We start from the raw sequence: 61654 nt of genomic DNA, 5'->3' as shown, positions 1-61654 counted from the left end.
TTAATCGGGACTAACACATTTTTCCCAGTCACCGGATATTTCATCTCCATTTTTAACATATAAGAGTTGCGATCACAACCAATTACATCATAGACTTTGCTAACAAACACCTCAAAAGTCGTATTTTGACGATGGATAAACATCACTGTATTTAATCCTCCATTATACCCAACATCGGATCCAGTATAACTTACTTCCCCACCCCAATACACTATAACGGGATAATGATCCATATTCTGCAAGTACAAACCAAAGTAATAAACTTTCATTGAAGCATTTTATCACACACTTTATATGCATACAAACCAAATCCTAAAATTCAACTATAAATGTGTAAAATGTAAGCTTAAATCATGAAAACAAGAGAATGTAATAAACAATCAATGTATTTATAACTTCAATTGAAAACAATAATGAACAAAATATTCAATTTGCAAATTGAAATAAATTAGGGTTTATGTTATTACCTTAAATGATGATGAATATGAACAAGTAAAGAAGGAGAAGATGAGAATGTAGTTGATTAATTTAGTTAAATGAGAGGAATTGTGAATATGAAGTAAATGAGAATTGAAGAATTTTTTTTTAGATAACCGGCAGCAGCGAAGGGAAGGAAGCAAATGAAATGAGTGAAGAAAAAGAACAGGTACTGCCATTTTGTACACGTATAAAACCGCCACTTCAAGTGGCGGTTTGCTCATTATATTTTTTTTTTCAACGTGAAATTGGTCTAAACCGCCATTTCATCTAGCGGTTTATTTAGGACTTCTAAACAAAACCGTCATCTCATGTGGCGGTTATATTAAAAAAAAAAAATTAATTAAAACCCATCCTACGTGGACGGTATTGTGGAAAATATTTTCTCATGATACGGAATTATTTTTTTTGAGGGCAATATTAAGGGAATAGACTCTAAATTGTATGATGATATAGAGCCAATTTGTTGTTACCTTTATAAAAAAAAGGGTATACGACACCGTTCAGTTCAATAGTCCTGGCCTTCTACTATCACCATCATCTTCATCTATCAAGTTTCTTCAAACTTCTCCCCAAGCCTTCCGATCTCAGCCTCACTCCCTTTTCTCTCTTCATAATGGAGATCGATCCTCTTCCTAATGGTAACGCTATCACCGGAAACTCTGTCGGAAACATGGCTAACACCTCCGTCTCCGCCATCGGATTTCCGGAAACTATGTCGGCAACTCAGGCGTCCAAGGTAAGCCAATTGTCGGATTCACTAAAGCTAGAACACCAATTTCTTCGAGTTCCTTTCGAACACTACAAGAAAAACATCCGGGCTAATCATCGTTCTGTTGAGAAGGAAGTTTCCGCTGTTATTTCCGCCGTTAATACTGCTTCTCTTGATTTATCACATGATGATGCTGTTTCCCATTTATCTTCTCTTGTTTCTCGCCTTCAAGGCCTCAAAAGAAAGGTATTTTTTCCACTTTAATAATTGATTTGTTTGGAAATTTTAATTATTGATTGCAAATGTTTAATTTTACATTGTTGATTTTTACAAATGGCTGTAATTGGTGTAGGTTTGGTGAATTGAGATCTATTTGTGAATTATTTTGCCAATAGCATTCATGTGACATATGAGTGTAGTGTTGTTAATCGTAAGTGAGTGGATTATGCTTACATTTCATTGTTAATCCAATTTCATTTAATTTGTAGAATGGTGTGATCTTTGGAAGTATCCTTTTTTAGCTGCAGAAGGTAGTTTACTAGAAAAAAGATTTTGTCTTTGTACGATACTTCAATTTAGTTAATGGAAGAAAAGATTAATGGTAAATTTATGGTTGTACACAGGAATTTTCTTGACTTTTAGCACCCTCGTGTCAGTTTCCCTTTTTCGAAGATTATTTTCAGCATTTATTTTGTCTAAATAAACGTTAGTTACTATTGTCCATTGGTAGTGGAATTTGGAGAGTTGGAAATGGATCAAGTTGATAGCATTGCCCTTGTTAGATGCTAAATAAAGTAGATAATTTATTTTTGGATAAGGCCTTGCAAAATTCTTTAATTGAAGATTGTACATTTGTGGGAATGATGAAGCGGAGATATCAATAGTTATATAAGTATGTTAGAATTTTGAAATGATGCTTTAAATTAGCTTTTGAAGTGGTAGTGAATCCTATACATTGGATCATTCTTTTGCTTCATTCTTCTTTGTTAATGCTTATACTGTTCTTTTCCATGGTTTTTAAGATGATGGAGCTCAAATTTTTTTATTATTTTAAAGATGCCTATTATATTTTTACCTCATAGTCCTTTATCAATGGAGGCAAGAAGGATTGAAATTGTGTAGATTATTTTGTTGAAATAACCATTTATCTATTGGGTAGATTGTTTTATCCGTTGCAGACAAGCCTTTTACCTTCTACCTCTGTCTCTTTTCTTTATTATTTTTCGTGTGGAAGTGGTATAGTCGATAGATGTGTGCACTGCTTGGTCCTCCTTAGCTGACATATCTTTTTGAGCCCCTTGTAAAGCAATTTATTTTCTGATTGTCAATTTCCGTCTACTCTAGAAGTAATATATGAGCAGGATCTTAATATGTTGGTGTTATGTTAAATTTGGTATTTTTTTTGTGGGTGGAAGTAATATAGTCAATGGAAGTTATGGTCAAATGGTTGGGATCACATTAGGTAAGGATATTGTATTAGCTTGAAATATGGTGTGTGAATGTGGAGGTGGTAATGGTGAAATTTTGTATTGCAATTTTACAAGAACTAACACTTGATAAAGCTAAAACAAGGAAAATAAATCGGAATCATGGCATTTTACTACATATTGAGCAATGGATACTTGTTCTTACATCTGAAAACATTCACTGCTACAACGTAAGAGTCCTAAGTTCTATTAAGATAGACTTTAACTTCAACACTCTTGCTTCAAATTTTGCAGCTGTTGATCATCGCCACTTTTGTTGATTCACTTTATCATTAACACCATGTTGTTGGAGCACATATTTCTACGATACATGTATCACGAACTATAAATTTATACTTCATCCTTTTGTCCCATGTTAAAATGCTGTCCAATTTTGAAACTGCAACTCTTTTTGATTGTTGAAGTGTCTCCTGAAATTGAAACATTGCAGATGCCATAACTTTTTCCTTGAATCAACCTGACTTTGTTGTCTCTTATTTTATGGAAGTAATTACAAATATTGATGCACCTAGTATTTTTTTTAGTCCTAAGAAGTCTGCACGATGTCTGAGTTTGGAGTTACTACGCCAATTTTATCAATGAAGTTTAGATAAAGTAGGCTTTGAGAAGTCAATTCAAGTAGAAGGGAACTCACTATAGTTTCATTTGCACGAATCAACTGTACCTTACACCTTTTAATAATGAAAAGTTGGACTATTGTTTGTGGAGTAAGTTCTGGGATTTAGGAATACATGTCGATATGTTTTACCTTGCCATAGTTTCCACTTTGTTTTCATGTTTATATAGCTTTAATAAGTTGTACTTAGAAAAAGTTGGTGTTTAACTTTTTCGACCCTTCCTTTTGGCTTTGTCCCTTCTCCCCTCTATCCCTTTGGTTCTCATATGTTGACAAGGGAGAATGTTGGTGAAAATGCAGTGCCTTCACTAATTTCCAACACAACAAGATTGCACTCTTAAGGAGTGGGTAAAAAAAGACATGTTTGGGGGACTTTCACTAAGGGAAGGTAATCCCTGATTAAAGAACCAAAAACAAAGAAAGCAAACACACACAAACAACTTTTTCTCCCTTCCTTGAAACCCCTTGAGGCCTTGACGAAACGACCGATAAGGCACATAAACTATGCCTTCATCTATAAAATTCATATGGTTCCAGGAATTGATGTTTAACGGTTTATACTAAATATATCGGAACTTGGAAAGGTCTTCCTATGTATCTGTAATCACCTTAATAAGAAATGTTTTTTCATTTTACATCTTCATTTTGTCTATGGCAGATTTTTCCATGGATCTTATATTTAATCCTATGTATTCATTCATTTTATTTTCGTCGGTAAAAGATATTTAAATTTGTTTCTTTAGATCCATCACATGTTTTAGCTGGACAAGCGAATGAAACTCTCCAATTCTTGGTATTCTAGAAATATTTGTTTTTGTTGCTCTAGATATAAGGCTTTATTTACACCCGTATTGAGAGATCTTAAGACTTGAATAAAGTATCATTTTTTCATTTGGTGTGTCATGGTGATTAATAATTCTTCTGCTGTGTGTATTAATGGAATCAAATCGAATAATCGATTATCCCTTATGCCTCATATTGGACTCAATAACTTTCAATAGACTTTTTTCTTTCATCAAGTAGTATATACCTTTTTTTCAAATTCGGAAATGCCTTTCTCTTCAATGAAAGATCACATAGACTCCTACTTAAGGAGGGTTTAGGGTGTAGGGTTTAGGGATGTCAGATATACATAATCTTACCCTTATGATAATAAATGTTATTTTTGTTTTACTCTTGCATATTTGAAATATTATGTACAAATTTACATAAATAAGAAGTGCATATAATTTGACGAGTCATTGAACTATATTCCATTATAATAGGAAACAAGGGAGGAAAAGTTTAAGGAACTAGGCATGTGGTTTATTGACGGAAATTAGATGTTTTTAGTATTGAAAATGATGGGAAATGATAGTGTAAGGGCGTGGAATTATGGATAGAAATTTTATTGAAAATTAAAGGAGGAAAACGTGGGAAGAATGTAGAGGGATTTAGGAATGAATTGAGGATGCATGTAGACGAACAAGTTCGATACAATTACACCACAAATATAATGCAAGTGGGAGGCGATTTTAGATGAAGATCAGGAGGATAATTGACTAACTATAAATGTTAAGGATACAGACACACCACCCTAAAATTTAGAGACTCCTAACAACACATGTAAGGCGCCAACTTACAAAGCAAAGGAACTTCCTAACAGAATTATAATTCAAGAATTCAATTAAGGCAAAGATGAAATCAACAATTCCAAACAAAATACAAACTAAGCTATTTATGGAAATCTAAGCATAAGGAAATAACTACAATAAGTTCTAAGAGGCACTAAGGGACGGTTAAACAACAAGGATGGACGATTGAGATGTGTTTCTTCCCATGTTTGTGCAGGTGAAGCTTGCTATTGCGTTTCTGTGTTTGTGTAGTTGTGGGACAGTTGTATTGGTTGAAAATTACTTCTATGCTTTACTTGTAGGCTTAAATTTCTCATGGATGAGTTTGAAATAACTTCCCACTCTCTATGCATGATGTTGAGATAACCTCCAACTTCCATGCGTCGAATAACCGTCCATTAAGAAGCATATTTCCACATATTTGCTTTGGAGTAATGCGTCCATGAGTAGCAAAAGTATTTCATTGTGATTGTTGTGTAAAGAGCCGCTAAAATTTGCCATGTTATGCATTTTTGTCACTTGAACTTGCATCCTTGTAGCTCTTCGTCTTGCTAGTTGCTCCTTTACAATGTTGCGCTAGTATTCTAAATTAAAATTAAGCTAAACCTAGAGTGTTTTTAAAATGTCTAATTTGAACTCAAACACAATAACTTTAAAGTTGTAAACGCACAATAAAAGTCTTTCAAACTACATAAAATGAATAATGTTTCTCATAATTAAGTAAATTTATGTAAGTGCTTGTGGCACTTGGACGACTTCATAGGTTGAGCTTGGACTTGAGAATGAAAGTGAGGGTGGGGCTCTATAGCTAACATATCTATATCTATAGTAATTACTCGGAGAAAATTTTCATTTCCATCATAATATTGTTTTTGTAGATAAGTGAATGATTTTTACCCATTGAAAAAAAAAATGAAATTTCATCATTAATGCGAGAATAAGACCAACTAATGCCAAAAAGTTAATTTGTTTTCAATCCAAATGCACAATGAACCACCTTACTGAAACATTAACACACCATCTTTATATGTATAATTTTGAATATAAGATTACCAATATTTTCCGTTTTCAATTCAAATGCACAATGAACCACCTTACTGAAACATTAACACACTAGGTACAAAAAAGTTTATTTGTTTTCAATCTAAATTGAGATTGAACCCACTCCCTCTTTAATTCTCATCCACACAATTAACTTATCTTTTGATCTCATCCCTATATTTCAAATATTTTGTCTCATTCAACTTGAATTTAACAATAAAATCTATAAATTAGTTTTTTATATCAGTCCCTAAACTCATGGGATGGAGGGAGAATTATTTTGGAACTCTTTTGTTCCAAAAAAAGGATATTAAACTGATATAGTACTCTACCCTTGTCACATTGAAGGGTAAAATTCAAACCATGGTTTTAGGGTAAGATCTCCAACCAAAAGACAATCAATCCCCTTCTACCAGGCATAAACTACGTTATGGTGATCCTATCATTCTATGTTCCCATAGTAACCTAATTTTGATCTTCCTTGTTCTGCTCCATATTGACTTACAAAAGAATTCCATTGATATATATAAAGGCCAAATCCAGCAAGCAAAACTTCAAAAAATAAAAAACACAGACCTAAATATTTCCGAGATTAAAAATTCACAACTATAAATTTTCATGAGAGTTTGCCTCATGGAATGAATTGTTTATAAATAACTAGTAGATGGAGTATCAAAATCATCTCGTTTCTTCTATTCTTAATATTCAAGAGACTTTCCTCTTCAATGATTAGAAAGCAGTGGTATAAACTATAGCAAAAATTTCTATTTTGCTTTTTTTGTTGTCTTTTTTGTGGAAAAAAAGTGACACCGGTAGCTTTAAAGAACCTAGCGGTTTTTGGAGCAATAATGGTGGAGAATTTTGAGGATATAGATTGTAGACTGTCCTCGGTGGCCTTAATACAAATCAGAGATGGATATCAAAGAGAGAAGTGGTGGGTTTTAGATGGGACATAAAGGGGCAATTTTCAAACTTTTGAGGTAATCCTATCCATTTTGAAAGTTTCATAAAATAATCAGCTTCTTGAGAAAGACTTTCTCAAAGCTTGGAGTTGTATCTTCTTCTACACTTCCATGAAACTAATTGGGCTCCTTAGTTTTACTCTCAAAAGCTCAGTAATTGGTCCAGTTTCCGTTTCTATTTTAGAAAGACTTTAAAAGGTCGAGACAAACAATACTTGGTTTTATGGCTTGTATGTTTTTTGGATGGGGTATTTTGATTTTATTGCATATTTGTTGCATCTTTATTCTTGCTTTGGCATACTCTTTTGAACAACTATTATTTGGTAACAAGTGCAATCATTCTCTCTCTTTCTCTTTATTGTGGTGTCTATGGTAGTTGAGACCACATCCGCTTTTTTTAGGTTTTTATTTATTTTAATTAGTAAATATGTAGAAAGGTAAAATAAGGAACAAAAATGTGTGCAATTGTTAAGTTTCTCAGACGTTAGAGCCTTAGAGGCACTGGATAATTCTTTATATCAGATTTCTTTAAAATTAAAGCTAATTGTTGACTTGAGTATACAATTATATTGTTTTTATTGGTTCTTATTACTAATTATGTCCACGATAATTTAGCTAGAGGAAGGAAGTCGAGCAGAGAACTTGCAAGTACAACGGTGTAGAATTCGCTTAGACCATTTGGAATCTGTAGATGCAGATACTATATCTGAATGGAGCAACATACGTTTGAAGCGGATTCTTGTGGACTATATGCTTCGCTTGTCATATTATGAGAGTGCTACAAGTTTGGCTGAAACAAGCAATATACAGGTGTTTCTTCTTTGTATTGTTGCTCATTGGAATTTCTTTTGAGGATTGCTGAAATTCATTATTGCAACTTTTTGGCTCAATAATTTGTTTTATATTTTTTTTTTGGGGGGTGGGGGGGTGGGGGGTGGGGTGGTGTTGGCCTTGCTAAAGGGATGCAAAGACTCAAGTAGCATATTAGTTCATAGAGATTTATCCAGTATCTTTCATAGGAATTTATCTAGAGTAAGAGGAACTTATGTTGACATCTAAATGTTGTTTGACGAAAGAATGTTGCAAGATCGAATGGGCCAACAATATGTAATTAGCTTCATTGGCTGCATCCCTCCCATTTGTAGAAAATGTTCATCTGTGAACCTATCAACCAAGTTATGTTTTAATTCTATCTTTTTCTTTTTTGTGAGGGGGATGGGAGTGTGGGTGGGAAGTAGGAGTGCACATTGATCCAAACCTGGACCGGACTGGACAAACCTGGTTGAACGGGAAGACTGGAATTTGAAATTTTGGAGACCAGAGACCGGACCTGTTACACCCGGTCCAACCCTGAAAACTACCAGTGTAGTTTAGGGTTGGACTGGTTAGACCGGCTACAAACCCAAAAATTTAAATTTAAAATTTCTATCAAAATTAATATTATGAATTATGATTGTCTTACCATCATACATCATTTAAAAACTTTTATTTATTAATTAAAATTTCATGGTATTTAATTTAGTAAAATTCGAATTTTTAATTCATTACAAAGTTATAAAAATCCCATTATGAACAATTAGTATCTCAAGTGATTATGGATTTATGGTATGATAAAAATTTAATACACAAAAAAGTAAAATAAAATCAAAGAAGAGAATGTCAAGTCAATAAGGTTTTGGATATAGACATTAAATGAAGATAGTTTCAAAATTGAGAGTATTATCAAAAAGCAAGTCATCCAAAAAAATAGACAGTAAGTGGTAACTTCCTGCTGCTTTTTGTTTACTAGTCATTTGAGAAATTAATTAGTTTTTTAGTTCTTCTAGAAAAAGACGAGTATAATCGAAGTGACCAAAATAAGGACATTAAATTGCTATAACTTTAAAAATGGATAAAGGACATCAACCAAAAGCAGTATAATTAGAAACAAATCAACGGAAAATGTAGATAAAGATGATTATTATTGATCTATGAAGTCGTAGTTGTGGACTAGTAAACGGTCGCTCGCAGGTCGGTCGGATCAAAAAGAAGAAGAAGAGTACTAAAGATTTGAAGAGGCAAAGACTGGAAAGAAAGCAAACAAGCAGCCGTTTTGCAATGGGATGATTTTGAAATTTATGTACTATTTAAAAAACCCTAGAAATTAGAAGGCTATTCATAGTACATATTAACCCATCCTATTCGGTTTGACCCTAATTTTTCGGGTTTAGACTGGACCGGTTCGGAACTGGAATTTGATAATTTTTAAGGACCGGAGACCGGACCTGATGCTTCCGGTCCGGTCTGGTTCTAGTCCGAGTTCAACCAGGTCAAGTTTGGACTGCTGTGCCGGTCTAATATGCGATCATGTTTTTATTTATTTTTTTTCTACCTTTATGTGTAGTGCAACTTTCCAGCGATAATGGATTTTGAATTGTCATTTCTTATGATGATGGCTTGCATATATATTATGATAATTTTATATGTTTTCAGTGTAGTAATATATAAAGGATAATTTCTAGGAACTGCTCTCTTTTGACTCTAGTATAATTTTATAGTTCTGCCCCCATCTCCAATAAAATAGGCTTTGACAAGGATATCATATATTCACGTTCCTGAATTGGATAGAACATTGATGGCGATTTTTGTTGATTTGGTTGTGATTTTTCCATGTCAGGATCTTGTTGATATTGATGTATTTCAAGAAGCTAGGAGGATCATCGAAGCTCTTCAAAATAAGGATGTAGCTCCTGCACTAGCCTGGTGTGCCGATAACAAGTCTAGGCTAAAGAAATCTAAGGTATGTACTGCTATAGCCTTCATATGTAGCATGATTTTAAGTTTGCTAAACCTTAAGCGATTATTGTTTCTTTGGTCTCGAATAAAGTTCTTATTCACCACAAGAGTAAAGTTGCGTATATTTCATTCCCAATATCCGGACTAGGTGGGAGCCACTTTATGACATTAGGGTAACAAAGTGTTGTTGGTTTGAAATTAAGATAGACTAAAGTAAAATGGCTCATTGAATCATGTGCAATTACTAATGTGGAATTGCAAATAGTTTTTCCATCAAATGGTCAATTGGAAATCTCTTTGTTTTCATAAGGGTAGGGTTGCATATATCTAACCCCAACCCCACCTTAACTACATTAACGTTATGGAATGTTGTTGCTTTGTGAAAAATAACGGTAAAAGGTAACCAAAATTTAGACATTGTCTAGAGTTTGGTCGTAGTTGACCTTTTTAAGCTTTTTAAGGAAAACAAAAAAGAATTAACATGAATAAGCTTTAGTGGAGTTGTGCATTGATTGCATATAAAGAGAACACATAGTCATGACTATCATGTTGCAATAAAAAGGAGTGTTCCGCATTTTGGTGTGTATTTAGTTATATGCTCATGTGAGCAAACATACACTAATGTTTGAAACCTATATTACTTTTTGTGGTATTTATAGTACTCCCTTTCTCGAAAAATAAAGAAAAGGAAACTTGACACTATACCCTTTTTGGTGGCAGAGCAAATTTGAGTTTCAGCTAAGACTCCAAGAGTTCATAGAATTGGTTAGAGTTGATAACAATATCCGTGCTATACAATATGCTCGAAGGTATCTTGCAGCATGGGGAACCACTCATATGAAAGAGTTGCAAAGAGTAATTGCGACACTTGCTTTTAAGAGCAATACAGAGTGTGCTACATACAAGGTTAGTTTCTTGATCAACCTCTCAATTCATTGCTTCAAATGCTATCGTATTCTTATCCTTTTTGTTGCGTGTTGCTCTTTTTTTCTTTTTTCTTTTTTCTTTCTCTTTTTTCTCTTTTTTGGGGGTTGTAATAAATTGAAGATTTACTTTTGGTAATGATCTCTGATACAAGCTAATTTTTTAAAAAATATTTTTTGATTGAGATTTGAAACAGCCACATACAACTTCTTTGGTTTGTGCAACTCTTTAATGTAATCATAGAAGACGACTTTTTCTTCAACGATCTCCATCATATCACTCTATCATCACTTTCTCGTTAAGGGATATTTCTCTTTTAGCTAGCAGATAAGTTTTCTCATTTGCATACATTCAGATTATCTAGCTGGACACTGCAATATTTTTAACTTTGAGTTTTTCCTTTGATGGTGTTTGAAGCTCTTCAATCCTTCTCTAGTCTAAAATTCCTTTAACTCAAAAAATTTGTTTTGCCAACCTCCATGGAGACAATGAATTATAATAAGTAATAATAAAAATCAGTTTTAATCTCAGTTACAAATAGTAAAATTTGTTGCCATCTGTAATTAGCTGCAATCAATAAAAATAAATTTTAATCAGTAAAACATAGTTATAATTAAAATTTATAAAATTCAATTTCAATAACAATCGGTAAAACTTAGTATCTATTCGTAAAAATCAGTTTTATCAGTAACAATTATTTGAAGTAAACAAGCCTTACAAGGGTTAGGGCTTGTGCGTTTATCCCAAGCCACATTGCCATACCGCAGTGAAAAATGCATTTTCGGTCGCGATTGCGATAAGGATACAATAACGGTGGTAGTGTTTTCGTCATATTGCTAAATATTAGTGAAGATTGCGAGATATCAATTGAATTAGCCTAAAACGTTTTTTACACCTTTATGATGTGGGTAGAACAGTTCCATAGATTTGAAAATCTTTACAATTCAGCTGATACAATTAGATGTAGCCTTGTTTTTGCATTTTGAATCATGCCTAGATGGGAGCCAATTAGTGGCATCGGGTTAGTGGAATGTTGTTTAGTCTATTTTTCCTTGATTTCACGACATGATTAGGAAAGCAAAATTTATGTTTGAGCAAGCATATGTGACATGGGTGAAAATCTTAAATGCTTTTAATATTAAGGTGTTGGTGGGTGCACCAATTTGTTAAGGAGATTGTTAACATATATGTATGTGAATTTCTCAATTGACTTAAATTGAATTGTGGCTCCTCTTGATTTCATTTTTTATTTCCCAGACAACTTCATGCAGTTTGTTTGGGCTTGCGGTCTTACAATACCTAGTTTATCAATTACTCACTTCAATTAGCACCATTTGCTTGTTTGGTTAAAATAAGGGGAAGGGGGAATTGAGTTGGAAAATGAGACAAAAACAAGTGGATAATAGAAATGTGTGGTTAAGATGTAGAGAGAGAATAAGTTTGTGGATGAGATTAAAAGTAGGAGATTGAGACACCATTGCCAAATAAGGAAAAGATGCAAATTTAGTGGGACATTAAAATGATAAGTGGTGCTAATTGATTTGAGAGGGACCAAGGGAGTATAGTTCTTTTAATTGTGATTGTCTAATTATTTGGCGTTTATTGCATATATATGATTGGTTGGGACCAAGTAACTGCTTTACACATTATCTTCCTGCATTTCTGATTTTCTTTTAGGTTTTTAGGCCTTGCCTCTGTATCACCTTATTTTTGCCTTCATTTTCTCTTGGCAGGTTCTTTTTGAACCCAAGCAATGGGACAACTTGGTAGATCAATTCAAGCAGGAATTCTATAGATTGTATGGCATGACCCTAGAACCATTGCTAAATATCTATCTGCAAGCTGGTTTATCTGCTTTGAAAACTCCGTATCCTTCTTCAACATTTATCTTTTTTTTGAACGTGCTTGTACAAGTGTGCACTTTTTCTTTTAATAGCCAATATAAAATTGCTCTTAAACAATGCTTTCTTAGGTACATGGAGATGGCAATATTATGATGTCTGTGGTCTGTTCAATTGAGTAAATCACCATTTAAATTGTGGTCCTTATAATTAGAGTTCTATAGCCTCGATTAACAGAAACTGAGTATGAGCCAACCAGAAATATCCAGTATATAAAAGTCAAAATCATATTGTCAAGATATTTACATATACTCAAGAATGGAAATTAACATGACCTGAGATATCATCCCCGTAACCAGTCCAAACACCCGAATAGACACTTCTACTTTTAATTGATTCACAGTGAAGCAAATCTAATCAACATTTTATATCATTAAATTTTACTGACAGTTATTTGTGTTAGAAAATCATATCCTTGCACAGACAGGACTTAAGTAAATGTTCTCTTTTTGCTGGAGTGTCTTCTGTCCTGGTCCTGTTTTGCTGAGTATGATTGAATCACATATCAAGCTTGAACGTACTCTAATTATTAGTTGTTTATGTAAGTTGTGCTCTTATGGCATGTGAGCTTCAGTGACTCTCACAAGTGAAGTTGGTCTTTTGTCTCTTGGATGCAATATGATAGAAAGAATAGACTTTTTTGTTTGTTTATATTTTTTATGCTTGTATATATGTTAATGTTAATCATGCTGCTTTTGATTGGAACTTGGGCTGTAAAAACTATGATAAATGCTGTCAAAAAGGATGTTTTCTTGCTTGCAGTTCTCCAACTGTTCATATTTATATAGTTCTCTCTTCAGGCCTTATTTTTCTCCAGTTTAGGATTTATAAATTATGATGTACGATAGTATATTAAAAAATCTAGCAAGGGGGCGAGGAAGAGTGTTCATATTTGAATAGAAAATTCGTAAAGGAATGGAGAGACTGGAGAGGAAGTACAAGATTTTGTGATAGTAGTAGAAGGTGAGACCCACATCATAGGGCAATGGATTATAATACTTTCAACTGTACATACGTGGACGATAATTTTGGGACATCGTAAATTAGCATAATGAAGATTTGTAATTATCGCTTGGAGAGAGCATATTTTGTTGAAATATGTTGGTGTTCCTTGACCTTCTTTAGCTTTTGCTATGAAGATGACTGTCCCAAAGATGATCCACTATCCCAGGAAAGTTTCCGTAAACTGGCATCGTCGCTACCATTCTCAAAGCAGCAACACTCAAAACTTGTCTGCTACATAACAAAAGAATTGATGGATACCGAAAATCCTCCAATGGTCTTACCAAATGGCTATGTCTACAGCACAAAGGTTTGTATAATGTCCATTTCGTGAAAATAATTTTCTAGTTTTCTCTTCTTTCAATCATGCATCTTCAATAATATGAATATGTCTTGTGCTGTGGCAGGCTCTCGAGGACATGGCCCTTAAAAATAATGGTAAAATAACTTGTCCAAGAACAGGTGCGGTCTGTAATTACACTGATCTTGCTAAGGCATTTATCTCATAGATTCATAGTTTCATACCTTGAACAATTGTGTAAAAAGACAATACTTGCAAATCCTTTGAAGAAATATAGCTGAAATCTTTCCGTTGCTGTGATCCATTGGAGGATTGATAGCTACCCACATGTATATACCAACATGTCAATTTGAACAATTTGTTGATTTATGCTAATCATGTTAATCTTTTTTTTTTTTTTTTTTTTTTTTTCATATTACGAAAGTTTTTTTTTAATAATTTTTTTTATATTTTCGAGCAATCGTTCTGAAGGAACATGTGCAGCCGCCTTAAAGCCGGTATGTTGCTATGAAATCAATTGTGGCCGTGGGCGTGTGGGCGTTGTACACCCTCTCAAACAATGTTCATTCTTATAGCATATTTCAACTTGTGAATGTTGGAAGTACTTCACATGTGAGGAAGATTTTACATTGCTAAAATATTAAGACTTGCATATAATGTTGGGATCCCTTAAAACCATATGGTTTTGGAAAAAAATGAACCTCATTAAGTGTACATGCAAGTCAACACTCACTCATGGGTTTGTGGGCCCGAGCCTACAGGTGGCCCGTGGCTTTGTCCACACGAGTAGGCCTACGGGGGACTATGTGACGAATTGTGTGAAAGTATGCAATATACATTTGATGAACAGCGTTTCTTTCTACCAGGTTGGCTTGAAATGGGTAGTCTTATTTTAACTTTGAGAGATAACTTGTTACTTGTGTCTATGCTCAGCCTAGTACTCAAATGACTTACAATGCGTGCTGCTTTAAATCAATAAATATATAATTTAGCCTATAGGCTCTAAAGAGAAGCACAAGAACTTATATCCGGCCGCATGTGCGACTAAAAATATTAAACACCTATTTTATGACTTAAAAAGTCAAATTTAACACTTAAAATCCCTACATTAAGTCTTAATTTTTCTTCACCAAAGGCTTAGTTTAATTTTTTGGTTATCGACTTCAATTTTTAAAACATCTATTCCACCACTTAAAATGTCAATTTTAACTCTTAAAACGCCTATTTCAACCCTAAATTTTATATTTTACTTACCTACTCTAATTAGAAAAAATCCATTTTAAGATTTAGAATGTTTATTCCAATGGTTTAAAGTTTGTGAAATTTAAGACATAAAATGCCTATTTTAAGTCTAAAATGTTCAATTCAAACTTTAAAATGGCAACTTAAAATTATGAGTTGAACTTATGAGTGGTTGCACGTATGCAGCGGTCTCACATGAAATTTGCTAAGAGAGAAGAATGTTTCGCTCCTCAAAATACCGATTGAGTAATGATTTTAATGACTTCGAGTCTTGAAGCAGACTGGCGCTAGACAAATGCCATATAGTTGCTCAACAAAGAAACAATAGGTGTTAATATTGATTGATGTAAAAAATGTGTGATAATAATTTTGTGGAGAAAAGAAAGGAAGTGAAGGAAAGATAAGTGACTATTTTTCCAGAATATTGCAAATTTAAAAAATAATTCCCCCTTTGCTTGAAATGGGAAACTATTTCCCACATTACCGTCCACGTAGGATAGGTGTGAGAAATTTTTTTATTTTTTATTTTTTAATATAACCGCTACATGAAATGACGGTTTTGTTTAGGGATCTGAAGTAAACCGCTAGATGAAATGGCGGTTTGTGAATTTTTAATTTTTTTGTTTTAAAAAAAAGGGTAAACCGCCACTTGAAGTGGCAGTTTTGTAGCAATACAAAACAACACAGTAGCTTCGAGCATTTGTTCACGCATTTCATTTTCCTCTTTGCTTCTTGCTGCAGGTATTAGTGTAAAAAAAAAATTTCTTCACTCTCATTTACTTCAAATTTACAATTCCTCTCATTGAGCTGAACTAAATAACTACATTCCCATCTTCTCCTTGTGTACTACTTCATTTTCATCCTCATTTAAGGTATGAATAAAACCCTAATTTTTTTTCAATATGCAAATTGTTTTTTTGTTCATTATTGTTTTCAATTGAAGTTATAAATATGTTGATTGTTTGTTACATTCTCTTGTTTTCATGATATAAGCTTACATTTTACACATTTGTAGTTGAATTTTAGGATTTGGTTTGTACGCATATAAAGTGTTTGATGAAATGTTTCAATGAAAGTTTATTACTTTGTAGGGTTAGTTTAATGGTTTTAGAATATATTCATGGTTTTTTTACCTTTTACATTTGAAATGAACCTTCTAATAAGTGTTCTAATACCGTAATATCACAAATTCTTGTATTCAAATTTACACTTCCCTTACTCACAATCAAAAATTAAGTGTATGTGAAATCATATGAAAAACATGTTTGTATTTGCAGAATATGAATCATTATCCCATTATAGTATATTGGGGTGGGGAAGTAAGTTAAACTGGATCCGATGTTGGGTATAATGGAGGATTAAATACAGTAATTGCATGTAGATGCGTGGAATGACCGAGCATCTAGATTGGTTCGAGGAGATAACTTCACAGGTCATAGCTCTGCTATGTACATGAGTTGGTACAGGCGTATCTCCATATTACGTCTAACGAACACCATATTTGCGCTGCCAGGATCACATTACCATCCGACATCTACGTTACTGGTTCGTCTTCTTTCAACACTCATAACATATAGTAATAGTTTTAAGTGACTCTTTTAACAATATAATGATAAAAAACAGGCTGAGTGCATCCGATCGGTGCTCATACAATGCAATGACACGATTCAAGCGGAATCTACATCGCCAGTTGATGTAACAACCCGACTTACCGTTGACTGGGTAAACAGGGTCGTCACGAGGATTATTTCCCAAGAAACTTAAATCATATTCCAAAACCTGGGCAAAGGAATCACCAGCTCTATTACGAAACCAACACAGCTAACTCTCAAACCAAATATCTAATCTAAACATATAGTAACCTTACAACTCACAACGAGTCCATTATAATCAATATAATCAGAACTAATCAGAACTAATATACATTAAACAAATTCCTAATACAAACTATAAGCTTCCACGGGCTCGGCTCAAAAGGACATCCTTAGCACTCTCTCCAACTTTGCTAACCCGATTATTCCCGACCGGATCCGATCTGTAATCAGCTAAAAGATGGAAACAACAAGGAATCAGATTAAACTGAGTGAGAAGCAACAATCCAAAACAATTAAACACAGCAATTCAAAACAATGATTTAAAAGCAACATCAGTTTCCTAGATCTATGTGCGCACAGGGAGTCTAGTTGAGAGGAACATCCATAGCTCTAAGGCTATGTCTCTCTCGGGTGAAGCTAGTCAATATCTCAATGACAATTCGCTTCAAAAATAGGGAGTAGGGAACCATGTTCCTCAACTCCGTCAATGACCAGCTCGCAAGCCCGATCCATTGACCATATCAATATCAGAATAATCATTCATAAACATTTATCACATTCATATAAATTTCACAAACTTTAAATAAACATTTTACAAATGGTAGGCTGGCCAGACCCCTTTTAAGGGACTGTTACTACTCACCAAAAAGAACGCTTCAAGAGGCTAAGTCTGCTACCCCGCGATTATTAGAAGGGCTCTTCGATAAAGTCGCCTCCTGAAGCATAACAACATAGCATCACAACAACGCATACGATACTACAGCTAGGTTCATATAGTTCATTACTACTCATCCTTAGAACGCATAGTATCACCAGCTATTCTATTATTTCCACTTAAACACCAATATATACATTCAAAGTCAATGTTAGAAATCCTCAAAGAATCACAGAATAATTTCAAGAATATCAAATTATTCGATACTTACCCATAACTCTTGGTTTTAACATTTCTAAGCATCATATACTAGTAAAACTTGATCTTTAATTCACCATTTACATCTTATTAAACTGGAAGTAACCATTCTAGCCCACAATCGCTATTGCTCATAAAGAAGTTAATAATCCATCTAAAATATTAAATCATCTAACAATTAGCTCTTAACGAGTATCCACAACCCAAAATGATTAATCTCAACTTCACCCAAATCTATCAATCAACATAATTCCATAAAAAGTTCTCAAATCAACAAACATCTAATATATCATCTAAGAGCTTCACTTTACTCAATTACTTGTCATCATCATTGTCAAAACCTCCATGAACAGCTAACATTTACATGAGAAGTTCAATAACCCAACCAAAATCAGGACATCACTATCATCATCATTATTTGCCACAAGTTTCTAATTCCTAACAATAATTATCTAATATCTCATATCCAGCTAATACTCCCAATCAACATAACTCATCCAATTAATTTATATAAACTCAAGATTCAATAAAATTAAAGCTTAATTCATGACGAAGGAGCACGCTAATGAAAGTATGTCAATGAAATCAACCTCATATTAATAAAACCCAATTGAAGGATAACTACTAACTCTAAACACATGATAAAAAAATACTCTATTTGAACTCCAACTTTAATTATGAACAAGTAAATAAAAAAAATATCATTTTCGAATTTACAAGACACCCTGCTAGTATTTTGGGTATAACTTCCTCATACGAACTCATTTTGGGGCGATTGAAGTGCCCACGCGACCGTGACTCGGAGCACTACAATTCTTATGTAGGAACCAGAACCCAAAAACGATTAGAACTGCTTCGAAAGTGGCCAAAACAGAACGTTCAAATTCCGGACTAAAATTTCAATAATTACCAAACTTTATACTAGAAATCAAAATTCCAAAAACCAATACTAATCAACACTAAAAAAAACCCAACTAAAGCCTTCGAAATGGATGAACAAAGAACACGAAAGGACTTTCAGATCTTTCTTCTTTAATGGAATAAATTCCGCAAATATATATTGATTTTACATGTAATTTCGACTAGAAATAGTTAAGATTTGAACATATGAGAAGAAAATCGATTATAAAAGATGAGTAAAATGAAATTACACATAGAAATTAAGAGATTTAATACCTTAGTTTGTTTACACCAACAAATACAAGAAGAAGGAACACTGGTAATGGTTGTAGAACCACCGTGAGAAGCGGTGTTCGTGTTCGGTGAAAGCCGCCACTGATTTTGCTGCACAGAGAGAAGGGAACACGAAAGGACCAGTTGAATTAACGAGAAGATGATTAGTCTAGCTTGAAGTCACTCGAAATTTCAGAAGAAGGAGGAAGGTGATGAAGGTGTTGCTGGTTGCTCGAAGAAGAAGGAAGGAAAGGGAAATGGGGAATTGGGTTACTGATTTGGGGGTTTGGGTATAAGAAATTTATTATTATTATTATTATTATTATTATTATTATTATTATTAGGATAAGACTATGTTTAGAGGTGTTCATTCGGGTTATCGGGTCTGTTTCGGACGGGTGTAATTCGGCTCGGTTGGTTTTTGAATCGGTAAATTTTCGGTTGTATACAACAACGGGTCATACTCGGGTCAGATCGGTTGGTTACGGGTCGGTTTAACAACGGGTGTTCGCATTACCGGGTTCAAACCGGTTTGTTATCGGTTGAAATTCGAGTCGCGTGTCAATCGAGCTCGGGTTGTCATCGGTCTTACATTAGTTCGGTTTTCTCGGGCACAAATCGGGTTCGAGCTTTATTTTTCGAGTAGTTATCGGTTACGGACAACTATCGATCGGGTCAATATCGAAATAAGTTAATAGTCGGGTTTTTAATTGATGTATGCTCATTTTATGGCAGAGCAATTTATTTCAATTAGTTTATATATATATATATATATATATATATATATATATACATATACATATATATATATATATATATATATATATATATATATATATATATATATATATATATATATATATGACTATTATTTAATAATGCATCATGTTGCTACTTTTGATAATTGATTAAATATTAAAACTCGATAATCGAAACTCGATTTGTTTGAATGAATAATAAGAATAATCTAAACTATCTCATAGGCTATTTGAATATACATTACTCTATTACACTAATAATCGATTGTATATCTAAGTTTGATAATTGAAACTTATTATATAAAATAAAGTGAATTAGATTAATCAAGTAATCATAACCATTTTATATGATATTATGTATTTATACTTGTTAGTGACCTTGAATACTTTAAACTAATAAATCTATTACGCTAATATTTCATTGTATTTAATTTAAAACTTAATAATGTTCGGAACTAGACCTATTGGAGTGAATGAAACTAATACAAACTATCTTATAGAGTTATAGTTACAGTTACAGATTATCATTTACAGTTAACTCAATGCTATTACTTATTAGTTATTAGTATTACTGAATACTGATATTGAATATTCTAAAGTAATTTATAGGCTATATTATAGTAAATGAAACTAGTACTCCACCTTTTTTGTTACTTTGAATTAAATAGCCTATATTATGCAATTTTACCAAATTCAATAATAAAAATATTTAATATTTGATATAAAATATTTATATTACTCAAATAAATTATTTTAGATTAAGATAACTAATTGTCCAATTTGATGAATATATATATATTACTCAATTGATACATTACTTGCACAAAATGTTATTGGTTATTTGGATACAACACGGATATGCTAATATCAGATCAGCGGTCAAGAACGTGCCACGTCATCGTCATTTGATAAAACATGGCTTAAAGTTCCTTTCTTCATCCTTTCCCTTAACAGCAGCCGGCAGCGACATTCACATTTGACATTCCCAAATCCCGCCCAAATAAACCCTAACTCAACTCTCTCTTCTTCATCCTCTCACTGAAACCGGCAGCCCTCTTACAATACCATCTGTTCTCCTCCAATCCGGCCGGTAGAACACGTTCATCTCCGGCAGCCTGTAGTACTGTAGGTATGAAGTTCTTGTTTTTTTTTCTTTTTCTCTGTACCGTAGCAATTGTATCTGTTAGTAGCAATTTGGCATTCTTTATCTTTCAAAATGAGCTGGTAATTGGAATTAGGCACCAAGTTCTATTGTAAAACTCCTTCCTTTTGAATTTTGTTGTTTGGATTTAGGAAGCATGGTGTTTTTGATATTGGTATTTCCTACTAATAGGAATTACTGTCATATATGAAGTGGTATTTATGAATTGAATTGCAAATTTGCAATTGAAAATATTTCCTTTTCTATGCAGAGTGTATTTAGAACATTAGATGTTTTTAGCCATTAAATCATGTGCGAGATGTGTAAATAGTCTATAGAAGTACATTTTCTACCAGTGTTAAGTATTGTAGCTATACTTGGAACAAGTTAAGATGGCGTTGTAGCCTTGAGAAAAAGCAGGACAATGTCAACTTGAGAATCAGGTTTTCGTGATTTAGGACCTGCAGTTGGCGTTCTGCTGTTTTGGACTATTTTGACCGAAATGGTAGCATATATGATATGTAAAGATGCTAAGTGCTCGCGGAAAAATGCTTTGAAATCAATTTCATTGAAACTGCCTCTCCTCTCTATTCATCTTCATGTGCAGACCCTCATCCAATGCCTAATTACATCATTAGTAAGAATCAGTTTGTAGTCATCAACTCTGATGTGAAATTTAGGATTTGATTAATGTGATAACAAAGAAAATTTCATTCTTATGTTAATTGCATTAAAATGGTTTCAGTGATTAATGTGCTTGAGAAGTGTAGGAATTTTAGTAAAAAACTCTTGGCCGATGGGATAGAAATGGGTATCACTTGAGAAATAACAAGCCAAGGTCAACTGCTTTCGGGTTAGCAAAATCTATTCATAGTTTCAAATTCTATTCATCTCCACATTCAAAAATCTATGCCCTCTTCCCTGCCTATTATCTATCATCATCAATGCATAAAAAAACGACCCACTTGTGGTTAGATTTTTAGTTGTAATTGTCAATGATCTCACCCGACATGTGATACATATTCTGGTAGCAAAATTTTAGGCGTTTCTTTTTTGTATCTTTCTTATAAGAATGAATTACTTTCTTTTAATACTTTTTTTGTTTGTTTTTGTTCAAGATTGAAATATGGTACCACAAGCAAAGCAGCAGTACGTGAGAGATTTTGGTGCTCGTTGTCGACTTTTATGTTTTGTTTTGGAGAAAGTATTTAATGGTGCACATTCACGTACATTTGATGGATGATACTTTTATGGTGGATATATAACTATATATAGTTGCTGATTGAATGTTAATTTTTGGGGTAAAAAACTTGATATTTGTATATGTTAATTTGGTGGATGTATAAATGATGGATGTAAATTTTTGGAGTTAAAAACTTAATATTTGTATATTTATATTTGGTGGATGTATAATTAGAAAACTGAAATTGGACCTAATTTGCTAAAATTAGGCGAAAAATTGATTCGGATTTATAACAGTTCGATTAACAATCGGTTCGGGTTGGTATCAGTTCGGGTTAAATACAGTTCGATTAATAATCGATTCGGGTTCGTATCAGTTCGGGTTAAAAACAATTCGATCTTAATCGGTTTTAGTCAGGTTGTATCCGGTTACGTGCATAATTCGGGTCGGATTTGACTCGGGTCGATCACTGTTCAGTTCGGGTAACATCGGTTAAGGTTTATATGTCGGTTATAAAATTCGGTTGCAGTTCGAGTTCGATTTTGCCCTTTTCGGTTATCAAACTGTTAGAGTGAAGTATCGGTTCGGGTAATTGCGGTTCGGTAAACCTAAAAAACTTACATTTTTTCGGGTCGGATAATTTTCGATTCCGGGTCGGATTTTCGGGTCGGGTTTGTTTTGAACAGCTCTAACTATGTTATTACTTTGACACTTAGCCTTCCTTGCCGCCCACTTTTAAGATTTTTTTTTTAATTTTTTTTTTATTATTATTTTATATATATATATATATCATCATCATTATTATTATTATAACCTACTTAACTCACTTGATTCACAGTAATTTCTAATTAGTTAAAGGCCCAAAATGATTTTATTTATTTTAAATTCCCGAATGTCACATTCTACCCAACTTAAGAAGAACTTCGTCCTCGAAGTTAAATCAAGTCTCAAGCACAAACTCAAATATCCAGCTATCATACATATCATAAGACTATGTTACCCAATTACTCATACTTATGCATTGAAAGAATCTATATAACTCGTATAACTATGCGAAATAATCAAAATTTTAAGGCTTAGCATCGCTAAATCTAAGTATTATTTCGAAATCCATGATTCTACCCAACTTAGAATGAAGTTTGTCCTCGAACTTAACTTTATAAGACTAACAAGATGCAATACATATAAAACGATAAAAATATAAATACCTAAGCAAATAACCAAGGATAATCGCGTCTCATGGCATCTTCTGCCTCCCACGTGGCTTCTTCGGTAGCGTGATTAGACCATAGCACTTTCACAAGTGCTACACTACCTCGACGAGTATCACGCGTCTTCTTATTTAGAATCTGAACGGGAGTCTCTTCATATTTCAAGGTGTCATCCAAGGTTAATTGTTCGGGTTGAAGAACGTGTGAATCATCCCAGATGTACTGCCTTAATTGAGATACGTGAAACATATCATGCACTCTATCAATAGACGTAGGTAACGCAAGTCGATATGTGACCTCGCCTATGCGTTCAAGGATCTCGTAGGGTCCAATGAATCTTGGACTGAGCTTACCTTTCTTCCCAAACCTCATCACGCCTTTAGTTGGTGAAACTCGAAGAAAGACTTTATCTCCAACTTGAAATTCAAGAGGTCGACGTCGTTGATCTGCATAACTCTTTTGCCTATCCTGAGCTGCTTTCATCCTCTTGCGTATCAACTGAACTTGAACTTGCTCGATCATCTCCTGAATCAAAGGCGGTCCCACATCTACCGTATCCGAACTATCATTCCAACATACAGGACTACGACAACTACGACGATAAAGTGCCTCGAATGGTGCCATCCCAATACTCGAATGATAACTGTTATTATACGAGAACTCTATCATATCCAACTTATCATCCCATGAACCCCCGAAATCTAAGACACATGCTCGTAACATATCCTCAAGCGTCTGTATCGTCCGCTCTGTCTGTCCATCTGTAGCTGGGTGAAATGCTGTGCTCATTCTCAACTCAGTACCCAAAGAATCCTGTAGCTTTTGCCAAAAATTAGAAAAAAACCGAGCATCTCTATCTGAGGTTATGTCTCGTGGGACTCTGTGATGTCTCACCACTTGCTGTCGATACGCTAAAGCCAACTGATGCTTGTTCCAGGTGTCCTTCATCGGAATGAAATGTGCTGATTTTATCAATCGATCAACTATGACCCAAATCATATTGTTGCCCTTCGTAGTCCTCGGTAGTCCACACACAAAATCCATAGATATCGCACTTCCATTCGGGTATCGGCAATGGGTAAAGTAAACCTTGAGGTCGACGGTGATCTATCTTGACCTTCTGACAGGTTAAACATTTGGCAACAAAATTAGCAACATCCTTTTTCATACCATGCCGCCAAAACGTTCTCTTGAGATCTTGGTACATCTTATCAGTGCCCGAATGTGTGGAGAAACATGAACTATGCGCCTCTCTTAGAATGCGAGTACGTAGGTCGGAATCGTTAGGCACACACCATCTATAGTCGTATCGCAAACTGCAATCCTCATGAATACTAAAATGTGGGTCAGGTGTTTCTACCACTATGGAAGCCTTCTCAATCAGATGTATATCTTCAGTCTGTTTCATCCTTATCTCCTCAAACAAATCAGATGTCACCTTCATCATCGACGCCACTGCCCCATGCTCTACTATCTCGATACCCATCTCCTCTATTTCTTCTCTTAAGCGCACTCTAGCTAGGGCATTACATAAACTATGTACAGCTTTCCGGCTCAAGGCATCAGCGACGACATTAGCTTTTCCCTCATGGTATCGGATCCCCAGGTTATAATCTGAAATCAGCTCTAGCCATCGCCGTTGTCTCATATTCAACTCCCTCTGGGTGAATATGTACTTCAGACTTTTGTGATCAGACAAGACCTTAAAATTAGTACCATACAGATAGTGTCTCCATATCTTGAGAGCGAAGACTACCGCAGCTAACTCCATGTCATGTGTCGGATAGTTGATCTCGTGGGTCTTTAGTTGCCGTGAAGCATAAGCAATGACGCGTCCATTTTGCATCAACACACACCCCAAACCATTCTTCGACGCATCAGTGTACAACTCAAATTCTGACTCTCCATCAGGTAATGCTAAGATAGGTGCAAAAGTCAGTCGTGTCTTGAGAATGCTAAAAGCTTCATCGCACTGTTCATCCCAAACAAATCGTATATCTTTTCTGGTCAACTGCGTTAACGGTCGCGCAATCTTGGAAAAGTCGCGTACAAATCTTCGGTAATACCTCACCAAACCTAAGAAACTTTGAACTTCAGACGCGTTCCTTGGTATGGCCCAAGTCGAAATCGCCTCCACCTTCGCCGGGTCTACCGATATACCCTCACTAGACACTATGTGCCCAAGAAAAAAAACCTTGCGTAGCCAAAATTCGCACTTTGAGAATTTGGCATACAACTTATGCTCTCTCAAGGTCTGTAATACGATCCTCAAATGTTCGGCATGCTGATCTTCGTCCTTAGAATAAACTAAAATATCATCAATGAATATTACAACGAACTGATCAAGATACGCGGTAAAGATGTTGTTCATGAGGGCCATGAATGCCGCCGGTGCGTTGGTTAAACCAAAGGGCATAACCGTAAACTCATAATGCCCATATCGTGTCCTAAAGGCTGTCTTAGGAATATCCTTTGGCGAGATGTTCAGCTGATGATAGCCAGACCTCAAATCGATCTTAGAGAACACTGATGCACCTCTGAGCTGATCGAACAGGTCATCTATCCTAGGAAGAGGATATTTGTTCTTCACAGTAGCCTGATTGAGCTCTCGATAGTCTACACATAACCTAAAGGATCCATCTTTCTTCTTAAAGAAGAGAACGGGTGCGCCCCAAGGAGACACGCTTGGGCGTATATAACCCTTGTCTAACAATTCTTGTAGTTGCACCCTTAACTCTGCTGTCTCTCTAGGTGTCATGCGATATGGAGCCTTAGATATAGGATTCGTGCCTGGTACAAGATCAATCGTCAAATCAACTGCTCTCGGAGGTGGTAATTCAGGTATCTCAGAAGGAAAAACATCCTCAAACTCACGTACTACACGTATCTCTCCTATCTCAGGTGTGCTCATCGTCGTGTCTACTACGTGACATAGAATCATCGGGTAATTCTTCCTTAAATATGTTTTCAGTTTGATAACATATATGATCTTAGTGTGATTCTTTGGTACAAAACCCTTAAAAATCACTTTCTGCCCTTTAGGTCCTCGTATAGCTACCTTCTTCATCCAACAATCAGTACTTGCCTTGTACTTCCTCAACCAATCCATACCCAAGATAACATCAAAATTATCTAAAGGAAACTCTATCAAATCTACGCGTAAATCCATTCCCATGAAGTCTAAAGCTATATCCCTATACACTCGCTAACATAAGATTCTCTCACCCGATGGTTGTGTAAACTCACTATTTATCTTAAGCGAATTAGGCAAATGCAACTTTGATACACACGAAGATGCAACAAAAGAATGAGATGCTCCCGAATCAAATAAAACATATGCAGGTTTATTGTTGACTAAGAACATACCCGTAATAACTCCTGGTTTATCCTCTGCTTCATCTCTCTTGAGAGTCATAAGCTTCCTTGGTGCCGCTAATTGGTGTACCGACCGATGGTCTAGATGAACTTCCCATAGCAGACCCCTGACTCTGCGAACCACGCCCAAAAGGTGCCTGCGGTTGACCCTGCCTTCTATCCTGAGTCACACCAGCTTGACTGCCGGTCGGCTTCTGCGCTGGACCTTGCGGTGTACCTCTTAAACCTTGCTCACGTATGTACTTGTAGCAGTCAACCCTCTTGTGACCCTTCTTCCCGCAATGATAACACTCGATATTCTTACTACTTTGAGGAGTGCTCAAGGTTGATCTTCCGAAACTAGATCTTGGCTCTCGGTGGGACTGTGTAGGTGTTAGAAATCGTCTACCCCCAAAGTTTTGTAATATATCATGGGTGTCCTCTCTGCGTCGCTTCAGCCCTTGAGTGGCCTTCCGCTCATCCCATAGGCGTTCAGCCTCACAGGCATCGTGATACACATCCCTAACATGTTCATGTCCCAGGTTCCTCATACGTTCCCGGATATCCAGACTTAACCCTGATAAGAACCTTTGAGCCCTAAATCTTTCCCCAATCTTCATGTCGTCCACATACTTAGCTAATTCCATAAATCGAACGTAGTATTGGTGAACGGTCTGGGTTCCCTGCGTAAGTCGAGAGTACTCATCGAACATCCTTCGCTGAAGATGTAGAGGAAAGAACTCGTCGCGAAGTGCTGACACAAACAAGCTCCAGGGAAGAGGAGGTACGGTAGAAGGGTGCTCCAATGTAGCTGCGGAAGGAGCTGATAGAAGAGCATCTCTATGAGTAACCCACCAAGTATCGGCGTCACCGGTTAGGTAATGAACCGCTAGATCTACTCTCATATCCTCTGGTGTCTTCAGTATCGCGAATATCTTCTCCATCTCCCGGATCCAATCGTCTAGCTTAGTAGGAGGACCCTTGCCATCATACGTCTTAGGGGCTAACCTTTGAATACCCTCTGCTTGTGATGCCCCTAAATCGTGCCCAGAACTACCCTTTGAAGATCCGACGTTAAGTGACTGAAGCACCTACTGTTGTAGAAGAAGATTTTGTTGCTGCTGCGCGTGGAACATCTTTAGCATAGTCTCAAACTGTTTCGGCTGTGACGGCAGCTGGAACGACAGGTGTAGAGGTCTCAGTATGATCGGATCGCGCATGAGATGCCTCATGTGACGTAACCGTACGCTCAGAATCATGGGAGCTCTTAGACTCTTCCTTAGTCTCATAACTCTCGAGACGAGGCACACGATTCTCAGCCATCGCTATACGTGCACAAATAAACAAAGATCATACATTTTAACAACAACAAATAACTCGATAGAGATACATGCACACATACGCATATGAAACACTATGAAACAATAATTGAATCAAACGTCCGCTTCACGATACTCTACTAACTAGCGTCTACCCAATCTCTAACTTCACACCTAGTGTCTTTCTCTAACTCACACTTATCCTATATCCTTATTACCCATACAAAGGTCCTCAATTCACGTGTTTGGCTCTGATACCAACTGTAACAACCCGACTTACCGTTGACTGGGTAAACAGGGTCGTCACGGGGATTATTTCCCAAGAAACTTAAATCATATCCCAAAACCTGGGCAAAGGAATCACCAGCTCTATTACGGAACCAACACAGCTAACTCTCAAACCAAATATCTAATCTAAACATATAGTAACCTTACAACTCACAACGAGTCCATTATAATCAACATAATCAGAACTAATCAGAACTAATATACATTAAACAAATTCCTAATACAAACTATAAGCTTCCACGGGCTCGGCTCAAAAGGACATCCTTAGCACTCTCTCCAACTTTGCTAACCCGATTATTCCCGACCGAATCCGATCTGTAATCAGCTAAAAGATGGAAACAACAAGGAATCAGATTAAACTGAGTGAGAAGCAACAATCCAAAACAATTAAACACAGCAATTCAAAACAATGGTTTAAAAGCAACATCAGTTTCCTAGATCTATGTGCGCACAGGGAGTCTAGTTAAGAGGAACATCCATAGCTCTAAGGCTATGTCTCTCTCGGGTGAAGCTAGTCAATATCTCAATGACAATTCACTTCAAAAACAGGGAGTAGGAAACCATGTTCCTCAACTCCGTCAATGACCAGCTCGCAAGCCCGATCCATTGACCATATCAATATCAGAATAATCATTCATAAACATTTATCACATTCATATAAATTTCACAAACTTTAAATAAACATTTTACAAATGGTAGGCTGGCCAGACCCCTTTTAAGGGACTGTTACTACTCACCAAAAAGAACGCTTCAAGAGGCTAAGTCTGCTACCCCGCGATTATTAGAAGGGCTCTTCGATAAAGTCGCCTCCTGAAGCATAACAACATAGCATCACAACAACGCATACGATACTACAGCTAGGTTCATATAGTTCATTACTACTCATCCTTAGAACGCATAGTTTCACCAGCTATTCTATTATTTCCACTTAAACACCAATATATACATTCAAACTCAATGTTAGAAATCCTCAAAGAATCACATAATAATTTCAAGAATATCAAATTATTCGATACTTACCCATAACTCTTGGTTTTAACATTACTAAGCATCATATACTAGTAAAACTTGATCTTTAATTCACCATTTACGTCTTATTAAACTGGAAGTAACCATTCTAGCCCACAATCGCTATTGCTCATAAAGAAGTTAATGATCCATCTAAAATATTAAATCATCTAACAATTAGCTCTTAACGAGTATCCACAACCCAAAATGATTAATCTCAACTTCACCCAAATCTATCAATCAACATAATTCCATAACAAGTTCTCAAATCAACAAACATCTAATATATCATCTAAGAGCTTCACTTCACTCAATTACTTGTCATCATCATTGTCAAAACCTCCATGAACAGCTAACATTTACGTGAGAAGTTCAATAACCCAACCAAAATCAGGATATCACTATCATCATCATTATTTGCCATAAGTTTCTAATTGCTAACAATAATAATCCAATATCTCATATCCAGCTAATACTCCCAATCAACATAACTCATCCAATTAATTTATATAAACTCAAGATTCAATAAAATTAAAGCTTAATTCATGACGAAGGAGCACGCTAATGAAAGTATGTCAATGAAATCAACCTCATATTAATAAAACCCAATTGAAGGATAACTACTAACTCTAAACACATGATAAAAAAATACTCTATTTGAACTCCAACTTTAATTATGAACAAGTAAATAAAAAAAATATCATTTTCGAATTTACAAGACACCCTGCTAGTATTTTGGGTATAACTTCCTCATACGAACTCATTTTGGGGCGATTGAAGTGCCCACGCGACCGTGACTCGGAGCACTACAATTCTTATGTAGGAACCAGAACCCAAAAACGATTAGAACTGCTTCGAAAGTGGCCAAAACAGAACGTTCAAATTCCGGACTAAAATTTCAATAATTACCAAACTTTATACTAGAAATCAAAATTCCAAAAACCAATACTAATCAACACTAAAAAAAACCCAACTAAAGCCTTCGAAATGGATGAACAAAGAACACGAAAGGACTTTCAGATCTTTCTTCTTTAATGGAATAAATTCCACAAATATATATTGATTTTACATGTAATTTCGACTAGAAATAGTTAGGGTTCGAACATATGAGAAGAAAATCGATTATAAAAGATGAGTAAAATGAAATTACACATAGAAATTAAGAGATTTAATACCTTAGTTTGTTTACACCAACAAATACAAGAAGAAGGAACACCGGTAATGGTTGTAGAACCACCGTGAGAAGCGGTGTTCGCGTTCGGTGAAAGCCGCCACTGATTTTGCTGCACAGAGAGAAGGGAACACAAAAGGACCAGTTGAATTAACGAGAAGATGATTAATCTAGCTTGAAGGCACTCGAAATTTCAGAAGAAGGAGGAAGGTGATGAAGGTGCTGCTGGTTGCTCGAAGAAGAAGGAAGGAAAGGGAAATGGGGAATTGGGTTACTGATTTGGGGGTTTGGGTATAAGAAATTATTATTATTATTATTATTAGGATAAGACTATGTTATTACTTTGACACTTAGCCTTCCTTGCCGCCCACTTTTAAGATTTTTTATTTATTTATTTATTTTTTTTATTATTTTATTTATATATATATATATATATATATATATATATATATATATATATATATATATATATATATATATATATATATATATATATATATATATATATCATTATTATTATTATAACCTATTTAACTCACTTGATTCACGGTAATTTCTAATTAGTTAAAGGCCCAAAATGATTTTATTTATTTTAAATTCCCGAATGTCACAGTTGATGTGGGGTATCGGCTATGTTCTCAGACCCTAGGCTCCATTAACGCGTCGTTGACCGATGTATTGAGTCAGGCGGGTTATGAGTACCTTATACCGACTCCACCCGTCATTGGCAGGTAGATAACACATTCCACACTCCTTCTCCACGGAGTTCAGCCCACCGAGGTAGCTCTTCTGGAGGATCCAGTTATCGGTCCACAAGAGGTCGCCAGCGTTCATCTACTCGAGGTCGGTCTTCTAGATCGCCATCGACATCCGGTACTATGTCGTCATTCGTTCCTCCAGCTTCCATCACCACTCCTCCTCCACATCCATCGCCTCCGCAAAGGATCATCACATATCAGTGTGCTAGTCAACGATGAGCTCCTGCTCTTAATGTCATTGTGGAGGTTGACGAGTTCACACCATCATCATCCACCGGTGCGCAAAACAAAAGGCGCCGGGGGTTGTAGTTTAACAAACTTTGTACATTTTTATATGATTTGAACTTCTTATATGACTTTCCATGATTGTAATATATCTTCGCATTATTTTCATAATTAATTTTTTCAAATCAAGCTGGTTCGTAATTGATTAATATGGAATAAATGGTATTGAACTAGTTTAATGCAGGTTGCGTTCAATATTTAGGGGAAATGAAAAAAAAAATTCCCAATTACAAGCAAACCGCTACATGAAGTGGCGGTTTACCAGGGACCAAACTGCCACATGAGATGGCGGTTTGCCTTGACCAAACCGCCACTTCATGTGGCGGTTTAGTGCTTAAGGCAAACCGCCATCTCAAGTGGGAGTTTTGTCTGAAAAATAAAAAAAAAATTTCCACGTGGACGGTATTGTGGGAAATACTTTCCCACATAATTGAAAGTGGGAATTATTTTATTTATAGCAATATTCTAGGAAAACTTTCAAGATAAGTAGAAGGAAAGAAATTCATAATTCCTTTGTCATTTTCAATTTACACTAGTTACTACTCCCTCCTATTCACCTTAAGCGTCCCATTTGACTTCTTATGGATTTTAAGGAGAGTCAAAAGTGGGACCCTAAGGGTAGGAAAGAGAGTGGTATTATGGGTTTTTAATGTAAGGGAGGAAAATTAGTATGGATAATGGAGGATATAATTAAAAATAGGATAAAGCTATTAAGGGCTTAAAAGTCAAAAACTCATACCAAAAATAGAAAATGGAAAATTAAGGTGACTTTACCATGAAAGGAAATGGGACACATAAGTTGAATAGGAGGGAGTATATTAGTTTGTTTCATTTATTTTACTCCCTTTTCTTATTTGGTCATGATCCCACTCTCTTTTTTCAATCTCACTCACAAATTTTTTATCCCTCTTCATCTTAATCATTTAATTTTATTACTCATTTATTTTTTATCTTATTCTCCAATTTAATTACCCTTTCCTATAAATTTCACCCAAAAAAATTTGGGTGCATTCTCATAAGGACGGATGAAGTATTCGTTAAGGAGGGAAGGGAAGAGAATGTAAAGGAACGAAGATAAGAGACTTTCCTCTAAATTTTTTCAACTAATGTGGAGAGATTGAAACCTTAACAAAAATTATTCATTTAATCCCTAAAAAATTATTTTCTCTCATTTATTATCCAAATAAGGGATTTTTCATCCTTTCGAACCCTTTTCCTTAATTTCCCTCTATTTCCTTACATCCAAACAAGGTGTAGACAAAACTTCATTACTTCTCTTAATGCCCTAGGTTTAAGGTATCTGTAAGACCCCGAGATTTTCTAACGTCATTAATTAATATTTTAATAACTTTTGGGAGATTTTATAATTACATTAAATTATTTTTGAATTAGTTTTAATAAATTTCTTTTTTTTCATACACGAATTTAAATGTTAACTTATATCCATATTAAAAATATATTTACGATTTCTAAAATAAAGAGGTTCGAATCAAAATAATTATTTATTAAAATGCGTGAGCACACGAAGGTAAGTTTCTTAGTTGGGCCTCGCAAGAAGATTAACTTAGGTAAATAAATAAGTAAATAAATAAAATAAAAGAATGGGTTAGGGTTTAAGTGAATAATCCTTCCCCTTACTCACAATAAAATCACACCTCACCCATCTCCCTCCTTCCCCCCCCCCCCCCCCTCTCTCTCTCTCTCTCTCTCTCTCTCCCTTTCCCTTGTTATGTCGCCAACAACTGGCCCCAAACAGCCATCCACAAAGCCCAATCGCCACCACCAGTGTCTCTGAAAAATTTGAAACAAATAAGCAAAAAATTATAAAAAATTCAAATTATAGTAAAGTTTTAAAAGTATTTCCCAATATAAGCAGCTTTTTCCCAGACCCGAGGTTTGGAATGTTCGCACTTAATAACAGTGAACAAAGGTAGAGGGTTTCAAAAAAGTCAAATAGTATGTTCGATGTTACTAACAGCGAACAAAGGAAGCTTTTGTTTTTAGAACGCATCTGTTCGTTGTTAGTAACAATGAACAAAGACTGAAGGTCAAAAATAGTGCAAGTCTTTGTTCGTTGTTAATAACAACGAACAGACTCTTGGATTTTTTTTGACCTCCAGCCTTTGTTCGCTGTTACTAACAGCGAACAACTCCAAACCATAACTTTGGGAAAAAACTGCTTATCTTGGGAAGTAGTTTCAAAACTTTACAATTATTCGAATTTTTTATATTTTTTTGCTTATTTGTTTAAAATTTTCAGCGTCTCCCTCTCCTCCCTGTGACGCCAACTAACTCCCACTAGCTGCCGCCCATTGTGCCACCAGCAGGAGCAAGCACGGGCGGTTCTCCCTCCACAATCACACACGTGGACCACCACCACCCCCATAAGAACCATCATCTCTTAGTCCATTTCTTAATTTCACCCTTTGTAAGCCATCTTCTTTCTCCCTACTTAATTCTTCAAGTTCTCTTTTAAATTGAAATTTTATTAAGTTTATGAGTGTTGTATGATTTTATATTATTTCTATTAAATTTTATTATGGTAAAGAGATTGATTGATGATTTGAATATATTTATGAATTAGGATTTGAATTATAAATGACCGTTGTGTGCTATTTTGGTGGTGTCTTAGTACATGGATACTTTGTTGTATTAAATGTTGGAATTTGTTGGACACTATGATTTTTATTTTCATGAGTTCAAGCATTCTTATTGTCATGTTTGTGGGGTATTGTTAACTAAAAATATCACTTTAAATTTTATTAAAATGTGGTTGATAAATGTAATAATGTGTTAGTGGTTAGTGGTTAGTAATGGTGTTGGTTATCGATGATAATAGTGATTGTGGTGGTTGTAAAATGTCAATAGTAATTGTTAGTTGTCGTGTAGTTAATGTTAGTGTAGTAATATGGGATCATCATTGTTGTTAATAGTGATTGACATTGGTGATCTTGTTTATTGTTGTCGTAAGTTGAGTAAAGTTAGCCATATTTATTATGATGTATCTAAATAACTCATTTCTTCTTCATTGTTTTCATTTGTTATCACTTTAAACTTGAATAATGTAGGAATGTAAATTAATACTTTTCATTATTATTTGGTGTAATACACTGCCGTTGTAGAACTTAAGTCTACTAATTCCTAAAATTTATGCTAGTGCAAAAAGGATATAATTAAAAGCTTTCTCATTCGGTCATACCTTGATATAGAGTTGAGTGTAAATTCCGTGTTAAGGTTAGATTCGTAACATGATATTTCAGTTCATAAGCTACTTTAAGATCGAAGTCGTTGTGTGTAGCTAAAGTAATTGTTAATATAAGTTGAAACATGTTTGAATGGCAGTACAGTTATTTATTTTTGAGTAAGTAGCTCTTAAATAAGGTCAGAAAGGCTTATTAGTTCTATCTCAAAACTCGTATAGGTACTCAGTTTATAAGAGGGTTGTAAAACCTTACTTTGGCTAATTATTGTGGCTTTTGGTCATATTGTAGTTGTTTCAGGTACGTACATGCAGTAACTAACCCTTATATGCAATTTCGTTCAAGATATCATTGTTTATTGTGATAATATGCATTGTATCGGAACCATTAGGTGCTGGTAGACCTTGGAAAATTTGATCCGACCCGAAAATGAACCCGGGACCCGACCCGACAAAATCCGAACCCGACCGACCCGAAAGCGACTTAATCCGAAACATGACCGACCCGATAATTACCCGACCGAAAATGACCCGATCGGAAACCGACCCGTTTTGACCGATTTAATATCAATTTTTAGAGTAATTTCAATGTTAGAATTCATTTCAAATAAAATTTTAGTTTTCAAAGTATCTCAACATATTGAGTATATCACTTGAACCCTAAAACTCATCAATAGATCTCAAAAAACACGTATTTAACGTCTTTTTAGCCATCGTAATTATTTTTCTTTAAAAACAGGACGTTATAATCATCTTAATTGAATACATGTATCTTGTTAAATCAGTCAAATGAGTTTTTAATTCTTCTACATTTCAGTAAGCAAATCAATATAATTTATACGAACGTTTCGCACGTTTGAATGAGCTTTTCAAAAAACGAATGTCGCTACCCTAAATTATAAAACGCGTATCTTATAAGACAAAATAAGTACTTAGTTAGTTGTATATCTTTCCAACATGAAAATTGTGAAGATAATTTTAACATCATTTTTATCTAACGTTACAATTATAATAAACAAAATAACTTTTATAAAGCGCGTATCTTACAAGTCTTTCAAAATAAGTATTAATTCCCCTATTTTTCTTGCACTTAAATGAATCTGACATACCAACTATTTTTTGAAAATCGTACATGTAATTTCTCTAATGATTTTTTTTAGACATTTTAATGATTTTTTTTTTATGTTGAATTAGTCGATTGGATATTCTAATGTTTTATGGTAACCCGTTGGGTCAATCCGAACCTACCCGAAACCCAGAGTGATCCGACCTGAAACTGACCTGATCCGAAACTGACCCGACCCGAAAATGACCCGACCGAAATTGATCCGACCCAAAACCCGACCGACCGACCGTTTTCCCAGGTCTAGGTGCTGGTGAGTAACCTTTATATGAAGAACTATCGATTATGAAATCCTTGAACTTAGAATAGTTAGAGAATATGAGTGTCAGTAGAAGGCGGGGACCATCCCCTTATCTATTTAAGAATTGGATTATGTCTTAATTGGAGTTAGAATGACTCCTTTATAAGGGGACTTTGTATTTCGTTTGAGTTGTTCAGTGGTTTTGGCATTCTGCTATCCCAGGGCACTCATTAATAGTAGAAAGTGGGAGTTATTCCCATTTGATTAAGCATTAGATTACAATTAGTTAGCGTGATTTAATTGGATTATATCCGATTAATTTAGTAGTCCCTTAGGTGAGATCCGACAGGATCACCGTATGGGGAATATGAGCATACTTTTTTCATTGGGTGTCGAGTGGCCGATACCGCCCCTTGACCGAGGTGTTACCATGCGGGCTTTGCAAGCCCCAATTTGGTGGCCTCTTCACTGATTGGTACCTCTTTTTCCCTAAGGTAGGATCCGAGAGGGTCAGCTGGAGGGGTATGAGCTCATACTTTGATATTGGGCGCCGGATGGCCGTTAGCACCCTTGGCCTTGTCACTATGCCATGAAGTATAGAAAGGATCCACTACTCTTGAACATTCCTCGAGGGATTTGAAGTTTTGAAATAGAATTCGTGGAGTAAATGTGAAATGGTTAGGTAGAGGAGTAGAACCTTTATTGTCGTGCCTTGTCATGATTAAAACCTTTTTTTCTATGATTCTAAATATTATAAGTTTGTTGATTACTGACGTGTATTGTTTGTTTTCATTGTTGATGGCTTGTCTTTGATGGCCCTACTATGAAACGTTGGTTTATCACCTTACGTCGAGCAATGGGGATATCATAGATAGACATTTCAGGTGATAGAGCGTCCTTGCACTGCATACGGGGGAATGAGTAAAAATCTTGAAGTGTAAAATAATCTTATTGTCTATGTGTAGTTTCTTTTTAATTAAGTTGTTTATGTCTTGAGTTTGAGGTACATATCCTCCTTTGTATAAGCTATTTCCGTTGCGTTGTTCTTGTGGCTTGTATGTTTTAAATGGTTTATCATCCTCGTTCTTTCTTCAAACACAAGTGTTTATATTGGAACCACGATCCATGCTTAGCATGTCGACCGAAGATTAGGCGATGATCATTCCGTCGTGATATTTTGTTACAAGGACAATGATGCATCTTCTCTATTATGTTTTATTAATAGTTGATTTCTTTTATTGCGTCAAATTCAGGGGTGTAATACCCAACTTTGTCTTTTTCTTTTTATTATTTTTATTTTATTTTATATTTGTAATGTAACACCCGAATTTCCTCAGTTCTCTTGCGGTTTTGGTTCCGTAGAGAGGGTTAGAAATTCTGGGGTGTTACAATATCTTTCCCCACTGCTCCACGAGGTCAGTCTTCAAACACTCATCGACCTTAAGCCAACACTGCCACCATGCTCCCTGACCTCTCTCCTGATTGGTTATTAGATAACGGTGTGTCCCATCACATTGCGAATAATTTGAAAAGAATAAGCAAATTAATATAAAAAATTCAAAAATATGCAACTGTGACATTCATTTTTTTTAAAAAAAAATAGTAATAATAAATATAAAAGAAATTTCAGAAATTTAATATAAAAAAAAGAAAAGGTGGTTTTTGCAAAAACTAATACATGGTTATTCTACTCCAACTCTCATCCTTATTAACAAATAACTTTCCACTTCTCCCTCTAAACCTTATAACTAACCTAATTTACCAACTTTAAATAAAGCCAATTACCTTAATTCATTCACATATTTTTACTCACACTTTCTTTTTTTTTTCCTACAAACTAATTCCTCTATCTTCCAATTGCTTAAAATTCAATCAAAAAAATGCAAGATTTTGATATTAAAGGTATGAATTTTAACAATTTGTTAGGAGTTCTTATATTCAAAGCTAAAAATTTATGCCACTAATTGAAAAACACCCATCTTTTTATTTGAAGAATGAAAAAGAAAAAATAAAATTTTCTGACCTTAGTTTTCCGGCAACACAATAGCCGCCGGAATACCGTCGGTGTGCAACGGCGACCACCAAAGCCACCTCCAACTGGTAGTCAGCCTTCTCCTTCTTCCTTCTCCCTTTTTCCCTTCTCTCTCTTCTTTCCCTCGGCCTTCTTTTCGTGAGTATGGGTGTAAGTGTAACCCAATTTCTAATTTAAGCATCGTTCTAAATTTTTAACACATATTTTCCTTTTTATTTTTTATAATCCTTTTTAATTATTATTGAAACTTGTTCTTTTCTAGTATATTCTAAAACTGCCATTTTCAATAAATTATATATATTCTGAAACTTTCCAAAATTAATTTCAACTCAAATTATGTTTTATTTTCTTAAACTATTTTCAGACTTAATTGTTTTACGGGATGGAGTTGGAATTTCTCAATTTCCTGATTTTGGAAGTTTTTCCCTTATTTTTCTTGCATTCTTAAGTTGCAGGTTATTGATCACGTGGGGATCGTAGAGTGAGGATCACCTAAAAACGTAGCTTTTATTAGAGTCATATCTCAGTTTAAATTTTACCTTAAGTTGTTTAAATTTTATATGGACATAGATTACGTATCAATCTTTTCTTATGTTGTAAGACCCTTTGTTGGATTTACAGTTGTTAAGTTATTTCTTAATCGTTAAGCCTTACATTTATTTTCTTAGAAATATATATGGCGGTAACACTCCCATGAGTAAGTTTTGGCTCATGTTTTTCATTAAAAGTGTTTTCAAAAGTTCGACCTATTTTGAGGGTGTTACAACAACTTTTAAACTTAATTCCCAAAATAAGCATTTTTTGCCTAGAGCACAGGTTTGGGGTTGTTCGCTGTTGCTAACAGCGAACAAAGAAGCATGGTAAAATAAAAGTCAAGGTATTTGTTCGTTGTTAGTAACCGCGAACAAAGATTTTGACCATTTTTGACCAAGCTTCTTTATTCTCTGTTATTAACAACGAATAATTACGAGACTAATATTTAATTGCTATTTTCTTGCGCCATTTCAATTTTACAAGGCTGATTTTTAGGGTTTTAATTATTAAAAAGCTACGGTTATCAACTTTCTATAATTGAATAAAATGATCCTTAATTCCATGATTATCAACTTTCCCAAATTTTTAGGAAATAAAATACGAAAGTTTATTTTAGGTTTTTAATTAAGATAACACTAGGTCACTTTATATAATTGACTAAATCACCCTTAATCCCATAATTATCAATTTTTCCAAACTTTTAGGAAATAAAATAAGAAAGTTAATTTTAGGTTTTTAATTAAAATAACCGTAGTTTTTTCAATAATTAAAAGCCTAAAAATCAACCTTGTAAAATTCATATGGCCCAAGATAATAACAATTAAAATTGAAACAAGCAAGTCTGCCTAATTATCTCGTAATTATTCGCTGTTAATAAGAGTGAACAAAGAAGGTTGGTCAAAAATGGTCAAAATCTTTGTTCGTTGTTACTGACAGCAAATAAAGACCTTGACTTTTTTAACAAAACTTGTTTTTTCGCTGTTAGTACAACAAACAACTCCGAACTTATACTCTTGAAAAAAGTACTTATTTTGAAAATGAAATTTAAAAGTTGCTTATTTTTAAAATTTTTTATATTAATTTGCTTATTCTTTTAAAACTTTCTCACATTACTAGTGATCTCAATGCTATGCCTTTCCATGCACCCTACAATGTCAATGAGCTCAAAGGCGATGGTACTTTCCTCCCTACATTTCAAGCTACAAAGATAAGATCTATATGTCTCTTATTTATGTGTAGTAGCTTGATTGTTATCAGCTTCATTGATTATGAATCATAATGAGAATATCCCTTCAAACTAGGAAGCTAAGCTTAGTTTAGAGAGTAACATTTCTGAACTTACATTTTGATTCATACTCAGATGAAGCTGTTAACAATAAAAATACGGGTAGTGAATTTTATTCTTCTTTTGCATTTATATGAGTGACTTGACTTGATAGAAAAAACTTAGTTGACCCAGTGAATAAATTATTTAACTAATCAAAAAATAAAATAGTTTGTTACTGATGAGTTTGATCATTCTACTTTTTAATATCTATTTGAGTCTCATACAGTTTTTCAACGTTAAATTTTATACACTAACTTACTTTTTCTTGAAAAAAATTATGCGAGTATTCTAACTAAAAAGGAGGTTCATTTTTATAACTTATAAGGATATAAAGTGTTGCATTTTCTGTTTTTTTAGTTGCATCCAAGTATAATTACATGCAAATTAAAAGTAGTGAGAAAATTGATAAAAAAAAATTTAGGAAAAATTGCTTTAGAGATGTTTAGTTATTGCCCTTCTAAGTTTAACTTGTTTTTGTAATTTTCTACTTTTTATTACTTAGTTTCTCACATAATCAAATATCTCCAAGATGTAATTCATTCATGTTTGTTATTCAGTTTTCAAGCTCTCATTTCTAAACACATTAATAACTAATGAAATTTACTAAAAATGGAACAACCTTCTTAAATATTTGTTATTATTTGCATTTATTTCATGTTTAATCATTTTATTTGTTGTAAAATTTGTTGAATGGAATGATTAGTTAGGATTTTATTAATTGAAAAATATTTTCTAAATTAGTGTTCTTGTAGGTAATTAGGAGTTAGATTTTTTTGGTTTCGAGACTCTAAGGCTCTAGCTACTTTTTAGAAGGTCTTAAAACATGTTGATCTCTAACACTAACTTGATGATATAAATAATTATAATTAATAGTAACCAGTGGCGAATCTAAAATAAAAACAAATAATGTCAATAATTAAATAAAATATTTACATTGAACCAACGTTTAATCAATAACTTAATAGCTTAATAGCTTGAAAATGGAGTCTATCACTAAGTTAATTAAATAATTAACTAATTAATTTCTTTTTACTCAAAAAGATTTTCTTATTGATAATTATTTTCTTCACTTTTCATTACAATTCTATCTTTTAATATCCACAGGACGATTACAAAATGGATCATTATTGAAAGTGCAAGCCTCAAAGAGGTTTAACAAAGAAAAAACAAATGAAAAATATAATGCAAAATGAACACAAGTGTTTATGAGGTATCTTGAATACCTCCCCCTCAAATATAGTTTATTATAATGAATTCAGCAATTACAAGTATAATAAACCACCCTTATCTTGAGAACAATCTCTCAAGATCACAAATACTAAAGCAAAGTAAGAACACTCTCAAGTTTCTAACAATGCAATAGCTCTCTCAACAATATGTGTGTTTGTGGTGTATGTTACTATGAGTGATGAATCCTATTTATAGCCAAGATATTCATCACTCTTAGTATTCCCTCATAAATCACCATAAACTCACATGTAACATCCTAATTAACTATGACAATAAACATTACAATAAACAATAGAGTAATGCACGAAATAATTGCATAGTCACTTCACATTCTGACCAAAACAGAATCAAAAGTAGTGTGCTGAACTTCCGCTCGACCCGAGCCACTACCTCGCTCGGTCGAGCGAGCTTCCAGTAAAGCTACTGACCTGTTCTGCACACCTTGCTCGACATCTTGCTCGACCGAGCCAACACCGCTCGACCGGTCGAGCAGTACTTCACTCGATCGAGCGGTTGGTCGAGCCACTCACTGTTCTGCTTCTTTATTTGTTGCTTTGATCAAGCAACTCTCATCATCCGTTCCAAACCTTAAACCACCCATAATCAACACATCTTTATCGACCCTCTCTAAAGTACAAGACAAAGCATGTTCGATTAAATGTTTAAAGTTAACGTCGTTATTAAGATTATTGACACTTGCTTTAACATTTATCTATAGACTATGCTACTCTAATACTAGATTATTTATAAGAACAATTTATAAGACAATTCTATCACCGCAACCTGTCGGCTGTTACAGAGCCAAGGTAGAGTATTTCTTCAATCTTGTTTCTAATTCATATGAGTAAATTTTATCAGTATCTTTTTATTTTACGCGTTTGAAAATAAAATTTTGCTTTTAATACGAATTACATAAGCGATTATAGTTCGACTGTAGTGTAAATGAATTTCTTAACTTTGAAATCTCTGTAGATAAAGTATGGCTGATTTCAAATTAGCAAAATTTGTGATTTTAAAGTTTAATTGGGATCTGTTTTACATGTATGATATATTTGAGGCGATGAGTGATAGGGGGATTTAAGTTTTATTACATTCATGGTGGACTGTTGAAAAGATACAGGAAATTAGGTATCTAATTTGAAGAATGTCTGAAAAAGTCGAAAGTAGTCTATAAGTGATCGTGAAGTTCTCTCTAGGAAGTTGATTGTGTGACTTATTTTCCAGTCCAGGAACCAACTTTATCAAAAGCTTTTAAGCATGCCCCTCATACGAAAGCCCTTTGGTCTAGAAGTGTAGACGACCCTCCTCATACTTGGGCTTTATATTCCACTTTAAATGAGGGGATGAGGGTTAATTGAGATTCCAATCGTTGATCTCTTGTCACATCGACTTTTAATACCGTATCAAATCAAAGAACCAACTCAACTAAAAATTTAAGCAGATAGTTGATACCTTAGAAAAGCTTATACACTCTTAACATCCTGTGAATAATAGCCTTTGTGAAGTGCAACTTATAGGTGATTGGAGTCATAAATAGCGCATTATTGGTTAACAAATAGATAGTTGTTGTGGTGGTTGCTTAAGGCTTGTGCTTGAGATGGTATTTAGAACTTAGAAATTTACTCCTTGCGTTCTCTATTAGCTTTTCTTTGAACAACACTCCTGAAACATTTGTGCTGGTAGCTTTTATGTGAAAATTTGAATTGGAAAACAACAAATCGATTAAGCGAATTGAAGACTAGGTGCCAATGGAAATAAAGAGCATATATGATTGCCTCCTAGAAATTTTAAGGTTTTTAACCATGGAGAGTCCATGAAATTAACTATGAAAATAAGACAAAAACAACAAAACGTTGACGGGGCTTTTAATCACAAAAAGATTTAACGTAATTCACTAACAATATGTTAGCTACATTTGGGATAGGGACTAAACCTAAACTATTAGGTTTAGACTTTCCAAGCTCATATTATCACACTACTGTTTCCTACCTAGCTGTTTTGCGAGGAACAAGTACCCAGTCTTAGTTTCCTCTGTAAAAACCAGACTCCAGAGTTCCGGGGGCTTTTAATCTCTAGAGTATGGAAGGAATTGTCCTGTCTTTATGTATATAAATTTGTATCTCCTGTTTTCACCTTTGTATTTCACCTCTTTCTATTGAAAATTATTTTTCGTACAGATTCCATCAACAATTTCCTCCTTGATTTTCTGTGTCTCTTGCAAGTTAATTCCCTTTTCATTTCTTAGGACCAATGAGGTAAATTGTGACTTAAGATCAAGATCACATTATGTTCACATTGTTAAATTAGGTTGGACTTATTGTGAATGCCAACATATTAACGGGGGACACAAGTGCAGACACTTCATAAGCCAAGGAGATATATACCATCCCAAAACCATATGGCTATGGGAAGAAGGTCACTAATAGCTTATAAAGTGTGCACACCATTTTCAATTTATCGATGTGGGATAACTCATCCCAACACCCCCCTCACATGCGAACCCCCGTCAAGTTCGCATGTGGGAGTAATCAATTAGGGTAGGAACGCCATTCTTTTCGAACCTACCATTTTTAATTTGTTGATCGAACCATTGGCTCGGATACCATATGATTTTGTATAGAAGCGTTTTTTGGTTGTCAAAAGGCTTAATTCATTCACTTATTCTGAGTATTTACATGCATTATATAATTACATTCTTAATCTAATTTAGGAATGAAATAAGGGCTGAATAATATAGTGCCTAAAATACAATATGCTGATCTCTAAAGAATATTTCTGATTTTATTTGATTTCCTACTGATTTCCTACATGTGATTTTGTATAGAAGCGTTTTTTGGTTGTCAAAAGGCTTAATTCATTCACTTATTCTGAGTATTTACATGCATTATATAATTACATTCTTAATCTAATTTAGGAATGAAATAAGGGCTGAATAATATACTGCCTAAAATACAATATGGTGATCTCTAAAGAATATTTCTGATTTTATTTGATTTCCTCCTGATTTCCTACACTCCCCCTCAAGTTAGGTCGTAGGATTCAGCGAGACCTAACTTGCATATGGTGCTGTTGAAAGTTTCTGTAGAAACAACTTTGGTGAGAATATCTGCAAGTCGTGCTTTAGACCGAACGAACTGTGGATCGATAACACCTTTCTCAAGTTTTTCTTTGATGAAGTGTCGATCAATCTCCACGTGCTTTGTTCGATCATGTTGTACGGGATTACTGGAGATGCTGATGGCTGCTTGATTATCACAGAATATTTTACATGGTCTTTTCTGTGGAAAGGTTAATTCCCCAAGAAGTCTCCTGATCCATAGAATTTCAGCGATACCTTTTGCGATTCCCCGAAACTCTGCTTCTGCACTAGACAGTGCTACTACCTTTTGTTTCTTGCTCTTCCAAGTGACAAGATTTCCTCCGACTAGGGTAAAGTATCCTGAAGTTGATTTTCTGTCCTCTCTATCACCAGCCCAATCTGCATCGGTATAAGCTAGGAGATCCAAATTATCATTCTTTCGAAACAGAAGTCCCCTACTGTTGGTTTTCTTCAGATATCTCAGTATTCGCATAACAACAGTCATATGATGAACTTGTGGTTTGTGCATGAATATGCTAACTACGCCTACTGCATATGCGATATCTGGTCTAGTATGTGAGAGATAAATGAGTTTTCCTACCAATCTCCTGTAACGGTCATGATCTGTAGATTTTTCTCCTTCAATTATTTGTAACCCATGGTTTGTTGTAATGGGTGTATCTGCAGGTTTACAATCAAGCATGCCGGTTTCTGCCAAGAGATCTAGAATGTATTTTCTTTGGCTAATGAAGATTCCCCTTTTTGATCGTAAAACTTCAATGCCAAGAAAGTATTTTAGGTTTCCCAAGTCTTTCATATCAAATTCTCCTGACAGTCTTTCTTTCAATATCTGTATCTCATCTGTATCATCACCTGTGATCACCATATCATCCACATAGATGATTAGACATGTAATCCGATCTTTTCTTTTATTAAGAAACAATGTGTGATCTGAATTACTTTGTGTACACCCAAACTTCTTCATAGCAGATGTAAACTTCCCAAACCATGCACGAGGAGATTGTTTGAGACCATATAGTGCTTTCTTGAGTCTACACCCCTCTTTTATGTTGTATGTTTCTGAGAATCCTGGAGGAGGTTTCATGTACACTTCTTCTTCTAGTTCACCATGTAAGAAAGCATTTTTTACATCAAATTGGTGTAAGGGCCAATTTTTATTTGCTGCTATCGAGAAAAGGACCCGGATGGTATCAATTTTGGCTACTAGTGAGAAAGTCTCAGAGTAGTCAACACCGTATGTTTGAGTATATCCCTTTGCCACAAGCCGTGCTTTGTAACGCTCAATAGTTCCATCTGCATGATATTTGATAGTAAACACCCATTTGCACCCTACTGCCTTTTTCCCTTTGGGTAGCTCACATTTTTCCCAAGTCTCATTCTTGAGAAGTGCAGATAATTCCTCCTCCATTGCCTTTTTCCACTCAGGATCTTGAAGAGTCTCTTCCACATTTCTGGGTATCTTATTGGAGTACAGAGATGCGTTAAAGGCTAATGCTATCTGAGCTAAAGATTCAACATTGTTTTTGTCTGTGGGATATCGAGATCGTTTTGCTTCATATTCTGGATCATACCTCTTTGGAGGAACACCCCTTGTTATTCTCGGAGGTAATTCATACCTGTTAGACATCTCAACAGTCTGATCATTGTTAATTTCAACACCGGATTCTGTATCTTCATTATCAACTATCATATTATCAGAAGTATTACCCATTACCTCAGGTGATTCAGAAGAATCAGGATGCTCAAGAGCAGGAGTGGACTGGAGAGTAAGATCTTCAAGAGTTTCAGAGGCAGTGTCGGTGGTGTAACCTACTTGCTCTTTTGGATCTATCCTACTAGGACTTATGAGCCAGCATAGATCCTCACTACGGTTCTCCCCCTGAGATCGAAGCGGGGCAAAATAATACGAATCCTCAAAGAACTCACAATCTAAAGTCACATACATCCGGTGAGAAATGGGATCAAAACATCGATATCCCTTTTGTGTAGTGCCATATCCCAAGAAAACACATTTGACAGCCCGGGGTTCAAGTTTGCTACGACTCCGTACGGGTAAATGAACATACACAACACACCCAAAAACCCGAGGAAGAAGAGAATGAGAAGATGGGACTTCATGATGTGTTTTAAGAGCATTAAGGGGAGTCTGGAAGTTTAGAGCTTTGGTGGGAAGACGATTGGTGAGGTAGTTGGCGGTGGCAAGGGCTTCTGGCCAATAAGATGCAGCAACCCGAGATTCAAGCATGAGAGCCCAAGTAATCTCAAGAAGGGTTCTATTTTTCCGCTCAGCCACACCATTTTGTTGGGGGATATCAGGACATGTAGTTTGGTGTATAAGGCCATGATCATTAGCAAACTGTTTCATGTTTAGATTAACATATTCCCCCCATTATCTGATCTAAGGATTTGAGGGTGAGTATGAAACTGAGTAACAATCATGTTATAGAAGGTAACAAACACATCAAAGACTTCAGATTTGTGTTTTAAAAAATAAAGCCAACTCGTGCGAGTGCAATCATCAATAAAGATAACAAAGTATGAGAAACCCTGAGAGTTAAAACCAGGAGCGGGGCCCCACACATCAGAATGTAACAACATAAAAGGTTCATGAGTCCGGGATAAGCTAGGAAAATAGGAATGTTTATGACTTTTAGCTAACACACAGGATTCACAGTCCAAAGAATTATTACAACTATGAAGAGATGGAAAAAGACGTTTCAAATAACCCACTGAAGGATGTCCAAGACGTCTATGCCACATTCGTAGTTGGTGATCAGGAGATCGACGAGCAAACGATGTATGACCTTTATGACCAGCCTCATCCACATAGTATAATCCTCCTCTCTCAGTACCACGCCCAATGATCGCTCCTGTTTGAGCATCCTGCACAGTACAACCAGTAGAGGTCATGAGAACAGTACAATGTAATTCCTTGGTTAACTGACTAATAGACAGAAGTTTTGTGTTAATTTCGGAATTAAAAGACAATTATGAAGTTGTAGAGAAGGGGAAACGGCAACCGATCCAGCTTTAGTAATATTAACAAAATCACCACTTGCAATTTGAATTTTATGACGAGGGGTCTGTTTTTGAGAGATGAGATCACTTGGGTCATAGGTCATTGTATCAGTTGCCCCACAATCAAAAATCCATGTAAAATTATTCCCTTTTTCACAAAATAAACCTTTGGAATTGGGTTTATTATGTGGGCCGTTTAAATGAGTGGGCTTGGGTAAGAGTAAGGGTTTAGGTTTACACTCCCTATAAAAAGGAGTATTTAGGGCAAGTTTCTCTTCCCATTTTCTCTCTCTTCCTCCGTCCTTCTCTTTGCTTCTGGTTTCTTCTTCACTACTTGAGTCCCTTCTGGACTCTTCCTTGTTTTCATGATTTCTGGGCTGTTCACTGCAATTGTTCTTACCACTTGTATTACCTGTCGGATCTTGGACATTGATGGTGTTCTCAGTTGGTGTTTGCCGGTGAATGGAGAGATCAGCGGCTAGATTAGCCTTGCCACCGGTACGGGAAGCCGTGGCCTTGGTGGCGGCTCTTCGAAGCTTGTGTTCTTCCCACCATTCCGGGTACCCAATCAGCTTGAAAAACCCCTCTTTTGTATGCTTTGAACCGCCACAATGGGTGCACTTGAGGTATGTCCGATCTCCATTATCACGCCGGAGTGAAGCTTCTGACCGGCCTCTGATTGCAAGCCCCTTACCAATCTCTGAAGGATTTCCTCCTAATGATGAGGTGGTACTCATGATACCACGTCGTGCTAGTTCTCGACGAATCATAGCGTACGCCATTTCAATAGTTGGTAAAGGGTCTTGATTTAGTATTTGTCTCCTTTCTGCATCTAGACTGTCATTTATGCCGGCCAAAAACTGATAAAGCCGTTGTCTCTGGATGAATGAATTGAATGTTGTGATATCTGCAGAACATTTCATCGGATTTGGCATCCGTCGATCGATTTCTTTCCAGAGTGTGTTAAGCTTGCCGTAATACACTTCGATTGTGTCATTTTCTTGTTTAAGGTTTGCTGCTTTACTACTAAGGTCAAAAATTTGCAATTCATTCCTTCCACTGTTTAAGAGTGTTTCGATCCCTTTCCAGAGTTCCCACGCCGTAGTGTAATCAAGAAATTGATTTACTAGGTCTGAATCGATATTGGATATAATCCAAGATAAAACTACTGAGTCCCTTTGTTTCCATTGTATGTAATTTGAGGCTGTGGGCTCGGGAGGTACGTCGATGATGTGACTGAGACGTCCTCTGCCCTCGATAGCGATTTGAATAAGTTTACACCATTTGGTGTAATTGTGGTATGTTAGTTTTTCTGCGACCCGTAAGTCAGTTGTTTGTGGTTCGTTTGTGGAATTGGTTTGTTTGTTTAATTGCTGAAAATATTGGAACATTTGTTCCATTTGAGCAACTGAAATGAGCTGCTGGTTTGTGTTTTGGTTTTCGTCTGCCATTGTAGGTAAGAAGGTAGATGATGAGTCCTTCAAAGGTTTATGGGTTTTCTGGATCTGAACCCTAAGGCTCTGATACCATGTGAAATTAGGCTGGACTTATTGTGAATGCCAGCATATTAACGGGGGACACAAGTGCACACACTTCATAAGCCAAGGAGATATATACCATCCCAAAACCATATGGCTATGGGAAGAAGGTCTCTAATAGCTTATAAAGTGTGCACACCATTTTCAATTTATCGATGTGGGATAACTCATCCCAACACACATCACTAGTATTCTGATTTTGAGCAGGATGTCGTACACTTGTAGTAGCCTGTATTTCATGCCATCTCTCAATCTCATCCAGCTATTTTCTTCTTTTACATTGAAACTGCTGATTAGTGTGAAATAGTACGATCAACTAAAAAGAAAATTATTGAGTGAGTTTATTACTTAATGCTTGTGTTTTTCCATTGATTTCATATCCATATTTTATTGTCTAAGATTGAATGATGAATCTGAGAGCTGTTTTGAATTTCTTGAATACTTGGAGACAGACGCACTGTTTCAAATCATAATTACTGTTTTCGTAATTGTGTGATGAAGTGCACCAACTGTAAACTGGGGAAAGATCAAAATGTTAGTGTGCTGCAGCCGTCTTGATTAGTTTGAAAAACTTTTAGTTTAGAGCTCATAATTTACTGTTTTCGAATCATAATTACTGTTTTCGGTAATTGTCCATGTAGTTTAGAGCTCAAATGGAATCGGGAATCGAATACATAAAACGATAGTGTGTTACAGCCGCCTTGATTGGTTTGAAAAATTTGTAGTCGTAACTACTTCGTTGACATGAAAGATCAAAATGTTCAATAGTATTTGTTTGTCTTGGGTTTCTTGAGCTATGTAGTAGCAGATATTGGTGTCCTTATAAACCCATTTGTGGTTTGGTATTTTGATTAGTTTCCAATAGTTCTAGCTTCTTCGATACATTCCTCCTTGGTAATGGTGTATACTATAGCAAAGTACATATACTTTAAAGTGATTCGATAAGTTCTTGCAGATCTCTTACTACTCTCCCAATGAATATAAACATGCTTATTTATTGTTGCAAACTTACACCCCAAAAAAATATGGATTGGTGGTTTTGAAACTGAATTGGAATAGTTGTTCCCATCCTTGGCTTTACTTACTTTTCTTTTGTTTAGAAAAATAAAATATTTGTTTTGGTTTTATCTTGAGCTTTAATGTCTTCCTCCCTTACATGACAGGTTCTAAGAATACTCACCTAATAAAAATGACAGAAACTAGCTGCTCTGAAAGTAGCCCTGAGGTAAAGCCTGCTGAAAAACAGCTGATATACCGCTGCAAGAAATGTCGTCGAATTGTTGCTTCAGAAGAGAACATAGTTCAACATGAACAAGGGAAGGGATGGATAAAGTGGGGTGCTGAATCCAATCCAGCGCCCGAATGCACAGCCATATTTGTTGAGCCTATGAAGTGGATGCAGCAAGGTGAGTGAGACAGAGCATTTTGCACCAAGTTTAGATAAGAATTTAGGGAGGAAAGGAAAAAAAAAGGTAAGGAATGGAGAGGAAGGAAAAAAAAGCTTTTTCCTTCCAGATTTTTCCCAGTTTGAAGTGATCAACAAATTTAACATCCAAATCCCTCCTTTCTGATTTTGTTTTCTAAACAAAGGAAATTGTATTCTTTTAAATTTGTTTCTTTCCGTTCCTTCCAATTCATTCAATCTAAACAAAGTGTTGGTTTTTCCATGTATATATTCCGTTTCTGTAGAGAAGCTAACTAATGTTTTGCCGATATTAGTTCAAGACGGATATGTTTGGGAGAAGCTCTATTGCATGGGATGCAAAGCTCGGCCAGGTTCTTTCAACTGGGCGGGAATGCAATGCAGTTGTGGAGCTTGGGTTAATCCAGCTTTTCAGCTTGTTAAGAGCAAGATTGATGAATGCCAATTTTGAGCTGTGTATGACTTGTTTGTTCATATTCTACTTGTGATTACTCAATAGATAATTTTATTATCTTAATCAGTTACATTTATTTATAAGGTACTGTAATGACTAATTTTTTTCCTTTTTTTTTAATGGTTTTGACTAATGTAATATAAATCGGTAGCTAATTCGCTTTTTGAATTTGCGGTTCGTTCAAAATGATCCTAAAATAGTTAAAAATCGAAAATAATTCGTTTTTTATTCGCAATTCTATGGAGATTATTGAATCCTGTCATAGTAGTTTTGATGCTTGCATTCAGAGTAGAGCTGTTCAAAAATGTGACCCGACTCGGAAATCCGAATCGAAACTGAAAGTTAACCGATCCAAAAATATGTTTCTTTTTTAGGTTTATCGAACCGACATTATCCGAACCGATTTACGACCGAAAATCCTAAAATTGAACCCCGAACTGCGACCGATTTTTATAACCGATATAACCGTTAATCGAGATTACCCGAACCTAATAGTGACCGACCCGATTCATGCTCAAAACCGGACTTGATCCGGCTAAAATCGACTTAACCCGAATGAATTTTTAATCGAAATGCTGTAAACCTGAACCAAATTTTAACATAGAGGTATGATCGACTCATATTCAATCATCTTATTAGTTAATCTAATAAAGTAATAGAAATTTTAATAAATTAAATTTTATACATTCATGGTTTCATATATTTAGAGTTAATAATCAATGGTTAATGTTTATTTAACTATTTTTAATCAAATTAGATGAAAAAAGATAAAACTTTAATTTTAATTTACAGTCAAATAAGTAAAAGTAACAAAGTAATAATCACTAACTAATTTGCATTTTAACTATTTTGCCTTAACTAAGGGGAATCTTATCATAAATTAAAAAATGTTTTAATTACTTAATCTGATATTGACTCTATCTATAGTAATTAGTAATTTGTAGCCAAATTCTACTGAAAAATAATACCCGAACTCGATCTGTACCCGGTAAAACTGAACCAATTATTAACCGACGACTGTCCGAGACCGATTGACTACACGACACAAACTTCAACAGACACCGAACCGATGCTAACTCGATAGCTCAAATAACTGATCTTCAACCGAACCATGACTAACCGACCTGACCCGAGTGTGACCCGAGTGTGACCCTCCATAACATTTTTTTTTAATTTGGAATCCATATCAAAGAATAGAGAAAAGAACACTGAACCCAGAACACACCTCAACTGCCGGCATAAAAAACCCCGGGAGGGGATAAAGCCATAGGGAAAGGGGAACAAGGAACAGGCCACCCAGAACAGCATAGGGTGGGCTATGCATACAAAGGTAATCATGAGGTAACAGCTATATCTTCAACACTACGTCACCAAGGACTAGGGTTTAAACTAAAGCAACAACTTACACACCATAAAAATAGACATAAGCACATCACCACAGACATTATCAGAGTCTATTTCTTCTCTTTTACATTCAGGCATTATACCTGCAAAACGATAGAGTCAACATTATATATAACATTCGGTGCAGAACCAGAGGAACCCAGCATTTCCTTTGCCCAGATTCCTATCTTGATTTTCAACGAGAGAACAAAATTGTGAAGATTGGGGGCCTTCATTTCGAACTTTATTTGGTTTCTTTCATACCACAGAGACCATAACATGCATCCGAAAAATAACCGATCCGAAATAGAACTGAACCGAATGACACCTATCCGAAATCGACCCGATCACCCGAATGAATGCCTCTAATTAGAGTTTGAGCTTAGACTTAGCAAGATTTGCGTGTCTGACTGATTTTGTTTGACCAACTCGTTGTTAGTAATAAAGAATATGGCTGATATGTTTACCAATCTATTTATATATTTGTTATTACTAACACTGAACATTATTAACTTAGGCTTAAACCAAAAAACACTTATTTTGGAAAATTGTTTACAATGAAGCATATTTTTGATAATTTTGTTGAGAAAAAAAAAATCTTATTTTATTCAAAAATATGGAACATGGAGGCTAAAATGCTGGATGAAAATAGAAATATTAATCCCTCGAAAATGAGCTCATTGTCCATTTATAAGGAATATGTAGGACTACTATTTACTCATATATACTGTAACTATTAGAGGTGTAAATTCGAATATTCTGAAGAATTTTTATACGATATTTTGGATCATGTTAGTGTAGGTCTTTTGTGTGAATATATTACAAATTTAATCTAAATTTTTTATAATCAAATTCTCTTAAGTCGAGTCGAATTATTTTCGATTTCAGTTAATGAGATTAAATGTGAACATCTCTATATACAATCATAATTCATAACTAATTTCACTTGTTAAAACCAAAATTTACATTATTTGATGATAGGAAAAATACATTAAATTTGACATGAAACACTTAATATTCATGAATGAACTTGTTCATCAAACTTTCTGCTCGGATACTCCACAACAAAATGGAGTAGATGAACGCAAGAACTGTACCCTTCTTGAAATTGCCAAAGCCACTAAGGCTGAATACAAAAATGAAACAACAAAAACTCTAACAAGAGCTGTCAAATACGTTATTATCGACTATGCAACATACAAAAAACAGTATCGATGTTTTGATCCAATTCATAACCAAATGTATACCATAATGGAATATGATTTCTTTGAGTCTATCTATTATTACGATCACCTTCAATGTTAGGATAGATTTGGTTGATCATCTTCGTTGGTTGACATATTCACAACTATTGGACTCGGATCCTATAGAGCAAGTAGGCAATGCCACTACAGCTACCACAAATATTGTAGTACATCCATTGAAACACCCCGGTAATAGTAATCCATTTTAGCACCGTGATAGAGAAAGTAGCCAAGCCACCACAGTAACCACATAAAAAAAGCATAAATGGTGAAAACTGAAACCAGGGGTATATAAAAACATAAATGGTGTATATATTCAGGTGGTAGTTTTGTAAATAATTGAACATTTTCTGACAAGTGTATATACATGCTAGAAATGTGTGCATAGTCGGATGACATTTCTGCAAATAAAACTCTTTCAGTCCACCTATTATTACAACTACCTTCGGGGGGGGGGGGGGGGGGGGGGGGGGGGGGGGAAGGGGGTTGTTTTGTTGATCATCTAAGCTTGTTGACATATTCACAAGTTTTTTAGACCTGAATCCTATGGAACAAGTAGGCGACGTCATTGTAGTTACTACAATTGATGTAGTACATGCATTCTCTCTAAATCAAGTTCCATCTCTAATAGTTTATGATCTCTCTGCTGAGCACTTGGAGAGACATAAAAATCCCTCTACTGAGAATCCTAACTTCAAGAGACAAAAGGATCCCTCTATGAGCATCCTAACTTGGAGAGACAAAAGGTTCCTAAGTTAAGACTGGATACCGTTACGAATGATGTTGTGACACAGGAAAAATGATGTTATGGCATAAGAAAATGATGTGAAAAATAATAAGGCACTAGTGAGATATCATTTACCTCCCAAAAGCACCTAAGAATGCCCCTACGAAGATATAATCCAGAGTTTGAGGCTTAACGATCTAAGTATCTTATTGATCCAATAACTGAGGGAAACTATAAAAAACGATGATGACTTTCAACATTGCTCTTTATTCCATTAATATTCCAAAACAACTATCAAAGCTCTTAAAAGTGAAAAGTGGAAGAAGACAGCGGATGAAGAAATTGTTGCTCTTTAGAAGAATCAAACAAGAGAGAAATGCACTTTTCCAAGAGAAAAGAAGAAAGTATGGTGCATGTGTGTATTCATAGTTAAGTATCTTGCTGCTAGGATTATTGAAAGATACAAAGCTCGTCTAGTAGCAAAGGGTCATACTCAAACTTATGGGGTGGATTATTCAGATAATATTTCCCCAATGCAAAAATTGATAAAATACAAGCACTATTCTTAGTAGATGTTAACCAAAATTAACCTCTTCACTAATTTGATGTCAAAAATGCTTTTCTTCATGAGAAAATTGAAGAAGTATACATGGAGGCACCAATAGGTTTCTCCTATAATGTTAGAAAATAAGAAGTTTAAGCTCAAGAAAGCCTTGTATTGGCTATTAAAAATGTTTGGGCACAAACAAAGCAACTCGTATCGCACATTATTTCGGAGAAGCGTAATGATCAAATTATTTGCTTGATAATTTCTGTAGATGATATATGTAACAGTCCGAGTTAAAATGAACCGGATATTCACATGTAAATATGAATTCTGGGTTACACATCGAACGTTTAAGTTAAACTAAATTCTAGGACCTACGACGTTCTAGTGACAAAGAAATAAATAAACGACAACAGTAATAAATAAGTCAGCAGATTTCTTAAAAGTTTACAACTCGAAAACCTTTTGGCCTTATCAAACTAATTAATGTCTGCAAGGTAAAAGTACTTGAAAAATAAATTTATGTTCATTTAACATGTAACAATAATCAAGTGTATCAGATTGCTCAACTAGGGTTATAATGTTTAATTCTCACTCTTCCAATTCCACTTGCAATCAGCCTGCTAGTTGTTGAATGACAAAATCATAGCACGTTCCCAAGAACATAAACAAGTACACATCATAGACTTCATATAGTGCATTATATAGGTTACATACAAGCAATGAGTTCATCCTAAGATGCAAAGGCTCTAACGGTTTTAATTCATATTCGACTTTTCAATTTTCCAATTCATGTCGTTGCTCGTCCTGTTCGGGTCGCAAGAGTGTTACCAAAATTTGGAGAAATACACATGGGAGAGCTAATCTCAAGGCAACCTCCAACCTAAGACCTTGCCCGTCCTGTTCGGGTCATCAAAGGTAAAGTATGCATACACTCATGGTGACCGTAATGATCCAAAACTTCCATGGGAACAAATAATAATAATAATTCCAAATCCAATCCAATAATCCTATACGGGTTATAAACATAATCATCCTCAATTTCCAAGTTAAACTCTTTCAAATTATTCGGGGTATCTAAACCTTAAGTGATATACAACATCGCATCATAGAATAAATACAACAGTACTTTACATAAACAATTACAAAAGTATGTCTAAGCGTGTACCTTAGTAGCACGACAATATAACACAATCACCTCGCGTACGGTATCTCAACCTCTTATGAATCGAGGTTCTAAACACAAACACACATACAAAAATCACGTATTAGTACGTGTTCACACATCGAATCCACTCTATGCCATCAAGGCATCACTATACTTCATATAATTAAATGATTAAATCATAAAACCTGATATTTCGTAATTTTAAAAACAACCAGTAGCTTTACAGCCCTCTTTAGACAGTTTAAAAAGTTCAAATCAAAAATCCGGCTTCACCACTGCGTCTGGCAGGCATCAATTACCTTGGGTACCAAATTTCATAATTTTTAACATTTGTTACTATTTTTAATTGATATTAGCGTTTAAGCGACTTTTATTTCAATCGGCAGCGAAACAACGAACGAAACGCACTCGAACTATAAAGGCATTAGGCGCTTCTCCCAAGACAGAATATATTATGTCCGCAATTATTTTTTTTCTTTAATTAATTCTTTTAATCTCATTCATCTTCAACGGATTTCAACCACGATACAAAAATCGTAACACAACAACATACGTTATCACCCTTTTACCAAAATAATTGAATCAACCAAAGTTAATAACAATTTTATAGAAATAAAAAATATATAAATCTAACTCCATTTTCATATTCTTATTTAAAAATTCATATTTCATACTAATATATATTCATATCAATCAAAATCCTTAGAAATCAAACACATCTAAATTGCTAAAATCATAATTATCAATCTTATATCTTGAACACAATTAATCTTATTTTCTAAATCAACCGATCATGTGTTTTCTTTTAAATCTCTACCCATGAAAAACTTTTTTATAAATTAGTGATATATACATACATATACATAATTTCATCATCATATAAAATCATGAAACAAAATATAAACATAGTTTTAATAACATGTTTTCATCACTAATCTATTTCTTTCTATGTATTTTAAATAAAAAGTATGAACATGATCTTTTAAACAGATTAAAATTTTTTTAAAGATTTATGAATTATGAAGACTTGCCAATCAAAGAAAAAAGGCTTGAATTAGGACACTTGAATACCCAAAACCAAACCTTGAATAATTTTCTCTTTTTCTCTCTTTGTTTGAATGGAATGGAGGAAATGGAGTAAAAATTTCTGATTTTGGTTCTATACGAAGCATCCATATGAAAGGGTTAAGTCATGATTAAGAAAGAGATAATTCATAAGCTTAAATGTCCCCATAAATGGCATCGAGGGGAGGAGTTACATGAACCTTCTATAAACCAACAACCCCTTTTCTTTCCCCTTATTAATTTTTTTTATTTAATAATAATAATTTGATTAAATTTTCAACTAATTTGTAAGACGATAAACTGTTAATTGATGAACGCGTACCACGAAAACTTAAATGATGACGAATTAAAATGTACATGTTTATATATTTAATCGACTAAAATATAATAAAAAATTATTTATTTTTAGATGTTATATTAACGGGGTGTTACAATATAATCATCATAAGAAATAATGTGAAGCGAATCAAACCGTTGAAAAGAAAGTTATTTCAAGAGTTTGAGTAGAAATATCTTATGGAAACCTCAAATACATTCTTAGTGTAGAGGTTTTGAGATCAAAACAAAGGATCTTCATAAGTTAGAGAAAGTATATTCTTTAACTCTTAGCAGAGACTGGAATGCTTGATTGTAAACTAGCTGTAACTCAATTATTAGTCAATCATGGATTTTATATCCTTGAAGATGCTCAGCTAGCGAATAAGAGGTAATACTGGAGAATGATTGGGAAACTTATTTATCTTTCTCACATAAGACCAAATATAGATTATGATGTTGGAGTTGTAAGAAGACTTATGCATCTTCCTTAGATATAACACATAGAGGCAGGATGAGAATCCTTAGATACTTAAAGGGAAGTAGAGGTATTCTTTACTCAAGAAATAATCATCTCAATCTTCTTGCTTTTGTAAATTTAGATTGGGCCAAAGATTAAGATGGTAGAAAATCACTTTCGGCTATTTTATCTTGTGGTAGGAGAAATCTTGTTACTTGAAAAGTAAGATACAAAAGGTAGTTTCTCTATCAATTGCAGAAGCATTGTGTAGGGATCGGAATTGCTGAAATTCTATGGATCTTGAAGTTAATAGTTGAACTTGGGTTTCCTCAAGATAAGGCAAGTCAACTTCATTATGACAATGGAGCCGCTATCAACATCTCAGAAAACCAAGTTCAACACGATCGAACAAATCATGTGGAAGTTGATCGACATTTTATGAAGGAAAATCTTTAAAGTAACATCATTAGTATTCTCTTTGTATATTAAAAGATCAACTTGCTGATATCCTTACAAAGAAAGTTGGTACCAAAGCCTTTGATGATGTACTAAGTAGGGGTGTTCATAATAACCCGATCTGAAATATCTAATTCGGATTATCCGGTATCCGATTTCCTAGACCGGATAATTTACCTGATTTTCGCAAACCAGATAATCCAGATCGAATACCCGATTTAAAACTGGATATCGGATCCAGATCCGGGTCACATATTTTTGAAAACTGGATATTCGGCATCCGATTTTATTTACTTATTTATTTATTTTTACTTTTTTCCGTAAATAAAATGATGATGGTATCTCTTAAACTAACCTTGGGTTGAATATTTTTGGAGAGTTAGTTTTTAAATTTCATGATTATTCCTACTTAAACCAATGAATAATAATATTATTCTTTAATTATCTTAATTAATGTTTTATGACTAATTAAGTTAAATATTTGTAGAGAGTTTGTATTTGAATTTTATATAAAAAATATTTTGAGTAAAAATAGAGAAAAAATGTATGGTTGAATGACAAAAAGACAAAAAAAAATTAAAAATAAAAAAAAACATTCTAATAAAACCGGGTATCCGGATCCGACCCGAATTAAAATAAATATCCGGATTCCGGATACCCGATTTAATCCGGGTTTGAACTGGGTCGCATTTTTAAGATCCGAAAAACCGAATTTTCGGATTTTCAGATCAGGGTCGACCCAGTATCCAGTTTTGAACACCCCTAGTCTGGAGATCCTATAATCCAACTTTAGGAGAAATGTAGGAAATTAAATATTGAAATAGTCAAATATTTATGTTAGAATTTTTTGTTATATCTTAAATGTTTTTAGGACATTTTTTGCTTACCCTAATTACGGTTTAGTCTTACTATATAAACTAGTGTAACTCTTCTATGAAAGATTATAAGAAATACAGTTAAGAATTCAAAGATACTTTTTTTAGTTTTAATGATCTACCGCCTTCATCATCCACCGTTATCATTATCATCTTCATTGTTTCAGCCATATTTGTTTGTTCATCAGCATCTCTGCTAGTCATTATCATATGCATCATCACCATTACATTCATCGCCATCTTCATCATCATCATCATTTATGCTCAACCAAACTATCATCAATGGCATCATCCAATAACATAATCATCATTTTCTTAATCTAGTTTTTTCAAATTCATCATCTTAGTTGAATTATAATTGATTAAGAGAAGTTACAACTCATGGAATTCATGGTGGTAATTGGATGGCCCATTTTTCTTACTCTATATTGGTTGGGTGTCTCATGTTCACCTAAAGGGATACTTGAAATCAACATTTTTTCATAATTATTTTGTCTAAATGTTGTGGTAATTGGATGGTCCAATTGGGGAAGAGAATTTTGTGAGTGGGAACCCGTATTAAGTGACACAACCCTAACACATTTTGATCGGTTCATGTCATCAATCTCACATTTTTCTCGGCATTGTCGACAGAAGAGGCATCAAAAAGGATCTAGAATGGTTTAGAGGCTTCTAAACTATTCTAGGGTGTTCTAGAAGCATCTAGAACACGCATGAAGGTTCTAGAATGTGCTAGAGACATCTAGTACATTCATGAAGGTACTAGAGTGTATTAAAAAGTACTAGCATACTCAAGAAGGGTCTAGAAGGTTCTAGCCTTATCTTGTAAATACTAGAACATACTAGATTAGTATAGAATAGTGTGGTGTATTCTAGAGTGTTTTGGGCATGTCTAGAACCTTATAGGTCTTTCTATAGATGTACATTCTCTAGGAGATTAGTGTAGAGTATTCTAAAAGAACCCTAAGTTAGTTTCATTCTAAAATGGCCTTAAGGTGAGGGGGGACTTGCTTATAAATAGGCACTTAGGTTCATTTTTGCATTTTTCCAACAAGTTCCAAAAGCTCTTGTAAAGTATCTAACTCTCTTGTAAAAGCATTCTCTTATTAATACAAAGCCTTTACCCACAAAAATACTCTCATACTAAGTCTTTCCTTAGCAATTCTAAACAAGCTCATTGGCTTGCGCACGAAAGGGTCGAGTTTAAGGCTATGCTAGTGCAATCGTTAGTCATTGACACTAGTGTCGCACGGTTTTCACTAGGTAAATAAGTGAGCCCATGACAAGTGGTATCAGAGCCTCGTTCAATACCAAGTCGAGTTATACAAGCTATACTAATGGCGGGTGAATCAGAAGTCGTGCAAAGCCACAAAAAGTCATGTGTTGCCCAAGAGATTATCGTTGGGGACACAGGCAAGGCTACTACTAGGAAGGGGAGTAGGGGTAGAAACAAGTCTGTCTCTGAGGAACCTATGGTGGAGTTGGAGAAGAGGTTAGCTCGAGTAACCTTAAAGGTCGTAGAACACCAAGAGCAATGGGAGGAGCATACTAGCACCGTAACGAGGATAGTCAAGGCTTGTATGGAGCAGTTCAAGGTAGAATTGCTTGGGGCCATACAAGAGGTGCGGGATGACATGCTTCCAGCTCTTAATGGGGTGGTGGATCGTAACAACAAGGCTAACGAATGTAATGTCTCCCTCTTAACTACACTCCAGTCGGACATCGTGTAACACCCTCATAATAAGTCAAACCTTTGAAAACGCTTTTAATGAAGAACATGAGCCAAAACCTACTCATGAAACTATTACCGCCACATCTATTTCTAAGAAAATAAATGTAAGGCTTAACGACTAAGAACTTAATAACTTTAAATCCAACAAAAGGTCTTACAACATACGGAAAGAATGAAACGCAATCTATGTCCATATAAAATTTAAACAACTTAAGGTAAAATTTAAACTGAGATATGACTCTAATAAAAGCTACGTTTCTAGGTGATCCTTACTCGACGATCCCCATGTGATCAATAACCTGCAACATAAGAATGCAAGAAAAACAAGGGAAAAACTCCCAAAATTAGAAAATTGAGTAATTCCAACTCCATCCCGTATAACAATCAAGTTTGAAAAGAATTTAAGAAATATAAAATATAATCAAATTGAAAATAATTTTAGAAAATAATATATAGTTGGTTAAACATCAATTTGTATAAACAATATAAATTCAATAAACCAATTAATTAATTTGATAGGTAATAATAAAGACACATGTATCCAATTATTAGCTTGAGGGAACAAGAACGCCAATAGGCCAAGGGTTTACCCCTATACACACTTCATCAAGAGGTCGTCACCCCAAATAATTCATCAAGACCAGTAGAATAGTCTCAGGTAACCCTAGTGTGCACACCCCTTCTACTTGGATCATAACAAATAGAAAGAAGACCAAATATCGTATCAAGTAGTAGAAATAACAATACCTGTTGATAGCTATACTAACCAAACAGGGCAACCTGTTCATCACTCTTATACTTGGATCACAACAAATATAAGAGCTTCATTTCCCTCATGTTACACTTTACGTGATTTAATATATTTTAATAATTAGTTGTGAGCACACAAACATATAATCAAACATACATTATGCATTTTATTTTATGATCATAAATTTTCCCAATAAAAATATATCTCAAGAATATCCAACTGAAATCTCATTTTTCAAATCACCATATTAACATCAATTGGTGGCAATATAAATTAATATCAT

The 61654-nt window shown here is 34.8% G+C and overlaps 3 protein-coding genes across 8 annotated transcripts; 2 read left to right on the top strand and 1 right to left on the bottom strand.

Moving 5' to 3' along the window:
- Window positions 1–938: 938 nt before the first annotated feature.
- LOC130802680 (protein MAEA homolog) lies at window positions 939–14209 on the top strand. The gene is made up of 7 exons (XM_057666694.1): window positions 939–1435; window positions 7524–7718; window positions 9565–9687; window positions 10404–10589; window positions 12341–12474; window positions 13634–13820; window positions 13918–14209. Exons 1-7 carry the CDS (start codon window positions 1094–1096, stop codon window positions 14017–14019), a joined length of 1269 nt encoding a protein of 422 aa, XP_057522677.1. The 5' UTR covers window positions 939–1093; the 3' UTR covers window positions 14020–14209.
- Window positions 14210–15932: 1723 nt separating this feature from the next.
- Window positions 15933–30673, bottom strand: LOC130802679 (uncharacterized). Of its 6 annotated transcripts, none has more exons than XR_009039785.1 (5): window positions 30391–30673; window positions 28945–29017; window positions 26613–28532; window positions 17511–17583; window positions 16005–17098 (listed from the first exon to the last, which is right to left on the bottom strand). XR_009039785.1 is itself a non-coding variant. In XM_057666693.1 (4 exons), exon 3 carries the CDS (start codon window positions 27542–27544, stop codon window positions 26642–26644), a length of 903 nt encoding a protein of 300 aa, XP_057522676.1. In that variant the 5' UTR covers window positions 27545–28532; window positions 28945–29017; window positions 30391–30673; the 3' UTR covers window positions 20732–20871; window positions 26613–26641. The 6 variants fall into 6 exon arrangements, 1 of the variants encoding a protein (XP_057522676.1); XR_009039786.1 differs by having other exon boundaries at window positions 26613–27925; XR_009039787.1 differs by lacking the exon at window positions 28945–29017.
- An 11191-nt stretch (window positions 30674–41864) lies between these two features.
- On the top strand, window positions 41865–50854 carry LOC130802678 (probable inactive dual specificity protein phosphatase-like At4g18593). The gene is made up of 3 exons (XM_057666692.1): window positions 41865–41921; window positions 49935–50177; window positions 50491–50854. Exons 2-3 carry the CDS (start codon window positions 49961–49963, stop codon window positions 50643–50645), a joined length of 372 nt encoding a protein of 123 aa, XP_057522675.1. The 5' UTR covers window positions 41865–41921; window positions 49935–49960; the 3' UTR covers window positions 50646–50854.
- Window positions 50855–61654: the final 10800 nt, after the last annotated feature.

The sequence above is a fragment of the Amaranthus tricolor genome, chromosome 16 (genome assembly GCF_026212465.1).
Source record: "Amaranthus tricolor cultivar Red isolate AtriRed21 chromosome 16, ASM2621246v1, whole genome shotgun sequence".
Classification (NCBI taxonomy): Eukaryota; Viridiplantae; Streptophyta; class Magnoliopsida; order Caryophyllales; family Amaranthaceae; genus Amaranthus; species Amaranthus tricolor.
This window is presented reverse-complemented; position numbering and strand designations above follow the sequence as displayed.

Bases quoted from the DNA above. Each gene is read 5' to 3' on its own strand.
- LOC130802680 (XM_057666694.1), top strand. From the start codon at position 1,094: ATGGAGATCGATCCTCTTCCTAATGGTAACGCTATCACCGGAAACTCT. The intron at 1,436-7,523 runs GTATTTTTTCCA...ACGATAATTTAG, and splicing joins TTCAAGGCCTCAAAAGAAAG to CTAGAGGAAGGAAGTCGAGC. The intron at 13,821-13,917 runs GTTTGTATAATG...GTGCTGTGGCAG, and splicing joins GCTATGTCTACAGCACAAAG to GCTCTCGAGGACATGGCCCT.
- LOC130802679 (XM_057666693.1), bottom strand. From the start codon at position 27,544: ATGGAGAAGATATTCGCGATACTGAAGACACCAGAGGATATGAGAGTA.
- LOC130802678 (XM_057666692.1), top strand. From the start codon at position 49,961: ATGACAGAAACTAGCTGCTCTGAAAGTAGCCCTGAGGTAAAGCCTGCT. The intron at 50,178-50,490 runs GTGAGTGAGACA...TGCCGATATTAG, and splicing joins TATGAAGTGGATGCAGCAAG to TTCAAGACGGATATGTTTGG.